Source organism: Ananas comosus, linkage group 6, assembly GCF_001540865.1.
Source record: "Ananas comosus cultivar F153 linkage group 6, ASM154086v1, whole genome shotgun sequence".
In the NCBI taxonomy this organism is placed as follows: Eukaryota; Viridiplantae; Streptophyta; class Magnoliopsida; order Poales; family Bromeliaceae; genus Ananas; species Ananas comosus.
Genome location: NC_033626.1, coordinates 8,537,130 through 8,609,218, shown reverse-complemented (window position 1 = coordinate 8,609,218; position 72,089 = coordinate 8,537,130). Strand labels below are relative to the sequence as shown.

General features: G+C 38.8%; 4 protein-coding genes and 1 pseudogene across 8 annotated transcripts; 3 read left to right on the top strand and 2 right to left on the bottom strand.

Annotated features, from left to right (window-relative positions):
- LOC109711930 (transmembrane protein 87A-like) lies at positions 15,853–19,956 on the top strand. Its single transcript, XM_020235305.1, has 5 exons — positions 15,853–16,207; positions 17,176–18,106; positions 18,242–18,337; positions 18,620–18,756; positions 19,433–19,956. Exons 1-5 carry the CDS (start codon positions 15,966–15,968, stop codon positions 19,617–19,619), a joined length of 1,593 nt encoding a protein of 530 aa, XP_020090894.1. The 5' UTR covers positions 15,853–15,965; the 3' UTR covers positions 19,620–19,956.
- LOC109711405 (pentatricopeptide repeat-containing protein At3g18110, chloroplastic) lies at positions 28,396–39,870 on the top strand. Of its 3 annotated transcripts, XM_020234417.1 has the most exons (9): positions 28,396–32,147; positions 32,242–32,442; positions 34,151–34,241; positions 34,722–35,505; positions 36,203–36,387; positions 36,932–37,017; positions 37,186–37,569; positions 37,658–39,291; positions 39,587–39,870. In XM_020234417.1, the coding sequence occupies exons 1-4, from the start codon at positions 28,549–28,551 to the stop codon at positions 35,253–35,255; spliced, it is 4,425 nt and encodes a 1,474-aa protein (XP_020090006.1). In that variant the 5' UTR covers positions 28,396–28,548; the 3' UTR covers positions 35,256–35,505; positions 36,203–36,387; positions 36,932–37,017; positions 37,186–37,569; positions 37,658–39,291; positions 39,587–39,870. The 3 variants fall into 3 exon arrangements, with proteins under 3 accessions (XP_020090006.1, XP_020090005.1, XP_020090007.1); XM_020234416.1 differs by having other exon boundaries at positions 37,186–39,291; XM_020234418.1 differs by lacking the exon at positions 36,932–37,017 and having other exon boundaries at positions 37,186–39,291.
- On the bottom strand, positions 37,024–39,057 carry LOC109712107 (annotated as a pseudogene).
- LOC109711911 (pentatricopeptide repeat-containing protein At4g33170-like) lies at positions 49,399–52,551 on the top strand. 3 transcript variants are annotated; one of them, XM_020235275.1, is made up of 2 exons: positions 49,399–51,273; positions 51,434–52,551. In XM_020235275.1, the coding sequence occupies exon 1, from the start codon at positions 49,489–49,491 to the stop codon at positions 51,268–51,270; it is 1,782 nt and encodes a 593-aa protein (XP_020090864.1). In that variant the 5' UTR covers positions 49,399–49,488; the 3' UTR covers positions 51,271–51,273; positions 51,434–52,551. The 3 variants fall into 3 exon arrangements, with proteins under 3 accessions (XP_020090864.1, XP_020090866.1, XP_020090865.1); XM_020235277.1 differs by having other exon boundaries at positions 51,401–52,551; XM_020235276.1 differs by having other exon boundaries at positions 51,391–52,551.
- On the bottom strand, positions 52,696–55,058 carry LOC109711912 (serine/threonine-protein phosphatase PP1-like). The gene is made up of 3 exons (XM_020235278.1): positions 54,636–55,058; positions 53,180–53,739; positions 52,696–53,016 (listed from the first exon to the last, which is right to left on the bottom strand). Exons 1-3 carry the CDS (start codon positions 54,814–54,816, stop codon positions 52,840–52,842), a joined length of 918 nt encoding a protein of 305 aa, XP_020090867.1. The 5' UTR covers positions 54,817–55,058; the 3' UTR covers positions 52,696–52,839.

Genomic DNA, 72,089 nt, shown 5'->3' with positions numbered 1-72,089 from the left:
GAAAAATTATTACTAAGGCATCAATTAGTTGAAATAATCAACAGTTGAGAAAGGACATTTGTGAAAATAGGTCTTTAAATTTTTTATTTTTTATTATATAAATATTTTAATTCAAATAAAACAGAATACTTTCAATAATTTAGATTTTGATATTAAAATTCGTATCTTAAATATTATACTAGTGCAGTGACCCGCGCGATGCGGCGGGCAGATAATACTCAATATCTAACTTTGATTTATTTTTCTTATCTTTGAAATCTATTAAATTACCAATTACCACCAAAACCAAAATTTAAGATCAAAATGTGCACTTTAAGCTGAGTAGAATGGTCATTGCAGAATGTTAGAAGAACCAATCTAAAGCAAAAAGTAAACATGTGCCCATATCCTCGAAGCATGAGGGATACTGAAAAAATAATAATACGAAACGAAGGAAAAACTCAGAGAGAAATTATCCAAACATGAAGCACTCTATCACCTACCATAATACTATTTAACTAATTAATGTATCTCAATTATCGATTCCAATCAAATTGAGCTCAAAACACAACGAATTTGAATCGCCCCAACACAAAGTTCTCATTTTTAAACAGGAATATGCAACCAATTACTATCGAAAATCAAAATTTGAAACCACAATGTGTAATTAAACAGAATTGAGTTGATAAAATCAAAGGAACTTTTTTAAACCTTTACCTCAATAGCCGATTTACCGGTTTCTGAGGGAAACAAATATTTGTAATGATTATATAATTGCCATCTAAAATGCATCACTATATTTAAACAATTGAAAAGTATTTAAAAAAAAGTCAAATTAGGAGCAAAAATAATAAGAGAAGAAGTAGTAGAAAAAATATACCATGCAAAAAAAGAAAAATATGTAGTGAAGCTTACAATCACAGTAGCAAGAAAATTATAAATTAATGCAAAAGGTTCCGCTAGAAATTAACTCACATATATGTCCTATGTAGAAAAATACAATAAGAGAAAGAACAGAATAGTTGATGGATAAGAAAAGAATCCAATACTTGATACAAGGGTAAAAAGAAAAAGCAAAACAAAAGAAACTTCAGATTCATTAGAAGTTGCAGAAACAATAGCACCATATAAGGCTTTGCGCAGTTGATAAACTTGATTTTCTTTTCCTTCTATAATATAACCTTCAGGTTGTTCAATGTAAACTTCTTCTTCAATTTCTTCGTTTAAAAATGCCGACTTAACATCGAGTTGATAAACTGACAATTCTAGTTGGCTTGCTAGAGCAAAAACAGTTCTAACTGTCTCCATGCGTACAACAGGTGCAAAAGTTTCAATGAAATCCTTGAACATCAGTACTAAGAGAAGAAAAACAATAGTAAAACATGCAACATTAATAATCAAGCAGTAGTAACAGAGGAATTAGTAGTGGGTCAAGTGCAAAAAATAAAAAATAAAAATAAAAAGGAGTAAAAATAATATAGATGTATTGGCTTAGATAATCAATAAGTTATATCATTAATCAACAAAGGTGATTTCCACATTTGAAATGTCATTGAAACAAATTATATGATAAATCAATAGTTGCAACGGTTGCCTAAAAAAATGCCATCCAAGTTGCCATACCATACCAAAACTTTATTTTTTTAATAATTATTTTAAACTTTGTTTAATTAATTATTTTTTTTTGCATTATGTCATCATCACCAATTAAGTAAGAAGAAAAAATTTATACATAAAAATTATGAAACTTATTAAAAACTAATTAAAAACATAAAGATATTATTAAAATGTAGTAAAAGTAAGTAAAAATATTAATTTTAAAAATAAATAAACTATAAGTAGTATATATATAAAAGATAAATAAATCGTAGTGTTATTATCTATGCAAATAATTAATTTCTTAAATTAATCGAAAAGTAATTGTAAGGAGCATAAGTGAAGAAGAACATACATATAAGATCACAATCATTTGGTCTTTAACACGAAACGTGATAGTGTATTGAAAAGTGCAGAAACTTATAAAATTTAAACGCTAAGAAGTAGAAGAAGTCGCATAACTGGAAGCAGAAGAAAAATCGAATATTAATTAAAAGGAGCTGATGCTTCACATAAAGATTGGAACGTAGTAGTAGTCCAGTAAACGGGAAATTTTCAAGAATAAGCTGTATATTTATGTATATATATAGGGCTTATATGCAGTGGATGCATCTGTGCTCTTAGGAGCACGGAAGGCCCTCGTGACTGTCTATGAGCCATTTTCGATGATGAGTTTTCGATCGGTATCGATCGCTTCTCGCGTCCATACCTTATTGCGTATTTTTAACGGTTTCTTAGAATGGAAATTTTTTGCTCGATAGTTGTTATATACAAATCTTTAGCTCGTCAATCGACTATGTATGATAGTCAATAATCTCTATATAATAATGTGGTGTTTTCAGGATTTTATATATATTAAAAATCTATAAAAAGTGCAGTGAATAAATTTAATTATTAAGTGCCTATAAAATTAAATATTTAATTTTATTTACGTTACATCAGATATTAATTAAGATACTTATATTGTTTGAATTTCGAATTTAGTATTAAGATTTTCTATTATTTTATTAATCTTGATTTGTATAAATTTACAATTAAAGATTATAATCATCCTGTGATATTGATTTAAATGATAACAGGCTAATACTTCATTCTTATATTAATTAATTTATGGTATATTGTATTTCATTTTATATCTGAATTACCTCAGAGTAGTATACATGATAATATTATTCTCGGAATATCTACGAGTAAGAATATTAATTTTTTATGGGAAATACTTTTATAAATATTCAGTCTATTAATATTATGTAATCTTTAGATTCATTTATTAACAGCAAGTGTAGAATCGATAATTCGTTATCTCTCTGAAGTTTATTATTAAGGATTAATTGAATTAATATTTATCTCTAATATATCTTTTCTCTAAAAATATTATCATATACTCTAAACTAGATTATCTTAAGTATAGTAGAGCTACTAGAATATCTCTCCTGTTATTTTAACTTATAATTGAGATCTTATTGAAGACCTTATTTTATGACTATATTATTAATAATTCTTATTTTATTAATTTATATTATATTAATTATTTGTTTTTTTTATAATGTATATTTTTGATGTAATTATTACATATATATATTTAACTATTATCAATTTAATATATTAACTTATATATTTCCTGCTATTTTCCTATATTATACTATCACAATCAAATACTATATCATTATTCTCTTTTTCTTATTTATTCATAGTCCGTTATAATATTTGTTAGTTTCATATAATTTTTTGTAAGTCCATAAGTACCACAAATTGTGAGCGTTAAGTGAGAGTATTGTAAACATTAGTGAATCAAAACCATTTTTCAGTCTATAGGTGGATCAACCGATGGAAATGAAGCAGCACTAATGGAAAGAGCGAGGAAGAAGGATTGACGTCACACCTTAAATTTTTCTTTATTAGAAAAGGCATGCTGGCTCTTGAAGTGACGACAAAGAAAGAAGCGAGCTGCCGAACCTGTTCAAAGCTGAGAAAAGGATCTAGATTTTTAGAGATCTCAGAAACCGGTTCAAAGCTGCGACCTTCCGTAATCTCTTGGCTCAGAGAAAAAGATATGGAAGTTCTTCTTAGAAGCGGAAATGTCGTAGGATGCAAAGCAAAAGATAGCGTATGACCATTATATAAGCATCGAGAGATATGGGAGAAGCCAGACAACCCTTCGGCGCTAATGAAAACGGCGTGAAAGGAAGCAAGACCGATGTCGTATGTGGCCCAATTTTTCGTCCATAGAAGAGGAATGGCGGTTTTCGAAGCGGCGACAAAGAAAGGAACAAACCGACGAACCGATCACATGCGGCTTTGGAAGACGTAGCAATAATGAATTGAGACCATTTTAGAGTCGAGAGGCAAATCATTCAATGGGAATGAAGTGGAGCTAATGGAAATGGCAGGGAGGGAAGCAGAATCGGTGTCGCACTTGGCCCTTTTTTCTGTTCATAGAAGAAAAACGATAGCTTCCAAAGTGATGATAAAGAAAAAATTGAACCGGCGATCCGGTTCAGAAGAGCACCCGTTTTTTCAAGATAAGTGTAAGGACTGAGATTTTTGCAGTGTAGCTAAACTCTCAGTTGACGATGTTTTTGTGTGTAATTTAATTACAAAAGCACTCGTCAAGTTTCGGGCGAAAACGAGTTAAAACGGAAATTCTACGCGATTTCCAAGTTTCACTTAAAGTGAATAGTAACTCGATTTTCCGGAGAAGCCGCGGTGAGAAGTTGGCTTCTGGCTCGTACCGGACTCTGTTCATAGCAGTCCAATAGCTCGTTTCGACCGGGTCAGCTGTTCTGGAACTAATGACGCTGACGGATTTTGAGTTCGACGCACGGATTTCGAGAAAATCCAAAAATCATGTTTTATATGTATTTTGTGTGTGATTTCTTCTATTCGAAGAGAAGGTTGGATTTTTTGTCATGAATCCGTGGTCGATCAGATGAACAAATTGCAGCTTTGTTGTCCTCCGAGGGTGCTGATGTCGCACGCGGTGCATCATCGCGTTCGCAAATCCTGACGGAACGATTCTGCGGAGATCGCCGTTGATGCGAGGAGAGGATCGGTAGTGCAAAACGGTATTTTCCGATAAGTCGCGATATTTTATGTACGTTTTGGCATGAGAATTCGCGAGCGTGGAGGGTCGTTCTTGCGTTTTAGTCGTACTGTGAGAGACTAGGAATTGAAATTGGAATGTTTGAGGGCTTTCTTGCAAGTTGTAACTGTGTATATATAGTTGTCTCTAGGGTTTTGCTACTAGAAACCTAACCCTAGCCCGCCCTGCCACCTTCAATCTCCTTCCCCTGCACCTGCCTACGCGTGCCAGGCCGCCGCCGACCGAGTCCCGGCGGCCAACCGCCCCGCAGCCACGCAACTTTCCTCTCTCTCCCATCCTCTTCTCTCTCCTCCCTCTCCTCCTCTCCCGGGTTGTGTGGAGCTCGGGGCTTGCCGCCACTTCAGAACCCTCCCCCGGGGTCACCCCGTGCTCCGGCGACCTCCCCGCCGACTGCCCGCGCCGACTGCGCCGCCGCTGCCGAACCCCGGCCGCATCTGCCAGCCCGGGCGAGCTTCTGGCCGAGACCACTTTGCGACCTCCTCCTGCCGCCCGCCGCCTGGAATCCGCCTCCCGCCGACGTCCACGAGCCCGGCACCCTTTCTCCGCCGTCGCGCGCCCCACGCCGCGCCGTCGCACGCCTCGGCAGCCGCGGCCGCCCAACCCGAGCCCCGAGCAGAAGCCGTGTGCGGCTTTTCCCAGCGCCGCCGCCACCTTTGGGCCAGCCCGTGGTACTCCCTCCGACCTCCTGCAGCCCGCCTCCGCCGTCCCGGAGCTCCCCGGCCGTCCGCCGTGCCGCAAGCAACCTCTGGAACCGCGAGCCGATCTCCAGTGCGGGCTCGTTGCTCCGCCGCGCACCACCGGCGCTTCCAGCCGCCACCTGAGGTGAGCACGGTGTTCCTCACCTCCCCTCCCCGACCTCCGGGCTCCGCCGTCACCGCCGTCGTGCGCCGGAGGCCGGCGGAAGCAAGATTGCATTCCGCCAAGCTCGAAATGGGCTTATGAGTGGGTTTCTCGGTTCTCGGGCTTCCCCGACCTCTCCTGATGCTGTACTGAGAAGGGAAGCACGAGTGACCTGGCAGAGTTGCTGATATCGTGCTCACCTTATTCCTGTCGGGGAGATCTTCGTTCCCACATGTTTTGGCGTTGTCGCTTCCCTTTCAGCCTGTTGGCTGCTGTTTTGGGTTTGGGCACGCTTATCCGCGATGCCGAGCTGTCGCTGATGGCTGCCGGAGGTGAGCACGGGAATCGAGTTGTCAGTGCTGATCACAGTGCTTACCTCCACTTTGAATCAAACAGTGTCCAGGTTAGTTCTGGTTCGGCGGCGATCTTCCCTGACTGGGTGCTATTCGCTGAACCTTCGGTTGCCCCCCTGCGCTTCCAACAGCGAGTCCGGCTGTGCTCCGGATCATGAGCACGGACTCCGGTATCGAGAACCTGTCAGTACTTGTCTCTTGCGGACGCCTTCGGAAGTCCCTCGGTTTGCGTGAACGGAGCACCGCTTGAATCGCTCAATTATTACATAAAAATGATGATATTTTATGTAATTAGAGGTCTTTTATGCATTTTGCTTTGCGTGGCTTACTGTGGCAGTGTGTAGGAGTTGGTATTGATCGGCTGGACTGATTGTCCATGGTCCTTAGCTTTCGCACGGAAGATCGTAGGTCGATTTCGGTGCGTTTTTTCGGCGAAAAATTCGCCGAAAGAACGCGGTTTCGGTTCGGATTCTTTCCGGACGGTGTTTGTTGCTGTGTGTTTTGATCGCTTGAGCCTTGTTGGCTGGTCAGGCAAAATCGTCATTTTGTGGGTTCGATGATTGATATCAGCGAGACGGAGGGTTCCGGTGTCGAAAATAGACACTTCCGGGAACCCGGATTCGTACGATTATCCGACGATGGCGTGTAATTGTTTTGGTGTGACTTGTGTTCGCTGCCCGAAAGCGCATCCAATCGGAATGTTTTGAGGCAGCGGGTGAACTCGTGGTACGACTAGTCGGTGAGTTCGGTGACACTTAAGTGGGTCCCGACGGCAATCCCGGTGGTTTTCCGGGAACTTCCGGTGATTTACGGGGATCGGTTTTGGAAAACCGATTACGGGAAACCTTGTGGGGGTTTTGAGTCTCGTGCTTTGGGTTATGGTTTGGATACTGACATGTGTATCTTCTTAGGGTCCCGGTAGAGCTTCGTGCGTACTCATGTGTTCGCGACGTGACAGTGACACGGTGGGTCGCTTCGGCGTGGTAGTCGCTGAGAGCGTTTCAACTTCCTTCCTCTTGTTTTTCTATTCCTGTGTTTACGACTCTACATGTCATTGGCTTGTTATCTGTTTGGTTAATCGGTACCCCTTGATCTGCATTGTATATCGTGGATAGACATGTAGAGCAGGTTGCAATTCGTGGATTTCAGTATCTCTGGTGGACCTTGGGTCCAAAGGCAAACACATCGACATGCTCTTGTCGTAGTGTTTCGATCTGGTTGATCGAGGTTTCGGCGTTGTACCCCCTAAAAGCATCCATATTGTCAGTTCGGCGTTGTACGCGCCCTACGCATGTTATTTCCAGTTCGGACGTTGTACGCCCCATATGCCTTTCTATTTCAGTTTGCCATTGTACGCCCTCGTGTTCGCTTCGGCCTAGGCATCCAGGCTTTTAGCCGGTGTTTGTTTTTTGTTTGACATACCAGCATGACATTAGTCAGCGGCACTTGGGGTATTCATGACCGGACGGTTTGGCCTACCGATCGGCAGTGTATTATCCGGATAGGTCGTACCTGGCGGGCGGATGGATCAAGGTCGGTGCACGTTATGTGACAGGTAGCGCTTGAGGTCCTGCGGACGATACCAGCAAGCACCCAGATGGGTTACATTTCTGTGTTCAAGCTACATTGAGGGCATTCTTTGCATTTATTTTCTATATAGTAGCAGGTTTATTTACTTGCTTCCTATTTATCTGTTGTACCTAACTGTATTCTTATTTCATATCAGCTTACAGTGTATTAACTTGTTTATCTATCTCCTTTGGTTTCCGTGAATTACACTCTGCCCTTCGTGTCTCTGTCGTACCCACCTGAGAAACATCATGTTGCGGTTTCTCAACGCCCCCGTTTCCCCCCCCAGGTTTACAGAGACCGAGGAGTTGGATTTTGGCGCTCGACCGAGGACGATCTTAGTTAGAGACGGCAGTGAGCGACCGTCCACCCCTGTTAAACTTTTCTTTCCCGCCACTTAGTAGTTTCTTAATAAATGGTTCAGCATTAGTTATCTATATGTATGCCTTGATGTATGTGAACGCTGTGGTGTTGGTTTCTTTATACATGAAGATTGGAGTTTAACGATCTGTTGTTTGGTTCGTGGAGATTGATTTCTTGTAAGTGATGCCATCGTCGGTTTTCCTAAGCCCCCTCGAACGATAGTCGTTTTCACAAATAAAGTTGTCCGTGTGGGAAAACAGTTTTAAAAAGATTTCGAATGGCTTTTATATAATGATTGAATTAGAGTTTAAAACAAAAAGCTTCCGTGTGGGGAGCCCATTTTAAAATAATAAGGGGGAATGTTGGTTTATGTATTGTGCCATCGCATCATCAGCCGCCTAAGGGATGCTAGAGGCATGCAGATTCCTAAGGATTGTTAGCTGTGAGGAAATGCATATGCATCCTGTGTGTTGATTGGTAATGTAGGTTGTGCTTGAAATCCTGTTGTAAGTCGTTGGTACGCCGTCAAATCACAAAAGGAGACTCTGTCGAGTGGACAGAGGAAGCTTTGTATTTTGGCGGGTGTCTGTACGTCGCGTGGCCAGGTTGAGAAAGGAGCGTTAATTTTCAAAAAAAAAAAAAAAAAAAAGGCCAGGTTTTCCCGGCAACTCTGTTTTAAAAAGAATTTTAAAATCGGCCCCGGGGCGTGACAATAAGGGTCTGGTTCAAAAGAGTATTTTCTCTCTAAACCCTATAACCAATAGGTAGGTCCCACATGCCATAATATTTAAAGAGAATCGCAAAATGAGAGGCAGGTCTCGCATGCTTGAAGATAAGGATCCAATTCAGAAAAAGATTTTTTTTCTAAACCCTAAAACAATATGTGGGTCCCACACGCCCTAACATTTAAAGAGGAATAAAAAACTAACATATTGGTCCCACATGCCCTAAATTAAGCCAAACATGCCACAACTATCGAGTAGATCCCACATGCCCCAAATTAAGCAAAACTTGCCATGTGGACTTAAAATTAGATTTGAAAAATTGCAAATGCAGCAAAAACAAATGTAAGGATTAAAGAAAAGCAGAGAAAAAGAGAAGAAGCAAAACCAACAAAAAAAAGAGTAAAAACAACATGATGTGTAGGCTAAAAAAATCAATAAGTTATATTAGAAATCAACCAAGGGGATTTTCACATGTAAAATATCATCGAAACAAATTGTAAGGTTGATCAATGGTTGCAACAGTTGCATAAATGCCATCCAAGTTATCATACCATGCAAAATCGTTGTTGATATTCAATCATTATTTTTCTTTCATTCGGTCATCATCGCCAACACCAAAAGGAAAATCAGTGAAACAGTAGCAGTAGAGCCAACAATATTTTTTAAAAAATAAATCCAAAAAGAATGAAAGAAACCAAACCTACAGTAAATCATAACCATTATTTCGCTATATTTGTAAAGACAGGAAAAAGAAGTAGAAGAAGCAAAACCAACAAAAAAAAGGAGTAAAACAACATAGATGAATAGGCTCAAATAATCAATAAGTTATATCAGTAATCAACAAATTTGATTTCCACATGCGAAATGTCATCGAAACAGATTGTAAGGGTGATCCGTGGTTGCAACAGTTGCCTAAATGGCATCCGAGTTGCCATACCATGCAAAAACTTTATCGATGCGTAATTATTAGATTTTTTTCGTTTGGTCATCATTGCCAACACCAACAGCAAATTCAGTGAAATAGCAGCAGGAGAGCTAGAAGCATTTTTAAAAAAATTAAACATAGAAAGAATGAAAAGAACAAAACCTGTAGCAGTATATCACCATTCTTGACGGAACCATTTTTCTGGGACCATTTGTCCGAAACCTGTAGCAACAGTGTGACCATTTTTCCATCTAGAGGCGAATCATTTGCCAGGAATGAAGCGGTACTAATTATAATTTTTTTTTTTCGTCCATAGAAGAGAATCGACGGTTTTCGAAGCGACGACAAAGAAAGGAACGAACCGGCAAACCGATCCGATGTGGCGCTTGAAGACGAAGCGCTAATGAATCGAGACCATTTTAGAGTCGAGCGGGGAATCATTCGATGGGAATGAAGCGGCGCTAATGGAAACGGCAAGAAGGGAAGAACGATGGCTTCCGAAGTAACGAAGCAAACCGGCCCGAAGCGACGACAATAGAAAAAGCGAACCGGCAGTGATGGCTTCCGAAGCGACAAAGCGAACCGGCAGCGAACCGGCCCAATGCGACGAAGCGAACCGGCCCGAAGCGACATCAATGGAAGAAGCGAACCGGCGAACCGCTGGACCCATTTTTTCAAGATAGGGTTCAAAAGAGTGTTTGCACTCTAAACCCTAAAACCAATAGGTGGTCCCCACATGTTATATATAATATTTAAAGAGAAATGAAAAAATGACAAGTAAGTCCCACATTCTAAGATATTTTCTCTAAACCCTAAACAACAGGTGGGTCCCACATGCCCTAAATTAAGCCAAACATACCACAACTGACAGGTAGGTCCCACATGCACAAATTAAGCAAAACTTGCCATGTGGATAAAATTACGGGGATTAATATAGGGTATAGATACCCAGTTTGGTTGGCTAATATCAGAATTCTAGCTTTCCATTTGGGGGATTTGGTAAGAATTTATTTTTTGAGAAATGATTTGGTACTTTAAAAAAATAAAAATAAAAAAGATCTTAACCATTGATTAATAGAGGGTAAAAATGTAACTTTAATACTTAGCAGGTAAAAGGATTATTTATTCAAGGTTAGTTTGGTAATTAAATAATACAATATTTAAAGAAACTTTTAATTGAGGTCTTAAATTTATGCATTAATTAGCACTAATTTAGGAAATTAATTGATTAACCAAATTTATGCAATTATTAGGCATTAATTTAGGAATCTATTTTAAATGTTTTAGTGTTTCTCAAATTATGCATTAATTTAAATTATAGAAATTTTAGAAATAGTTTTATTTCTAAATACGATGAATTTAAATTTTAAAAATTAAATACTTAAAATTTAAAAGTGAAATTTAAATTAGAGGAATTTCATATTACTATTTAAAAACTAAATTTCTACCAAGATTTAAAATACAGTTTATTCGCACCAGTTTAAAACGTAATGCATAAAAAACTTAGAGAGTAAGATTTCTACAACTAGATTTCTCTAGAGGAATTTCATATTACTATTTAAATTTTAAATTCAATGATTTAAAAACTAGATTGAACCGATTGATTTGACTGATCAGACTTTGACCTATTCTATCAAGAATCTGATTTTAACCTATTGAACCGAATAACATTAAGAACAATTTGGAACCGGTAAAGATAATAAATATTTTAAACAGAATGATAATTTAACTGTTAGAGCTAATAAATATTTTAAATATAATTTTAAACATATAAATTAAAAAGATTAGAATTATTGGTGAGAAAAAAAATAGTTAGGAATTTGAATTCGAATCTGACTAACAATCACAAAACTTATTTCCGAACTCGACGGATTTCAAAAATCCATATCCAAATTCAAAACTGACCAATTTTTCGAAACCCAAAACCAAACCTAAACCAGAAGACTAGAATTCAAACAATTATTTCTGTTTACCATATTTCAAAGTATTTATATGAAACTTAAATTTTTAAAATATAAATTTGAATATAATATTAAATTTTAAATTTAAAAGTGAAATTTAAATTAGAGGAATTTCATATTACTATTTAAAGTTTAAATTCAATGATCATATTGTCAAATCATTTGAAATTTTTTTTATATGAAATGCCAAATTATGAAAGGAAAGATAGAGAGAGAAAAAGGAAACAAAGAAAAAATAAAAATTTTGAAAATATAGTAGATGTAAAATGACTAAATTGCCCATGTATTAAAAGACAAAAATATCCTTTTTTGAGGTACCTGGTAACCGGTACCTCTCCCAAAGTGACCTGCTATTGCAGGTCACAATTTAAAAAAAACTAAATCTGAGCCGTTGAATACGCGTGAATGAACGGTAACAAAAAAAAAGTATAGAAGCATTACTCTTATTTATTAGTTATATTTCATCATTTTAAAAATATTTATTATTTATCTCATCAAATAGCTAAGGGTGCTTTTGGTTCCACGTTAAACTATGGATAAAAATTTTCGATGGAAAAAAAAGTTTACGTTGTTTAATGATGTAAGGACTGAGATTTTGACAGTGCAGGTAAACTCTCTGTTGACGATATTTTTGTGTGTATATTTTAATTACAAAAGCACTCGTCAAGTTTCAGAAAAAAAACGAGTTAGAATGGAGATTTTACGCGATATTTAATTTTCACTTAAAGTGAATAATAATCCGGTTTTCCGGAGACGCCACGGTGTAAAGTTGGCTTTTGGGCTCAACGGGAGGACGCACTAGCTAAACCGGCAGTAGCAACCGTCACCCTGATTATCTTTTATTTTCGCATTTAATAATCTAAATAATTAAATGGTTCAGTTAGATGATCACTATTACTGTTGAGTATTTGTGAACCTGTTTGACTTGGTGATGTTCTGTTATGCATGCGATTGGAATTTATGGTTACCTGGTTCTTGGATTTATGTATTTATACTTTGTAGTTTTCTATCCCTCGAGGTAGTCGATTTCAAAATGGAGTTTCCGAGTGGGAAACATTTTTAAAAAGATTTTCAAATGATTTTTATCAATGATTGGATAGAGTTTAAAAACAAAACTTTCGGGTGGGGAACACTTTTAATAGGATGACTGTTGTATTGTGAATCGCATCATTCAGCGCCTAAAGAGTGTTTAGAGGTATGCATCATCTCTAAGGATCGCTAGCTGTATGGAAAGGCATCGCATGAACTGTTAGTGGATTGGTAAATGCAGGTTGTTGTTGTAATCTTGATGTTGTTGTTGTGATCCTGATATTGTTGTTGGTACGCCGTACAAATATAAAGGAGACTCTGTCCGAGTGGACAAAGAAATTTTGTATTTGTGGCGGGTCTGTACGTCACGTGGGCCAGGTTGAATTCAAAAAAAAAAGTAAAAAATAAAAAAAGGCACGCTTTTCGCAACTCTTATTTCAAAGATTGCATTCATTTTAAAAAGGTTTTTAAAATCGACCCCGGGATGTGACAAATGTTTGGTTTGTAGGAAAAGAAAAATAATTTTCCATGATGGTTGTTTGATTGAAAGAAAAAAATAAATAAATAAAAAACTATTTAATATATTTTTTATTATATATATTATTAATATATAATTATTCTATTATATATAAAAAATTATTATATATTTTTTCTCCTATTATATATATTATATAGTATATAATATTAATATATAAATATTATCATAATATATTTAATTATTTAATTTATATTTATAAAACAATATATATATATATATATATATATATATATATATAATAATATATATATATATATATATATATATATATTCCAGCTATGGTGCTTGTAAAAGCACAAAACACTTGTACTTGTAAGTTTTTTACCGTTAATCTACTCCTCGGATCATTTTCATACCATTAGATTATTACTATCAACCAACCACCCACTCACCCCTAGGGAGCCCACATCATCCTAACCGCATATCTCTAATCCAATGCTAAAAATCACAGCACAAATACTCTGGTACTTAAAAGCATAGGAGCTCAAACGAGCCGAGCTCGAGCGAGCTGAGCTCGAGCAAGCTTGCCGCACTCAAGCTTGTCTTGAAATTAATTTCGTCAGCCTAAATTAGGCTCAAGCTCGTCTTAAATTAATTCGAGCGCGAGCTCGAGCGAGTCTAATTTCGAGTCGAGCGAGCCTGAGACCTATTAACGAAGGGGCTCAAAATCAACGCTGAAAATAAAATCTTACAAAATAATAATATGACATTAAAATTTTAACAAAGATATTGATCTTTTTATATAGTATAAAGAATTTCTATCAAAATTTCACGTTATTTGATATTTCTACACCGTTAAAACTTGCAAACGGCTCACTACGGCCATTGAAATTTGTTGATTTTGAGCCCGTTCAATCACTAGGCAAATGGTATTGAAAAATAATAAAATTTATTTTCTAGGTATCCAAATACTCTAGATCAAGTTTTAACGGAACCGATTGACGATTCGAAAATCGCAACATCGAAAACGCCTCACTCATATATATATATATATATATAATATATATATATATATATATATATTATAATATATATATATATAGATAGAGGGAGAGAGAGAAGTGCACTGCCCTCTCGCTCTCTCTCACAGACAGGCGGTCCACGACGTGAATCTCACCTCGTGAACTGCGCGCAAAAAAATCCTATGAATCCGCCATTTTTTACTGTAGCTTTTCATTTTCTGCTCTTGCGAAACGAAAAAGAAAAATCCCAAATTTTCGGCGTATCCGTAAAAAAACTTTTTGAGAAAATTTTTTTACAAAAAACCAGAAAAATATTTTTCAACTGAAAATTAATTTTCAGAATAGTTTTGCAGCGAACCAAACACCCCCTAAAGATATAATTAGAAAAATAAACATATTGAAATAAATCATATTTTTCCAAATGATAAAAGTGAATAAAATTTAAATAAATTATATTTATTCCAAAAAAAGGTTTAATTTTTAAGCAAATTAAACTAGATTTTATCATTTGAATTCTACTAAATTTCTTTTAAATTCCGTACCAACGGAGTGGTAGCGAAGGTGCGGTGTATGAGATTTACATATACATTCGGTCTAGGAAATAATTTCTACTCTCAACCTCCCCACCGACTATATAATTACGTACATTCAAGCGACTAATATAGTTAAAAATAAAGGAAGGAAGGACCACTTTTATTTGTCGTTATAAAATTTTAAAATTACAAATTTATCCCACAAAATTTGAATTATCGAATATATTTTTAAATATTTAAAAATATTTGAATTCACTTGTACATATTGTCTATTGTTAATTCGCTGATAAAATTTTATAGTTTGAACTGTTATGTCCTTATAAATTTTTTTAAAATTTTTTTAGGATTTATAGTTTTTGGTTCATGTAGAATAAAAACATTATTAAAAATAAATATTTAAGATTAAAAATATTTATTTAAAGATAGAATGATTAGTTTAAAGATATCATGCTATCTTAAATATTTATTTAAAGATAGCATGATTATTTTATAGAAAGCAAGTTGATTACACAATTGGCCAATTGCATAAAAAATTTATAAGTTTTGAGCTTTTGCATAACTGATCGTTTTTTTTTTATTTTGTAGGTTCGGACCGAATTTTTACAAAACTGACCAAAATACTTTTATTCCTTTCTTTCTCTTTTTTTTTTTTTTTCCTCTCGTTCTTCCTTTCCGAAGAGAGAGGCGGACCCCCCACATACCCACCCTCCTCCCTTCCGACCCCGCCAAGGCTGCGCTTGTTGTTGCCCTTTGGGATGCCCCTCCTCGCCTCCACCCCAAGCTCCCTCCCCCGTGCCCGCTCACACCTCCGCCCTCCTCGCCTCCGATCTTGCTGAGGTTGCCGTAATCATTTTATTTAATCACCAATATTTATATTGATCAATCATTAATATTTAAACTAATTTATTTAATTTTTAACTAATTATCTAACTAAAATAATTTACTAACTAATTAAAAAATTAAGTTATTTTTATAACTAATTAATGTATTAGTTAACTGATTAATTAACTAATTTTTATATTTATTAATTTATTATTATATTCATACCTAATAAACTTATTAATTTATTGAATTATTTTTAATTAATATTTTGATGTTAATCAATTAGATAAAATATTTTTAATTTGAAATTATAATTCTTATTTTTTCTGTTTTGATTTAACAATCCAAATGTTATATATCTTATATATAGAAGCAATCTAATTTTTATCTAAATATAAAATTAATCTAATTTGTATTCATATTTTAATTTATATTTATTTCTAAAATAAGTAATTTTTATTTATACTCAGACCAAACGTTCAATAATAAGTTTTTTTTCTTTTCTTTTTTTTATTTTTTTTTAACTCTTAATAAGTCTTCTTCTTGTGCCTAGCAACTTTCTCACTTAGACTTGCAGTGACTTCTCTTAGATCCAGCTTCATCCCTTCTCGCTCTCTCTCTCTCTCTCTCTCTCTCTCTCTTGGAGTAAGAGAGTAGCTCTTCTCCAATGGCGACGATCCGTACTCATCCCGTTCCCTCTTCTCCTCTACCTCTTCCTCTCCTCTTCCTCCTCCTCCTCCTCCTCCTCTTCTACGCCCCATTCTCCGATGCTTCGGTTCACGACTACAATGGCGAGAGGTTCGCGGGCATGGGCAACGCCTTCATCCTCCACGGCGGGAGCGAGGGCCTCTACGCCTCCGTATCAAATCCTAACTCCACCGAGGGGAGCAATGGTGACTCCTTCATTCGGTAATGCCCCCGACCGAGCTCCTTTATGCGACTCAGGCATTTGCGTAGTCTCAGATCTGGGGATTATTTGGTGTGACCCAATTTTTAGGGTTTTTGTGGGGTTTTTTGGAGAATCGGAGCGTGCGGAGTTGAGATCTGTGGGATTTTGGCGAAGATTTTATCGCCCCAAATGTGAATTTTTGAGCTGTTCCGTGAATAGTGTTCTAGTGTTGGTTGATGCTTTCCTTTTGGAGTAGTGCTACCACAAGGAACACTATACAAAAATCCCTTGAATAGTTTCTCTCTCTGCCGCAGATAGAATTAGAAGCTCAAAAGGGAGCTTCTACTTTAGTGGTTCACAATTTTTTATTTTTATTTCAACTGTATAAGAAGTTACAGGAGTTTTTTTTTTTTTTTTTTTTTTTTTTTTTTTTTTTTTTTTTTTTTTCTCTGAATGCTCTGCTGAATGTAACTGCCGCTCGGAGTGGAAGCAGAAGTGGGACCAAATAGGCACTAAGTCTTGTGCATAGAAGTTTTTTACTTTTAAAAAGAAGTAGGTAAAGAAAACAAGAATTTTCTTGTGTAGTGTTACTATTTTACTGTTGCTGGTGTGCGTGGTAACTACTGAGAATGCTTTTTGCTAGCTTTATATGCTTGGATAGCTTAGGAGATCTTGCCTCCGGGCAGTCTTGTCGGCTACGGGCAGCTTACTTTTGTTGCCGTAGTTGGTGTTTCTTCTACTTTTGTGGCATTTACATTGTTTCTTTTACTTAAAATTCATCAATGCATATAGAAAGATGTAAATTCTTCTTTCTCTCTGATCCAATCTATGTTGTCTACGACATGTGATATAAGTTTAGATAGTTGCAGAACACCAAGAAATTTGATTGCATTGTAGCAAACATTCTGTCTCAGATTATGCGATTCATAACCTGCAATTTCTCACAGTCTTTTCATTTTCCTCGTTATTCTCCTTCTCATATTGTCAGTTTCGATAAACTCACTTTTAAAAGACCGGAGACGTCTAATGAGTCAGCTAAGGGAAGTGATTCAGTGAAGGTGCACGCTATCATTTTTGAAGTAGAAGATCGCGAGATGATTGGCGGATCAGCCTATGGTGGTCAGAGAGCTATTTGTTGCACCCCAGATCTGGCAAAATTAGGTGCTTGTACTCAAGGTGCTGTGATTTACCGCCCTTCCACTCAGAACCCTGACTGGCCACAAGTTCTTGTTGCTTCCTTTACTGGAAACGATCTCACGGCAACACTGCCTTCTCGGACTGTACCTATAACCAGAACTGGAATGTACAACATGTACTTCATACACTGTGACCCGTCACTAAATGGACTGGAGATTGAAGGGAAAACTATATGGAAGAACCCCACTGGCTATCTACCTGGAAGGATGGCTCCTCTCATGAACTTCTATGGATTCATGTCTTTTGCCTTTGCCATACTCGGTATCTTCTGGTTCTCTCAGTACGCAAGGTTTTGGAAAGAGGTCATTCCGCTTCAGAACTGCATCACTTTTGTCATTACTTTGGGCATGCTTGAAATGGCATTATGGTACTTTGAGTATGCCAAGTTCAATGAGACTGGAGTCCGACCAATGGGGATCACATTTTGGGCAGTGACGTTCGGTACGATTAAAAGAACGGTCGCTCGTGTTATAATTCTTATTGTTGCTATGGGTTATGGTGTTGTAAGGCCTACTCTTGGTGGTCTGACTTCCAAGGTTATTATGCTTGGAGGCACATTCTTTTTAGCATCTGAGATTCTTGAATTAGTGGAGAATGTTGGTGCTATAAGTGATCTTTCTGGAAAGGCACGGCTGTTCTTGGTTCTTCCTGTGGCACTCTTGGATGCTTTCTTCATTATTTGGATATTCACTTCTCTTTCCAAGACTTTGGATAAACTTCAGGTGAGCAAAGCCTCTGATATTTCTTTTCTCATTATTTTTTACTTAGGGCATATAGTTGAGCTTTCGACATTATGTTGTTTTTCCAGTTAAACAATTACTTTTTTAAGGAAACTAAATTAACAAGATTTTCTACAGGCAAGAAGATTAATGGTCAAGCTTGACATATACAGGAAGTTTACAAATGCATTGGCTGTGGCTGTTATCGTATCTGTTGGTTGGACTTGCTATGAGGTAATATTCACTGTTGACCACCATAATTTTTGCTGTTCATTGTGATAGAAAGGAGCAAGGGGTGGTTTATTGGTTTTGCATTTAGTTTGAGCTTATCTGTTGCTGAATCATATTTCAGAGGAATTAAATGAGAAGTCCTAAAACTCGTACTATTCAGTTTAGCAAGTGGAAGAAAGCACATCTTCCAATTTGAGATAACTAGGATTTTTCAATCATCATGTCTGTGCTTTATGTTGCTTGTGTATAAATTGTAGTGCTAATTGGGTGACTGTCTTCCTGCAGCTCTACTTCAAGTCAAGTGATGTGTTCAATGAGCGATGGCAGAGAGCTTGGATAATTCCTGCCTTCTGGCAAGTCCTCTCCTTTTCTCTTCTCTGCGTTATTTGTGCTCTGTGGGCACCTTCTCAGAATTCAATGAGGTAAAAATTTTACTATTCCATGTTTTGTATGTGTATATATAGTTTTTTTATGACACTTTGCATATATGCATGTGGTCTTCAGAACTACAAAGTTCGATTCATAATCGTCCTTAAAACCCTAATCTTTGTAGTGTTAAAAAGGATGTTCTTGATAGTATGCACATACTGCTAGACGTCATGCAGGGGAACATTTAATTGTGTTTTGTAAGATTGCAAATATATAAATATAAGATAAGTTACTAATATATAAATATAAGATTAATTACAAATCTGATCCCTGAGGTGTTGACCGACATTTCAATTTCATCCTGACGGTTTGAACTTTGAAGTGTAACAGCTTTTAGTCCTCTAAGTTTATTCTCTGTAATAGTTAAATACTTCGGATTGTCTGCCATCTGAACAGTGCCGCATTAGAACCATCTTTTGATTGTTTCGTGCTCAATTGTAACTTTAAGGATGAAAGCAACCGTAAATTTTCACCAGCCTAGTTATTATGCAAGTACAAAACATGTTTTAAATAAAACTTTAAATTGTTTTCAGCCATCTTTGTTCATCATGCAATCATACCTTTGGCCATAATAGAAAATTTGATACAAGGATGCTATATTTAAGCTAATAAATTTGCATCCTTTCTATGTTATCGCTGTTCAAATGGTAACTGTTATCTTGCTTTCAGATATGCATACTCTGATGATGCGAGCGAAGACTTTGACAGAGAGGATACTCTATCTTTAATAAAGCCAGGGCCAATTCCTCCAAAGGATGGCCGGAGTTTTCCTGCTTCTCCGGATACTAAAACCACAATAAGCATTAGCACGCCCATCTCGCATGATGGCATGGAGGTAGAAGACAAAAGGGAGTAGCTGTGTTATCCTGCTACTCGTGATATTATATTCTAGAAATAGTCTGTCCTTCTATTCTGATTAGTTTGTGCTAATCGAGCAGGTAGCAGCAATGGGATTTTTCATGTTTTAGATGGACGGAATATATATTTAGAAATATATGTGTACTATTTATTGTTTGTTGGGGAGAAACTAGTGTTGAGGATATCATTTTTATTTTACCTTCTTTAATCTGTTATACTTGTACTCTATTGGTGGTAATCTATGCAGTTTTATCAACATCATATTTCACAGAAATGATAGATTGACTTGTATTGGTGAACTTAAAAGAACATTTGCTGGAGTCCAGCCGCCAGAATTTGTTTCAGCTTCTCAAGTGCATAAAGCTTGTAAGAAACAAAGGATGAAGTTTTTGTCAGCTTTGAGTTTTATGTGCATGTTTGAACAAAAGAAAAATAAAGTGCTCATGCAATTTCTCGCTGAAGATTGTTTTTGCTTCTTTGTTTAAACGGTTTACTATTTCATGTGGAGTAATTTCTGTTGAAAAGATTCCATGATCATAAAGTATGGCGGCATTGCGCCGCACTTCCTTGTCAGGTAGAACAATGCATTATCAGGCACAAGATAGATCCTTGTAATAAAATGTTTTTTTTTTTTTCATTTTCATTTTGGATCATGTGGATCCAATTTTCTTTCTATTCATATAGTAGTGTTTTGTTTTTGTATTTTCAAGGCTGGGAGTTAGTTTTGAGTAAACTGAAACTTACACCATTTCAAATAGTTTTAAATGGTGTGAGTTTCAAACAGTGTAATTTAGTCAACTTAGTTGCAAACGATACAATTTTTGTTTTATATAATACAATTTAGTCTCAAACAGTTTGAAAATAGTATAATTTTCATTCAAAGAATGCAATTTTTGTTTCAAATAGCACAATTTTCACTCAAATAGTGGTAGTTTCATTTCGAACAGTTTAAATTTTGTTCAAATAATAGAATTTTTGTTCAAATAATACAATTTTTATTTGGAAGAGTACAATGTTCATCTTTAAAAGTACAAGTTTTATCTCAAATATTGTAATTTTCTTCTGAAATAGTACAATATCATTTTAACAATACAACTTTATCATCATCATCATCTTTATTGTCTAATTCTTGACCTTTTCTGTAGCAACGAAGATACATAATTAGGGGTGGAAACAAGCTGAGTTTAAGCGAGCTTCCCTAAGCTCAAAATTGGCTTGAAATTAATTTCGACCCTAAGTTTAGGTTTAAGCTCGGCTTGAAATTAATTCAAGCTGAGCTCGCTAATTTCGAGTCAAGTGAGTTCGAGCCCTAAACTAGCCGCTTGAAATTCTTAACATTACGCAATCTATAGTTTAATTTTTATAGAATATTATCTAAATTTGATACAAAAATATATCTAAGGTATTATAATGTTAAAAACACTAATTTAGGGGGAAGCGAGTGTGCGAGCAAGTGAAAGAAAGGGGCGGAGAGAGAGAGAGTAATTAGAGTTAGTTTTAGGGAAAACTTCAAAAACCCCCCTTGTGGTTTCGCACTTTCTCACTTTAGTACCCTGTGGTTTAAAACGTATCAATTTACCCCCCTGTGGTTTCGTTTTTCTCTTTTTGTTATCAATTTTATTTTATTTTTCTTAAATCAGTGACAAAGTTAAAATTAAAGAATACTAAAGTGAATATTCGATAAATATAGATGGTTATCTGAAGTTTTTTGTATATAATTTAACGAAATATTAATGAAAAAGCTTCCGGAAAGATAAAAATGAAACCACAGGGGGGGGCAAATTAATACGTTTTAAAACACAGGGTACTAAAGTGAGAATGCACGAAACCACAAGGGGGTTTTTGAAGTTTTTCCTAAGTTTTATTGATTTGATTTTGTGGGCTAACAAATATGCCCAATAACCAAAACTTTATATAAATATAATTAAAAGCTTTTCGAGCCTAATTCGAGCGAGTCCAATAATACTAAAGCTTGGCTTGAAATAAATTTCAAAATTTTTTTTCTGTTTAAGTTCGGCTCATTTAATTTCGAGTCGAGCTCAATTGAGCTGAATACCGAGCCGAACGCGAGCCGAACACGAACTGGCTCACTCATTTGCTAGCCCTATACCTAATGGTCTTTCAAGAAAAAAAATATTTTTTTCTTTATTGTTTTTCTTTATTTTTCTTTATTCTTCCTTTTTTTTTCTCTCTATATTTTTTTTCGCTATCACGCCCTCCCTCTCGTCCTCTATCGTTGCTACTACCCTCGCTGGACGTGATCTCCCACCCCATAATCCTTAAATCTCTTGGTACCCTCGTCACCATCGCCATTTATGGCCATGTACTACTGCAAGCTCACTTCACACGATTCATATCATATTTGAGGTGGAGTCAGTGGAGATGTGGCCAAGGTAAGGGCATATTTGTTTCACCGAAACTAAATTTTGAATTGAAGTGGACTTTAAATTGAAGTTGAGTTCGGTGAAAACTGTTGGAAAATCTTTCTGATATTTTATTACAATATTCTTTAAAAATAATTTGAAAGTTTAATTTCAGATTTAGAAAACTTCCGAGAAAGAAAATAAATAATAAATACTGTAAAGAAAAGGTTTAGATAAGGCCTGTGGATCGAGGCGTGCGAAGTACTGTCCTGGAAGCAAAATTGCCCCTCCACGTGCGAGGCTTCCTGGCAATTACTCCTAGCGATACAACGACCACGTTCCACCCCATTGGCACGCTTTCAAGGTGGCGCAAGACGAACCCAATAAACTTCAGATCCAACAAAGAAAACTAGACGAAAATCAGCAGAAAAGATTAACGGCGAGAAAGCAGGGAAAGAATAGGTAGGGTTTAGGTATGCTCAGGTTCTTGATCAACTCGTGTAACCTCGCCCAATATTTATAAGGGTTAATTACACCAATGGTCCCTAACCTTTACACTGTTTTTCAATTTGGTTCCCAATTTTTTTTTTTGCAATCAAGTCCCTAATCTTTTGATTTCATTTCAATTAAGTCCCAACCATTAGACAGCTGTTAAAATTGACGAAAATGCCACGTCAGCACCACGTCAGTGCCACAGAGGCGCCATGTCAGCGCCACGGTGGCGTTGTGTCAGTGGATTGCAAAAAAAAAAAAGGTTGGGGACCAAATTGAAAAATGTGCAAAGGTGAGGACAATGTGAATAAACCCATTAAATTTATAAGTTCAAAAAAAAATTTAATTTAAGATTTAAATTTTAATTTAAATTTTGATTTTGAATTCAAATTTAAATTCGAATTTCGAATTTCAATTTTGTATTTAATTTTAAATTAAATTTTAAATTCAAATTCACATTTGGAATTCTAAATTCTAATTTAATTTCAAACTTCGATTTGAAATTTCAAATTCAAAATGTGAATTTGAATTCGAAGTTTTTAATTCAAATTTATAATTCAATTTAAAATTTAAATTCAAATTTAAAATTTAAAATTAAATTAAAATTAAATTAAAATTAAAATTTTAATTTATATTCAATTAAAAATTTAAATTTAAAATTTGAATTTCAATTCAAAATTTTAATTCAGCTTTAAATTCAAATTCAAAATTCTAATTTCTCGTTAGTTTAAAATTTTAATTTTAATATTATTTTTGAATTTAAATTTAAAATTTTGAATTTTTTTTAGGGACTAAAATGAAAAATGTGCAAAGTTTAGGGACCTAAATTGACATGCAAAAGGTTGCCACATAGACGCTGACGTGGCGATTCCGTTAATTTTAACCCTTTTTTTAACGGTTGGGACCTAATTGTAATAAAATCAAGAGGTTAGGGACTCAATTGAAAAAAAAAAGGGTTGGGGACTCAAGTGAAAATTGGTGAAAAGTAATTAACCCTATTTATAACCAATGCGAGAATCTTGAATCTTGCTTCAACGCAATCTTGAATCTTGCTTCAACGCGTCAAGTCTGTGTGTAGAACAAGATAAGTCTAAGATTATAGGGATAAGAATGTCAAATCTGTGTAGAACAAAATAAGCCTAAGATTATAATATGAACCATGCGCGCTGCCGCTCGCCCCGCCCAGCTCGGACTCGTGCCGTGCGCGTGTGTTTGAACGAGAGTATAACTATCATTTTCTCCCAAGCAACTAGTTTGAAAATAAAAAAATATTTATACACCATCAACACCCGTTTGATTTCCAATGTGGGACTAAATCTCACACATAAAAATTTTAGTTGGGCTCTCAAGCAAAGCCCATTAATAATAATTGGGCTCCCAAGAGGTCTTAACAAGTTTTAAATCACAAAATCTCAATAAAACCCAATAAAATCTAATAAAAATTACTTTTTTCCCGTTGTTTGCTTCGCAGTTATAGAAGTGAAGTTTAATTAGTTTTGCTATTTGTTTGGTAGGAAATATATGATTTAAAACTATAATTTATATATAAATAATATAATTTAATAAATAAAAATAATATAATTATATTTCTATATAATTAAAATTTAATTTAAAACAATTAAATTATTTTTTATACATAAATTATAATAATACAACAATAAAATTATAAAGTGAAAAAATATTAATACAATTAATCAATTTTTATCATATTTTAATTGTACAAACTAAATAAAGAAAATATTAAAATTAATTAATCAAATTTTATCATATTTTAAATTTGCAAACTGAGTAAAAGAGTAATTAGTACCATAATTAAATATATTTAAATATAACCATCTTTACCTTGTATATTATTTTATTATTTTTTCTTCATCTCCCTTCACCGTAATTGACTTCAGTCAACGATAGGCCGAAGTCAATTACGCCGTTTCAGGTTAACTCAAGTTTCGACTGTAACTTTTTTACAGCGAACCAAATAACAAAAGTGATTATTTATGACGAAAACGATTTCCTCCGTCTCCACTTTCACCCTACTTCCACCCAAACAAACATGCCCTAAGAGTGTGAAGTGCAGTATAAATGTTGGGGTGGTGGAGAAGAAGGAGAAAGAAGAGAAAGCGAGAAGGAGAAGGAGAGAGAAACGGTGAGAAGGAGGAAGACGAATCGGAAGCGGAGAATTAGAGAAAAACAAAGAGAGAGACAAAAAGGAATAAAAATATTTTAGTCGGTTTCTGAAAATTCAAACGGAATAAGCAAAATCGAAAATAGTGTTCCGTTTTTTGCAAAAATACAAAACAGATGGATTTTTTATGCAAATTGTCCATAAATTAAGAAGTAGTTGCACATATATATACTAAATTTCTTTTCTGCAAAGATAAAAACATACAAAACTTATCTAAACTATATACTATTTTAAATCGACTATTTAATTTTTTTAAATTTTAATTTTATTATACAACCTTTTAATTGATTTGATTTAATTTAGTTAATGACACTTTGACTTTAAAATTTATATGCGTTGTTTATTTTTATAAATTTAATTAGTATATTTCATAAAATTTTCGTAACTATAAATTTATTAAAATAAATAATTAACTTAAATTTTAAAATTAAAATACTGATTCAAATTAAATAAATTAAAAAATTAAATAATAAAATTAAAAATTTTAAAAATTAAATTGCCCACTCAGAGTAGTGTATGGTGCAAGTTAAGTTCTGTACTGCATTTAGGGGTGTAATGTGGGCCGTGCCGGGCCGGCGACGGACCACACATTTTTCGGGCTGAACGAGGTCGGGGCCGGCCGGCCGGTCCGGATTTAATTTCGGCCGGGCCGTGCCGGCCCAAATGTCTATCTTTGGCCTGGCACGGCCTTCGGCGCGGAGGCACGGGCCGTGCCGGGCCGGGTCGTGCTTCGGGCGGCCTAATAAAATATTTATTTTTAAATTTTTTTAAAAAACTTTAAAAATATAAATGTCACGGCCCGGATTTCTCGTTCCCCGGGCACGCTAACAGATCCGCCGTATACATAGGAATTTCTCCTGTATACGAAGCGAAGCTGTACAAGCACCTGAAACCAAACACACTACAACTAGTAGTATAGAGCTGCTAGAAAGGAATAAAACATATATAAATACAGTGGTTCAAAACATACATAGCATCCGGGTACAAATATACTCGCTCTAGCGAGGTATAACATCCGTATGTAAAAAATCAAAAACTACAACTACCTGTACCTAGTACTCCTCTAGCTCTGCGACTCGTCTGGAAGGGCTTTAACTCGCAACGCCCTTGCCACGATCAGTTTCGGTAGTAGCAGCAGTTGGAACAGAAGGCTCTGCAAAAGAGGGGTAACAAATGGGCGTGAGAATTACTACAAAAATAAGTAGTCCTCAGTGGGTACTGCCCTCAACTCATCGGCTCACCCACTAAGTCTACAGATGTATGCTCAAAAGATAGTAAGGGAACTAGAAACAATCTACAGCTACATGCCACTATACTATTATGATCTGACACTACTGTCTGTAGAATAAGGCAAGCTCTGACCCAATCTCTCTAGGGACTGTAAACGTACCCGTCCCAGGGACTATGAGCACACTGTCCTGCCTGTCGAAGCTATACAGCTACCTCCACACTAAAAAGTCCGTGGAGAGTAACTCCAACCAGGACACAACGACACCAACGCAAAGGCACAAAGTCCGACTCCGGAGTGGCACTCGTGGGCGCTACCCAACCGAGTATGCAAGTGTATCTCTGTCGAGCTCAATCAGGCTCTCACAGGCTAAGATCCAAGTGAACAGGGTCCAACTACCAAACTCATGTGCCCTCGACACAATCTGATGCAAAAATAGCAATTTGGGTCCACCGTCAAGCTCAACGGCATCCGACAGTCCGGAACAGCCTAAACACTGCTGTAAAAATAAGTTCGGCATCTCATCACGAACATAAATACATTCTACACTATCCTGGGTATCCACCGCCCACAAACTGCGGTGATACAAACAAACTACGGCTCCTAGAGTTAAATCTAATAGTTTTAACATATGACAGTGTAGAAGCGCTAGTTTTCTCCTAAGTCAAATCCAAATCCAACATGTATAATTTATCTAACTTACTAGTTACTACAGTATGCTCCAAATTCAGATTTCATTTAACATGCTAATCGATAAATTCGAGCTAAAAACAGGATATACAACTGTTGAATATATACATGTTGACTACGTGTACACTTAGGAGAAAAATCCGATGATTAACCCACCTTAAGAGCTAAATCCACGGCAGCGAGGAGTCGCCGGAATCCCTGTCAATCTATGCCACATCCAGCAACCAAACAAATCCAAGGTCTACACAAAAATCCACAAAAAATCCATCAATACTCCAAAAATTCAACACTTAAGCTAATATCATCCAATTCCAATGTCAACTATACCTTCCAAAGCTCAAATCAGATGAAGGAAGGTCCCAAAACCAGTGGGCTGTGTTGGAGTATCAAGCTCTGGTTCACAATCCAGCTCCTTCAAAGAATTGCTCTAAGAAAACCACAACAAACTCAATTTCAGCTCAAACTACTAGCAGCAGAGAAGAATGTGAAAATGACTAAGCTAATCTTAACCAAATTCTGTCAATTTGGGCTCCACGAATTTCTCTTGAAGTTTAAAATCCAACAAACCAAGTTTCGTGGCAAACGGAGCTTCCTACGTCATACACGAGTCGAAACACTTAAGGTCGCCGCTGGAAAACTGCTAGAACTGCAGCCCTCTAGTTGAAAGTGCACAAATTGGAGGAATTAAAGCAATTTGAGGTGTTAGATGCAATTCTAAGCCTTCACTGTGAAGAAAGGATGAAAAGGGTTCACTGGGAGCGTATATAGCCTATTTATAGGGAGGTGAAAAGATAATATAAGCTCCAAGAACTTCAAACACAAATCTGCTGCCCCTGCAGAAATCCCCACTTTCGGGCGCCCAAAACATACATCTGGGCGTCCGGAATCTCCAGGCTATACAAAAGCTTCCCATTGGTTCCCCCGCCACGGTGTGCTGCGCCCATAACCGGCTCCGACAGACCTCACCTACCACTAGCCACGTGTCAGTGCAAACGATATTCACGAAGTGAATTTTCGGACCCACTTCTGGGCCCCCGAAACTAGGATCCGAATTGGCTTCCAGTTCTGTTCAGTACTGCACTCAAGTTCTGGGCGATCCAAACCCTGTTCTGGGCGTCCGAATCTGGCAAAACTTCAGTTTTGCTTATTTGAGTGCGCCGAGTCTATTTCTGCATCCATTTCGTGCATAATTGACACCGACTCAGTCCGACACTCTTCAGATGTGTCGACCAGTCACTAATACTGTAACCAATTCTATCCAAACCTCTAAAACACTACAATAAACATCCAATATTTTCATTTAAAATTAATATTTTGATTAAAATAATAAAAAATTATAAAAATAATTATACTAAAGTAAATATTTAATTTTTTTTAAATAAATAAATTTGTATTATTTTTAAAATAAAAAGATAGATTTGGTCCAATGGACCAAAATATTTTGGTCCATTGGACCAAACTGCACCTCCCAAGGTCTGCCTAGTAGACCATGGGAGGAGAGCTCCTGAGGAGGCCCTCCTCCCCAGGAGCTCAGACCACATGGTCCAAGGCAGTTGCCTTGGGCCATGGGGTCCGGACCCGGCTGGCAGGGCCCAAGCAGGCCGTGCCGTGCCGGGCCGCCCACTTTCCCTCGGCCCGGCGTGGCCCAGACCAGTTTCGGGCCGTGCCGTGCCGGGCCGTCGGGCTCTAAATGTGAGGCCCAGCACGGCCCGAAGTGCCGGGCCGGGCGGCCCGGCCCGTTTTACATCCCTAGCTGCATCTTACATTATTATCTAGGCTCTGCAACTGACGTGGAGCGGGGATTTCTGTTTTGGTTTTTCCCTGCTCTTCCTTTGCCTTTTAAGATGAAAAATTTCCAACTGAGAAAATTCTCTGCTGCGCTCTCCCCGCGCTATCCCCCGACTCGCTCCACCTCCCCACAAGCATCCCTCCCTCCTGCATCCGCATCCTCATCCTCATCCTCCACCTCCCCATGCCTCTAATGGCGCTCCCCGCCCCTCCTCTCCCCATCTCCGCCCCCTCCTCCTCCTCCTCCTCCTCCTCCTCTCGCCTCTTCTTTTCCCGGCCACCTTCCTCCTCCTCCGCCGGCGCCGTCGGTGCCGCTGCCTCCTCCTCCACCGTGTCCGGCGACGACGACCCCCCCGACCCCGTCGAATTCCACTACCCTCTCGCCGACCCCTCCATCCGATGGCCCGACCTCCACCTCCACTTCCCCCACCTCCCCCATCCCCATCCTCATCCCCATCCATTCCCCACGCCTCCTCCTCCCTCTCCCGGCGAACCCCTCGACGAAACCCTAGAAGCCACAGAATCCTTCGGCGACGGCTTCGAGCCCCTCGACGCCAAGGAGCGCCGCGGCCGCGCGAAGAAGCTGACGAAGCTCGCCCTGAAGCGCGCCCGCGACTGGCGCCTCCGCGTCCGCCTCCTCTCCGACCGCGTCCTCGCCCTCCCCCCCTCCGCCCTCGTCGCCGACGCCCTCGACCGCCGCGCCGGCGCCGGCGCCGACGCCCTCCAGATGACCCCCACCGACTTCGCCCTCGTCGTCAAGCGCGTCGGAAGCTCCAGCTGGAGCCGCGCCCTCGAGGTCTTCGAGTGGCTCACCCTCCGCCGCCGCTACGCCCCCGGCCCCCGCCTCCTCGCCACCATCATCGGCGTCCTCGGCCGCGCCCACCAGCTCCCCCTTGCCGAGGAGGTCTTCCGCCGCGCCGCCCCCGAGGTCGAGCCCACTGTCCAGGTCTACAACGCCATGATGGGGGTCTACGCCCGCACCGGCCGCTTCACCGACGTGCAGAAGCTCCTGGGCGCCATGCGGGATGGCGGGCTCGAGCCGGACCTCGTGAGCTTCAACACGCTCATCAATGCTAGGGCCAAGTCTGGTAATTTCCCTCCAGGCTCGGCCCTCGAGCTTCTCCTTGAGGTCCGACGGTCCGGTCTGAGGCCCGATACTATTACCTACAATACTCTTATCAGCGCGTGCTCGCATGGATCGAACTTGGAAGATGCCATGAAAGTTTTCAAGGACATGGTGGCCTCCCAATGCCGGCCTGATCTTTGGACCTACAATGCGATGGTGTCCGTGTATGGCCGGTGCGGGATGGCACGCGAGGCGGAGCTTCTCTTCCGCGAGTTGGGGGATAAGGGTTTTACGCCGGATGCCGTTACTTATAACTCTCTCCTGTACGGGTTTGCCAAAGAGGGGAATGTGGATAAAGTCGAGAGGGTATGCGAGGAAATGGTGAAAGCTGGGTTTAAGAAGGATGAGATAACCTACAACACAATCATTCACATGTATGGAAAGCAGGGAAGGATCGACGTTGCACTCGAACTGTATGATGAAATGAAGTCGGAAGGGTGTAGTCCTGATTCGGTGACTTATACTGTGATAATTGATTCGTTGGGAAAAGCAGATAGAATTGGTGAAGCAGGGAAGGTGATGAATGACATGGTGGAGGCCGGGGTGAAGCCAACACTGAGGACTTTCAGTGCTCTGATTTGTGGGTATGCCAAATCTGGAATGCGGGTAGAGGCGGAGCGGACATTTGACCATATGATTAGGTTGGGGATCAAGCCGGACAATTTAGCTTATTCAGTTATGTTGGATATTTTATTAAGATTTGGTGAGATTAGAAAGGCAATGCCTCTGTATCGGGCTATGGTGAAAGATGGCTATAGGCCAGACGGGGGCATTTACCGGATGTTGCTTGCTGTTCTTGCAAAGCAAAGTGAAGATGAATTAATCATAGAAGTTATTGATGACATGGAGAATTTTTGTCAAATGAACCCACAAGTGATCTCCACTATTCTCATAAAGGGCGGATGCTTCTTTCACGGCTCTGAGATGTTAAAGAAGGCTGCTGTTGAAGGATACGAGCTTGATCGTGAGAATTTGCTGTCCATTTTAGATGCGTATGAGGCATCAGGCAAGATCGGAGAAGCTCTCTTTTTGCTTGAATTTATTCGAGAGCATGCACCCAGCTCCCATTCTTTGATATCGGAATCTTCGATAATTATGATGTGCAAATCTGGGCAGATAGCAGCTGCGATTGAAGAGTATATGAGAACAAGGATATTTGTCTTTGGATCCTTCGGCAGAAATTGCAGCTTCTACGAGTTCTTAATCACGTGCTGTGAGGAGGCTGGATTGTTATGTGAAGCTTCTCAATTGTTCTCCGATATGAAGTTTCTTGGCATTGAGCCTTCACTAAGGATCTATCAGAGTATGATCGGTATATACTGTAAAATGGATTTCCCAGAAACTGCTCATCAGTTGATGGACCAGGCTGCAAAAGTTGGTATATCATTCAATGATCTTTCGACCTATGTCAATCTAATTGAGACATATGGGAGGTTAAATCTTTGGCAGAGGGCGGAAAGCTTGGTTGGGAAGCTTAGACAGCACTCACTTGTTGATAGAAAAGTTTGGAATGCTTTAATTCATGCATATGCTGAGAGTGGTCGATATGAGCAGGCAAGAGCGGTCTTCAATATAATGATGAAAGATGGCCCTTCACCGACTGTTGAAACAGTTAATGGTCTTATGCGGGCGTTGATTGTTGATAAGAGGCTGGATGAGTTGTACGTTGTTGTTGAGGAGTTGCAAGATATGGGCTTTAAGATTAGTAAAAGCACAATTTTGTTGATGCTTGATGCCTTTGCTAGAGCAGGGAACATATTTGAGGTTAGGAAGATATATAATGGGATGAAGGCCGCTGGATATTTGCCCAATATGCATCTCTATAGAAGTATGATTACTTTATTATCCCGTGGAAAACGAGTTAGGGATGTTGAGTTGATGGTTGCAGAGATGCAAGAAGCTGGGTTCAGACCAGATCTTAGCATATTCAATTCGCTCCTTAAAATGTACACTGCAATCGAGAATTTTAAGAAGACATTAGAGGTGTATCAAAGCATATTAGATGCTGGGTTCAAGGCTGATGAGGATACTTATAATACTCTAATAGTCATGTATAGTAGAGACCGGAGGCCTGAGGAAGGTTTCACTCTTTTGAATGAGATGAGAAAACAGGGTTTGGAGCCCAAGTTAGATTCTTACAAAAGCTTACTGGCTGCTTGTGGTAAGGAGCAGATGTGGGATCAAGCTGAAGAACTCTTCAAGGATATGCGATCAAAGGGTTTTAAATTAGACCGGTTGGTCTACCATCTGATGATGAAAATATATAGAAACGCAGGTAATCATTCGAAAGCTCAACACTTGCTTGTTTTAATGAAGGATGATGGTATTGAGCCCACGATCGCCACCATGCACATGCTTATGGTTTCTTACGGGACTGCTGGTCAGCCTCAAGAGGCAGAAAATGTACTTAATAACTTGAAAACTTCTGGTCTAGAACTCAGCTCTTTACCTTACAGTTCTGTTATTGATGCCTACCTGAAGAATGGAGATTATAACCTTGGAATAGCAAAACTACTGGAAATGAAGGGGGATGGATTAGAACCGGATCATAGAATATGGACATGTTTTATAAGGGCTGCAAGTCTGTGTGAGCAAACTAATCAGGCAGTCATGCTTCTGAATGCTCTAGGCAACACTGGTTTCGATCTTCCTATCAGGTTGAATAATGGTCTCAGAAAATCTTCAAAACAAATTCATGTAGTTCGTAATTGTTTGTTTTTTAAGAGTTGTTTATGAAATTTTGATTTGCAGGCTGCTGACCGAAAAAACTGGGCCTATGGTTTTAGAGGTTGATCGATTGCTGGAAGAGCTGGTTTTGCTAGAAGACAATGCTTGCTTTAATTTTGTCAATGCACTAGAGGACCTTTTGTGGGCATTTGAACGTCGGGCAACTGCTTCATGGATTTTCCAACTAGCAATCAAGAGAAACATATATCATCATGATGTGTTTAGGTAATTATTACAACCTTTAGTTGCAAAATATAGGTAAACTTGTATTAGACCCCTTCAAACTCCAGGCCATTATGAAACTACTCTTTTTATTAACAGCACTGTAGCTTCTAATTTTTTTGAAAATTTCTAGTCAGTTAAGTTCAAATTTTTGTTAAATTTAATGGCTTAATTAGCTATTAGTGGTTAATTAATTCTGTTTTATCTGCTACTAGGTAATTAAAGCCATTAACTTAGACGGAATTATCAATGAATTTGATAAATACCCAATTTATTGCTAAAATCACGTATTAAAAAAAATCATTTTTTTGGTTAAATTTAAAGGCTTAATTAGCTAGTGGTTATTTAATTCAGCTTTATATGTTATAAAGTAATTTAAAAACTTAAATTTGATGGAATTATCAATGAAAAATGAGCTAGGAAAAATTACACCATGAGCTAGCTATAGGGGTGTAAACGAGCTGAACACAAGCGAGCTGGAGTCGGCTCGTGTTCGGCTCGTTTATTAAACGAGCCGAACACGAGCTTGCTCGTTAAAGTATCGAGCCAAAAAATTCAGCTCGTGTTCGACTCGTTTATTAACGAGCCGAACACGAGCTGGCTCACGAGCTGGCGAACGAACAATAAATTAAAAAAAAAATAGATTAAATATAAATAAAAAATAAATTTATAAAATCTTATTCATTAGACTTTGATCTAATAGTTGAAACTTTACATATAAATGAATCTTTTTATAATTAAGCTCGCATTTATATTTTTATTTTGCTAAAAATAAAATAATAAAAATATATATTATATATAATTATTTATTTATAAATAAAAATATAAATTAAATATAATTATTTATAAATATATAAAAATATAAATTAAAGAAATTATCGAGCCAAACACAAAAGAGATGTACCCCAGCTCGTGATCGAGCTCATTGATTAAACGAGCGAGAAAAACCCAGCTCGTGTTCGGCTCATTTATTAAACGAGCTGAAAAATCCAGCTCGTGTTCAGCTCGTTTACTAAACGAGCGAGCCGATCTCGAGCTCATTTCGAGCCGAACACGAGCTAGCTCGCGAACAGCGAGCTGGATTGCCACCCCTAGCTAGCTATAATACTGGGTACTATAATAGTGAAATAGTCAAAATATGATAGTGAATGATCAATATGATTTTCTCCCTTGAAATTTAACTAGTTTGGAACACATTCTATACAACATATTTTAAATAATTATCCTGCACATTTCGCAAGAACTAAAAATAATTTGAAAGCCACAGAGATGTTGTAAAGGATGTTAAACAACTCCTTCAAATTAAATATTCAACTGGCAGTTGTTTTGCATATCCGTCAATCAAAATGTTCTTTTGGCCAATGTCAGTGACTGGATTCAAATTATTTTTCTGACCTTAGGGAAATTATTATGGTAGACTTGTTTCCAGCTTTTCATTAACTTGTATTACACAGTAGAAATGTATTCCCGTATGTGAACAGAGAGTTTTTCTGTCTAGTCAATCTTCTGAACTTCCAATAGGAGTCAATTTGCACCTTGTCTGTATGAAACCTGATTCACAGCTAATGTCCAGAAATTCATACCATGTATTATTTCAGTTGTTAATGAGCAGTGCCATCTGATTATAGCTCAGTTAATTTTGCTGCATTATCAAGTGATTGGGCTGTCTATGCCTGTACAGTAAGACTCTTGATATCATATCATAATTCAGGGTTGCTGAAAAAGATTGGGGAGCTGACTTTCGGAAGTTATCTGCTGGTGCTGCACTTGTTGGTCTTACATTATGGCTTGACAACATGCAAGTAAGTATTTCAGTAATGCTTTTGGTGAGATTTTAGTTGCTTTTGGGGCATTGCAGAATAAACTCTGCACTTCTCGTCAAAGTTTGTACACCTTGCCTGTTAAAATCTGAGGTATTCATGTAGCACCTAGTATGAGAGTTTGGAGGAGAAAAGGTAATTGAGCGATTAATAGTCTAAACAAATTATCAATTGCGGATATCCAAAATTTATTGAATAAACTGGACGCTTCATTATTCTATGACATGATTTTATCATCAGTCCGGATAGGCTTTTCGGTCCTTTGGCAATAGTCTTAACAGCAAGCTTTTGTACATTTATCAATCCACATTAGGGATATTGTATCCTTATTAATAAAAAATTCAGTATTTATCTAGTATACTCTTTTAAGTTTTCCTTCCATCCCCAGGGCTACTGATATACTCCTTAATACTCTATTATGTGATCTGATGTCTGACCAGGCTAATTATCATTTTCCAACAGGATGCTTCCTTGCAGGGATCTCCCGAATCCCCAAAATCTGTTGTTCTGATAACAGGGACTGCAGAATATAACATGGTTTCCTTGAGCAATACCCTCAAAGCATACCTTTGGGAGATGGGTTCACCATTTTTGCCATGCAAAACTAGAACAGGAGTTCTTGTTGCAAAAGCTCATTCTCTTAGGATGTGGCTGAAGGATTCTTCTTTCTGCGTCGACTTAGAGTTGAAAGATGCGCTGGCACTCCCGGAGATGAATTCGATGAAGCTAACTGAAGGATTTTTCATGAGAGCTGGTCTAGTACCGGCCTTCAAGGATATAAACGAACGGCTAGGGCAAGTGAGACCGAAGAAGTTTGCTAGGCTGGCTTTGTTGTCCAAAGAGAGCAGAGACAAGGTCATTGAAGCTGACATACAAGGCCGGAAAGAAAAGCTAGAGAAAATGAGGAAGAAGGGTCTTGTTAGAGCGAGGAAGCCAACAAGATTGCGTACAGGGAAATTTATGAGGCGGCAACACAAAGCACACACGAATTCGTAGTACTTCGACTTATTTCTGTTGTTGGCGTTCCTAGAAAAACTCCCAGATAAGATTATGGATTACATTTTGATCCTTTATAGTTCTGCTGTCCATGCTTAGTTAATTAAAGGAATTTTGGGAGGCTCTTTTGACAATAGCGAACCAAATCATGGCAAAATTTTCGAATAAGAGCAGCTTTATCAATGGATTGTTTTTGCCATTCTTCAAGACTTGCATAATATCGAGTGGAGATTTGATCTGTGGTATAATGGTAAGTAAGCCTTTTTAAGTCGAATTGCACCAATTATTTAAAGCACTTTTATTATTTCGCCCCAAATTTTTTATCATATACTCGTGGTGGTTATTTCTTTTTGTACCGTGGTCAAACATAAGGTTATCTCAAAATAGCACTTCATGAAAGCTATGGAATGATACTATGATAGGTACCGATATATGAGGTGCTGAATGCATGAAACTTGCCATAGACTAGATGAAGTATAATGAAGTAGATAATAGACCTAGTATAATGAGGTGGATAATAAAGTATGTGATCATTTGTAGTACACTTTGCATTATATGTTACTCGAGCAAGTCATATTTGGGTGTAGAAGTGTATCTCAATACTTAATATGAATAATGATGGTTTAACGAGATGTATAGCTAGTTTTTTTCTTTTATTTTTGGGTGATGGATTTCAGGAGAGGATAATTTGGATTTTGGAGTGGATTGTTTTTGGTGTTGATGTGTGGTTGAATTGTTGTTATCAATTGTAATCAGCTTGGGCAACCTATTTCAAGTTGCGTCATTACCTTCTATTCTTTTTAAATCCAAAAGAAGGAAACTCTCTTTCTTTAGCCTATTAAATCTGTAGCTGCACTATTTGCCGTTAGCTGAGGCTTCGTCAAATTTAGTTTGACACTTTGATGTTTGATCTCTAAATCTCCATGTCATGATTTTTCTTTTTGCAGATTCCAAAGATCCACTAATGGTGCGAAGTTGCTAGCTTTGCAGCAGAGTCATAACTGGATCCGCAGAGCAAAAAATTTCTCTGCAGACCATCTGTAGTTCTCAGTTTATTCACCCAATCAAAATATGTTTTGAAATATTTGAAGAGACCTGTCTCATACTTGGATGAAAGATGAAGCATTTCTATGTAAGTAGAAGCTGTAATATCATGATGGCCCACAATGTAGCTTGTTCTCATATCTAATGATTTTTATGCATGCTTTTTGTAGAACTTTCACTCCATGGTTGAACTTAAGCTGTGCAAATATTATTCAACTGATCTTCATGCAAGAGTTAGATGATTAAACTATTGCGCTCATTTGGGCAGTCTTCAAGAAAGTTATAGAAGTCTCAACTTGGCACATTTGTTGTTACAAGAAACTTTCTTCCTGATATTTTCATTTTTCTAGAAACTTTCTTGTTTTAGGTGAAGTGATATCACATGAATCAGTGGATGGAATAGAACTGCCAAAAAACACAGATAACATAGACTGATAGACATAATAAATTATCAGTACAGCATTCGGAGCTGTACCTTGGTGCTACAACAAAAGAAATGTAGCTTTGAAGTAAAAGAGTTTGCACAGCTAATATTTTGGATTATAATCAAGAGATTCGAACATGAATGGGCTTTTATAGAGAAAGGGACTAGGTGATGTGGTGTAATAAATCAACCAAATTTTCTTATGCAGGGAGAACTGAATAGGCGCTAGGCATTTCCATGAAATTTCTTTCCAATGCACAAAAAAATTACGTGGGATTCAGAACTCTTCCTCAGGTGAATATTCATCTTTGAATTAAACCTTGTGCCTCTCTGCCATCTGTATGTCTTCATCACCTAGATTTCCTCAGAAAGTTTAAATAATATTAAGTTAACTTCAATTTGTAGTCTCCCTTTGTTTTTTGTTTTTCTTTTTTATCAATGTAATTTCCTTCTACTGAGCAGAGAAGGTGGGTGCCCTTCAAAAAAATCAGAGACAGCCGACTCAAGCTCCTCTACTGAGTATTTGATGTACATCTCCGGGTGCTTCCCGTTCTCTATATGCTGCCAAAACCTCCCAAGAAAAGATCGGTGTGCTGGGAGCAGCTTCTCCAGTATTGAAATCCTCAGCTCTTCCCATAGCTGCTCGTCAGGCACGATCCATGTGGCTTGGATCCGGTGCGCCTCATCAAAGGCAGCATTGAATCCCCTGAACCGCTCCCGGATCACCAACTTTGAGACCCCTGATGAGAAGCCTCTGCTCCCACTGCTCACGTGCAGCCCCTTGTCCCTCAAGCACTGCAGGATCTTCATCCACCTGACGCATTGGTAGATCATCGCCTCATGCTGGTACTTTCTGGTCAGCTCCCCCAGGTAGTCGTCACTGATCATCTCATGGAGATTGGGCAACTCATCCTTTACCTTGTGGATGATGTAGTGGACGCTATTCATCATGAAGAGGTGGGAGAGCGCGGCATCCTTGTAGAGGTTAGCCTTGTTCTTGAGATTTTGGAGAAGGATGGCGATAATCCAGGTCAGGTGGGATGAAAGCGGGCTCTGGTCATTGCTATCTTCCCGTATGTCTCATTCCAGTGGTGTGATGGTGGTATCGTCGACAGAGAAGAACCTAAGGCATGAGAGGATGAGATTGGTGAGTGTTGGCTCATAACCGGGAATTAGCCTGATGTAGTTCATGACGTAGTGAGGGGGTGTATGGTGCCGCCGGGGAAGGTGGTGTTGGATGTGTTGTGGAGTACGGCACTCTCGAACTTGTTGAGGATGCCACGGACGGCCTCAGCGAGGCATGAGAGGATCTCGCTGGCCTGGATGTAGACAGAGGTGGAGGACTGGGAGCAGAAGATGGCTGCAATGTTGGGGAGGAGGTTGGAGTGTGTCGTGGGGATCGAGGATCTTGAAGAGCTTCTCTGGTGACCGGCGCACTATGCTGATCGCCTCTGCGAAGCTGAAAAGCTGGAGCGCTGGGCTCCCGACAACCTCGGTGAAGGGGGCGTCGACATCACTGGTAAGGAGGCCATTGAATATGCGATCAGAGAGGTGGCGCTCACTGGCGAACACAATGCGGATGGCAACACAAGCGGCGGGAATCCAGCGCCGGATCTTGGACTTGAGGGCATCCCACTCGAGGCGCCGCACGTTGCCGATGCTGAGCTTCTCGACACTGAGTTGGCGGAGGCAGAGGTCCAATGCCGACTTCCGAGCAGAGCTGTAGACCTGGATGCACTCACAGCCGTAGCCGGTGAGGATCATCCCCTCTGCAATGCTCCACAGGTCTGAAATCGCATCCGAAGGCATCAGATCGATTTTGCGGATGCTCCGCATTGTGCGGCAGCTGCTCCTCTGCATCCCCATGCAGCTTCCGTCAGACTCCAACACCGACTCAGAAAACTCTGCACCATCGCCACTGCTGCCGACTCTGTCGGATAAGACACCAGAGTGCTCCGAATCCAGGGAGCTGGACATGGAGAAGGAACTCAGATTGGTGAGTGATTTGACATCGATCTCGCTGACCCGGGAGACGAGAATGTTGCGGAACTCATCCTCGAGACACACCATTGCAGTCTGGACGGCGTTTGCCAATGAAGAGGACGAGGCTGATGAGAGCCGGCAGGGGCTGCCCGTAGTAGTGATGGGCCGCTCCTTGATGGACCGGCAGATCTTGTCGACAACACAGAGGTAGCTCCGTGCCTCAGAGCTATCTCCACCATCAAAGAGCATCCGCCCTTCTCTCGCCACTGCCGAATCCCACCGCAGGATTAGCCGCTCCGCCGCCTCCAGCTCTCCTACTGTCGCTATGGTGGCGCCTCCACGTCCCTGCATCATTCAAGAATAAGGAGGAGAAGACAGATGGTGTACACGGGACTCGTTAGTTGTTGTCTCAAAACGCTCAGTGGACTCATTTGAAGGTGCAGGGAAGGAGGGAGAGTTTTGACTGTGGCTTCCAACAAGTTAAGGGAGATAAAAGAATATTCCGACGAATGCTCAGACATCTGACTTGTTGCTTCCTGTGGTCGTCGTGATGGAAAGATACCCATCATCGCATGCGAGATACAGGTACATCCCTCAGACAACAACTGGTGTAAAACTTTTATGGGTGTGTTTCGAGCTCGATAAATTATTACCTACACCGGATGCACCCGTACACATGTGAACCACCAACCTATGCACCCTTCGATTCATAAAAATGCCTTTTTTTGTGTTATTGATGAGTTAGTTTATATAGTATGATTGTTCTTAATCAGTTTATACATACAGTTTATTTTATTATATTACATCAACAATTTAGAGGATTTTTTTGTTCTTTTGAGATATTATCGTTAGTGAAGGTATTTGGTGCGTGTTCATGCAGATGAACCTGAGGTGCAGACGGTAACTTCTGTCCGACAGCTTTTTGGCCGCAAATGTGGGATTCTGACAAAAGCTTGTCATGCGATGACTACGCAACTTGCGGGCGCCGCCTGTACTTGATGATTTTTGTTTCAAAGTAAGTTCTAAATAGGGCGAACTTCAATTGACACTCTTATGTTTTGAGTGTATTTTTATTTTACTATTTTATGATAAAAAAAATATGTTATTATATAATAACTATTTTTTAATTACTGTAAGATTCTGCCGTTTGGTAATGTGTCAAAACATAATAATATACAAATTATGGACTAATAATAAACTACAGAGTAGCAAAAATATAGCATTTCACTAGTTTATAATATATGGGGTAAATTGCACGTTTGGGCCTCAAACTAAGAGACTGGAAAACTCAATAGTAACAAATGCTTTGTACTATCATAGTATAAAATTATATATATATATATATATAGATTCCGGCTGCTATGCTATCGATAGCATCAAGCATTTGATGCTATCAACTTTTCTGCCGTTAGATTAATCTCTTTGATTATTTTTATCCGTTAAATTATACTATTCAACCAGCCATTCACTCAACCCTAGGGGTTCCATATCATCATAACCGCACATTTCTTAATTCAAGGGTTAAAAAACTAATAGCACCAATAGTTTGGTGCTATTGGTAGTATTTCAGTCTGGTTTTATATATATATATATATATATATATATATATATATATATATATATATATATAAAATTGAGCTAGAATATTTTTAGAAGCACCAACCTCTTGGTGCTTCTAGATTTCTAGTCCTTGGATTTACTCCTTGATTACTAATAGTCCTTAGATCAAACACTATTCCACCTACCACCACCTACCACCATCATCCCAACCTTATATCTCTCCATTCAATTGCTAAAAACTCAAAAGCACCACCCTTTTGGTGCTTTTGCGAGTATTCTAGCTCAACTCTATATATAATTATATATAGTTCTATATGAGTCCGGTTGGGATACTATCGATAGTACCAAATGTTTGGTGCTATCGAGTTTTCCGCCGTTAGATTTAACCTTTGACTATTTTTATCTGTTAGATTATACTATTTAACAAATAACTTACTCAATCCTAGGGGAGCCCACATCATTGTAACTGTACGTTTTTTCATCCAAGAGCCGAAAGCTCGATAGCACCAAGCGCTTGGTGCTATCGATAGTATTCCAGCCTAGTTATATATATATATATATATATAGTATATAATATATATATATATATATATATATATATATATATATTATATTATATATATACATCTCGTTAATTTTCGATATTATTCATCATTCTTATTTTATAACTCAGTTTTAATTTTTGAAGTAGTACTACAAAAACAGGTCATTGGAGAGAGGTATCGGTTACCATATACCTCTCACAAAAAATATTTTGGTCTTTTAACATATTGGTAATTAAATAAATTTATCTTCACTATATTATCAAAATATCTCTTCTCCTTTTGTTTTCTTTTTTTTTTCTCTTTATCTTTCCTCTCTATCCATAGATATTTTGTTTTTTCATACAAATAGTCTAGATTTATTCCATATAAATTTATTTAATTTATCTGTAGTCATAATTTTGTTTATTCCAGTAAAACTTTATGTGAAAATTTATTATAAGCTTAAATTTAAATTATACAGTTTAAATTTATTCATTACTAAATTTAAATTGTACTATACTATTTAGATGTGTAGGAGGTTTTTATACACTTTTTAGGTTTTAAACATCAAATTTATTTTCAACTTATATTTTAAAGTATGATACATGATCTCATTATACTAAAAGATCAATTTTATTACTAAAATTTGAATTAATTTAGCTCGTACAGTTCTATTCTAAAAAAAAAAAAAGAATTATACCCTATATTCCTAATCAATTACCCACATTCAAAATTTTTAAATAGTGGCACCAAATTAATATCTAAAATTAAAAAATTCTAATTTTTTAAATATATTAAACATGTTAAATTCAAATATTATCCACATTCAACTTTTTTAGATTAGTAATACAAAATTAAAAATTCATGTCTAAACTAGAAGAATTCAAAAATTTCTTAAACATATTAAATATGCTGAAGTTAAATATTTACCAACATTAAAATTTTTTTTTAAATAGTGATACAAAATTAATGTCTAAATTTAAAAAATTCTTATTTTTTTTAACATATTAACTATGTTGAATTTAAATTTTTACCTACATTCATTTTTTTTTAAAAAAAATTAACGGTACAAAATTAATGTCTAAACTAGAGGAGTTTAAAAATTTCTTAAAATATTAAATATGTTGAATTTAACCATTTACCAACATTAAATTTTTTTAAATAGTAAAAAAATTTCCTCTAATTTAAATTTAAATTTTTAAATTTAAATATTCAATATTTAATATTTAAACTCAATACTATTTCTAAAATTCCTAAAATTTAATTAATGCCTAAATTATAGGAATTCTAAAATTCCTAAAATTAATGCCTAAATTATTACAAACTAATGCTTAAATTGGGATATCAATCAATTTATTAAATTAATGCTTAACTTCATTCAATTTTCTCCGATTTAATTCTGTGCTTTTAAAAACATGGTAATCCCTGTGCTATCAAGATGTTTTCGATGCTAGAACTTCCTAATTGACGATATGCTCCGTTAAACTTTATCTATAGTTTTTGAAATACCTAAACAATTTTAGCGTTTTAATGATTGTAGTGAGCTTATAGCATATTTAACGGTATAAAAATATTCACATCACATGAAATTTTAATAGAAAATTCTTTATTTTATATAATACAAAATCAATATTTTTAATCTAAAATTTTAGTATCATATCATCACTTTTTGTGACACTTTTATTTTCAACTATTGATTTCAAGTCTTTTCGATTACTAAGTAAATGATGTGAAAAAATCACAAAATTTATCTTTTAGATGCTTTCAATATATACTCTAGATGAAGTCTAATCAATTTGGAAGTTGCAATATCAAAAATAACTTAATATCACATAATTTTAATTTTTTTAATCTTACATCTATTTTATTTTGTTACTCCCGGGTTCTTTTTTTATAAAGCCATTTAAAAGAGGGCTAATTTAAAGCAAACGAATCAGCGAAAAATGCCAATTATTTATTATTATTATTTTTTGAAACACATTGATCCAAGAGATGACAGACTCGCCATATATACAGAGAATCTGCTGTTCACATGGACAGAGTTTAATCTGTATTTGTATGGCGTCGCACATAGTACAAGTCACAATCACATCCATTCACGGCCGTACATTCACAACAGTACAATACATATATCACAAACATTTCACATTTATCAGTTGAAAGTGTTTTTCACCTGAAAATTTATTTTTGAAATGCTAAAATCACGAAAAACCGAGAAAATCTTTTTAAAACTGTTTCTCACACGAAAACCTTTATTTCCTTTGAAAACGAGATACCACGAGGGGTAAAAAATTATTTTCATAAATCCACATAGTATTTCCAAACAACTTTATTTATATTCCAAACCACCATAGTCAAAGTAAAATCGGAACAAAACCAAATAAAGCTAAACTAAACCACATCAATAGTCTAGATTATTTATCAACAGAAAAGAGCTAAAATTTAGAACCGAAATACCACCAAGTCAGAACCTCTATCGTTTGCTAGCTACGTCCTCACGTCTTGTCCCAACTCATGCCTCCTAGATCACCTGAAATGGGAAGGGGGGATGAAATCGACAAGAATCTCCCAATGGGTACCGCAAGTCGATGAGGGCGAGTGTACTAACTGGTAACCAAAAGTATAGCTATGAAGGGTAATACAGTAACAAAGTAAAAGATGAAGTAAGATATATGTACAACTACCGCTACTGTAAGTAAAATGTATCAACCGGACAATAGTCCCAAAGTACTAAATCCAGATCTGCCGTGTCGGTTTAAAGATCTCAGGTAAGTGCCATGCCGTTCTAAATGGTATATAACCCTAGCATAAGTTTCTGGGCTTATGGGTTGGTACTTCCAACCACTTTTTCAAAAAATAATACCGTTGCGGTGGCTAAACCACTGGTGTACATGAAATGCATTCGAGAAATGAAGATCGATGCAGATATGATTAATAGCCGTCGGCAAGTAGCTAACAATCAAATCCCTCAAGGTATGTCGACCGAATAGGTCATCAAATAACCAGAATCTCAAAACCGACCAACTAGGTCACAACTGGTGTTACATCACGCACAGGTATTATCAATAACCACTATACTCCTAGATCATGATAACCGAATATAAAAGCAACTGAGTAGAGCAACATGTAATAAAGTCATATGGTGCTAGGCTTAACAATCAAAGTAAAGCAAGGAACATAGAGAGATAGGGTGGAGGGAACATCACCAAGCATGCACCACTATATCGACTTCGGATTGAAGTACCCACATGTATCACTGTCGCGTCTGCCCCTACGATGCGTAGGATAGTCAACTGGACCTACAAAGGGTCCACAAAGTCAGAGTCCGACCCAAACGACTCAAAACACAATACTCACAATCCCTAAAATTTTTCACAGAATCGGTTTCTCAAAAATTGATCTCCGTAACTCGCCGGAAGTCCAGAAAATCGCACCGGAACGCCGCTGGAACCCACGAAGTGTTCTGAAACTCACCGACTCGTGTCATGAGTCACCCGTTGCCTCAAAACACATCATTTTGGATGTCTTGGCAGCAAATATCGAGGTCACACGTTGAAACGATTATCGTCGGATAATCGCTCCGATACGGGTTCCCGAAAGTGTCAATTTCGACATCGGAACCCTTCATCGCTAACCCGTCATCTCCAAACCCTCGATACGACGTAGGTAGCCAGCCAACAAGGCTTAATGGCAAAACCTAAGGCATTCCAACAGCGTCGGATGGAGTCCAAACCAAAAGCGCGTTCTGCCGGCGAATTTCGTTGAAAAGCGCACCGAAATCGATTTTCAGTCTCCGCAAAGGGCTTCGGACCTTGGACGATTAGTCCAGAGGTCACCTACCACACATATACACACTACCCACAATAGCTCTAACGTGACAAATTGCATAAAAGCCCATACCACTAACCACGATCACAATAATACATGCAATTAAAGAGGTTTCAGGGCTTTGTACTGCCATCTGAGCATTCTCGGGGTCAGCTGAGGCATGGGCTGAAAGGTCTCGACGAGATGAAGGCCGTTCTCACTATCCGGAGTACCACAACTCACTGCGGAGTGTGTGGGAGAAAGTTGAAGTTTAGTGAGGTATGCGCCCCGGGAGCGACAAAAGCGAAATCAGTGATCCGGGCCTCGCCAACAGTGAAACTAGTGAGCACTATGATCGGCACTATCCAAGGGTCACTATTCTCACCTTCAGAGGCGTCGGAGCAGCCTTGGGTCGCCGGAACAGTGAAGAACACTAAGAACAAGCCCTAACCGAGCTTGCTGGGACAGAGGGGGCTAATCTCGGCCAACGGTGGCTCGGTGGCGGGCGCGCCGGCGGCAGAGAGGTGCGGCCAATGGGGAAGGTTGGCGCTCGCGCTAGCCGATGGCGGGAGGCGACGGCGGCGGCGTGGGGACAACCTGAGCCAGCACAGTTGCTGCTTCGGCTTGGCTTCCTTTTCCGGCGATGGCGATGGCCGGAGCAGTTGGGGGAGGGTCGTGGGCTTCCTTTGGGACCAAGAGGAAGGGAGAGAGACGGCGGACGGCGGTGTGGCTAGGTGCGGCCGCGCCAGCCTCGGCTGGCAGTAAACTTGCAGCAACCGCAGCGGCGACGCTCGAGAGCGGCTGCGGCCAGCGGGACGGCCTCGTCGGGGGTCCAAGGTGGTGTCGGTGTGGGGCTCGAGGGTGAGGGAGCACCCTGCCTTGTCCTTGGCAGAGAAGGAGAGGGAGGAGGTGGTGGGGGTGATGGAGAGGAAGGTGATGATGGTCCTGACGGCGTTTAACCGGCCGGAGCACGGTCGCCGGTAGCTAGGAAGCGCGCGGCGCACACAGAGGAAGGATGGGAGGCGACTGGGGGCTCGGGTTGTGCGAGATAGGGTTAGGGTTAGGGTTTGTAGGTGAAGAAACCCTAAATGGCCCTATATATGCAAGATGTAAAAATGCAGGAAACACCCTCACCCTTGCAAAATTACAATCAAGCCCTCCACAGCATGTGTAAAATGCGTGTACGCACCTCCACGTGGGATTTTGTGCTATTTGGTACATAAAATATAGGGACTTTTGCGAAAACTCTGTTTGGTCGATTTTGACCACTTCTTGGTAATTGTGCTACTACGGGAGATTCCTTTGTCAGATTTGCTAATGGACTGCGCCAATGCTACCTGCACTGGCGAGAATGGAAATCACAATTTTGTTTCGCCTTAAATGGTCGCAGATTCACAACTAAACCCATCTTCTCTTCATCTCTAATAAACCACAACATATATATATACTCCTATGTTTTTAAAAGTACTAAGTCATTGGTACTTGGATTAAGGGATATGCGATTAGGATGATGTGGGCTCCCTAGGGTTGAGTGGGTGGTTGGTTGAATAGTATAATCTAACGGAAAAAAATGATCAAATGTGTAGATCTAACGGTAAAAAATTTACAAACACCAAGTACTTAGTGCTTTTACAAGAACCATAGCCGGACTATATATATATATNGGCACGGGCTGAAAGGTCTCGACGAGATGAAGGCCGTGCTCACTATCCGGAGTACCACAACTCACTACGGAGTGTGTAGGAGCAAGTTAAAGTTCAGTGAGGTATGCGCCCGTGGAGCGACAAAAGCGAAATCAGTGATCCGGGCCTCGCCAAAAGTGAAACTGGTGAGCACTATGATCAGCACTGTCCAAGGGTCACTATGCTCACCTTCAGAGGCGTCGGAGCAGCCTTGGGTCGCCGGAACAGTGAAGAACACTAAGAACAAGCCCTAACCGAGCTTGCTGGGAGAAAGGGGGCTAAGCCCGGCCGGCGGTGGCTCTGCGGTAGGTGCGCCGGCGGCAGGGAGGTGCGGCCAACGGGGAAGGTTGGCGCTCGCGCTAGCCGATGGCGGGAGGCGACGGCGGCGGCGTAGGGACAACCTGAGCCCCCACAGTTGCTGCTCGAGCTTGGCTTCCTTTTCCGGCGATGGCGATGGCCGGAGCAGTTGGGGGAGGGTCGTGGGCTTCCTCTGGGACCAAGAGGAAGGGAGAGAGACAGCGGACGGCGGCGTGGCTCAGTGCGGCCGTGCTAGCCTAGGCTGGCAGTAAACCTGCAGCAGCTGCAGCGGCGACGCTTGAAAGCGGCTGCGGCCAGCGGGACGGCCTCGCCGGGGGTCCAAGGTGGTGTCGGTGTGGGGCCCGAGGGTGAGGGTGCACCCTGCCTTGTCCTCGGTAGATAAGGAGAGGGAGGTGGTGGTGGGGGTGATGGAGAGAAAGGTGATGATGGTCCTGGCGGTGTTTAGCCGGCCGGAGCACGGTCGCCGGCGGCTAGGAAGCGCGCGGCGCACACAGAGGAAGGATGGGAGGTGACTGGGGGCTCGGGTTGTGCGAGGTAGAGTTAAGGTTAGGGTTTGTAGGTGAAGAAACCCTAAATGGCCCTATATATGCAAGATGTAAAAATGCAGGAAACACCCTCACCTTTGCAAAATTACAATCAAGCCCTCCACAGCACGTGTAAAATGTGTGTACGCACCTCCACGTGCGATTTTGTGCGATTTGGTACATAAAATATAGGGACTTTTGCGAAAACTCCGTTTCGCAGATTTTGACCACTTCTCGGTAATCGTGCTATTATGGGAGATCTGTCTGTCAGATTTGCGAACGGACTGCGCCAATGCTACCGGCACTGCTGAGAATGGAAATCACAATTTTGTTTCGCCTTAAATGGTCACAGATTCACAGCTAAACCCATCCTCTCTTCGTCTCTAATAAACCACAACATATATATATACTCCTATGTTTTTAAAGTACCAAGTCATTGGTACTTGTAAGTTTTCGGCCTTTGGATTAAGGGATGTGCGGTTAGGATGATGTGGGCCCCCCTAGAGTTGAGTCGGTGGTTGGTTGAATAGTATAATCTAACGGGAAAAAATAATCAAAGGTGTAGATCTAACGGTAAAAAATTTATAAGCACCAAGTACTTGGTGCTTTTACAAGAACCATAGCCGGACTATATATATATATATATATATATATATATATAGATAGAGAGAGAGAGAGAGANATGGTAGATGTGATGCGTTTGTGAATTTAACGGTGTAAAATAATTCAAATCTGATGAAATTTTTATAGAAAATTTTTTTCACTATTTAGAGTAAGATGAACACCTCTGATATTAAATTCAAGTCTTTTATCATCATTTTTTATGAGATTTTTATTTTCAATCGTTCATTTTTAGACTACTCGTTTGATAGATAAATGATGCTGAAAAATACTTTTAATAGTGTAGATCAAGCCTAACAGAGCTGATCGTCGATTTGGAAGCCGCATCATTAAAAATAACTTGGTAGCACGGAAGCTTCCGTGCTACCGATAGTATACCAACCTAGCTCGCTCTCTCTCTCTCTCTCTCTCTCTCTCTCTCTCTCTCTCTCTCTATATATATATATATATATATATATCAAGTTTAAAAATTTAAATTCAAATTTGAATTTTTCTAATTTAAAAGTCTTAGATATTACATATTGTTTCTAACAAATCAAAAACCAAAATATAGTAGGATCAAAATAGATAGTAAAATAAAAATAAAGGTGCCATATTCAAAGTAAGCTAGTGTTTGTTTAGATTGTTACCTAATGAAATACTTGCTGATGATTATTGTGCTTTAGCGACTTGCGTGTTAAGAAAGAATTGATAGAATATTTTAAAATTTAAGAACTGATGTAGACCGAATCCCAATTGAAATTCCAAAATTGAGAGAACTATAAAAAGTTAATTGGCAAAGGCGGTTGAATTTGTATGCCACACGGTTATGATAAATTTTAATATAAGTTTAGCCTTGTTTTATTTCAAAATAAATCGGAGACAGCGAAAGTAATCTTCGCTATTTCACCAAACAATATACAAAAAATAACAAGAATAGTTATTCTGGTCACATCGGGTTTGACTGACATTCAATATCATATCTTCGGAATCGGAATGGGACTTCCGCGTACCAAACACCCACAAACAAATTCACCCATTCCAAGATGAAAAAGAAGCGAATCAAATACACCCTAAAAGTAATAAAGCTAATATCATATCTTATAATATAACTAGTTAAAAAATCCGCGCGATACGGTAGGTAGTATTGAACAATTAAAAATTAAAGAATGAAACTAAAGTTTTTTTTTTTTTTGAAAATATCTAAACCAAATAACTAAAATAAATAAACTAGTTTAAAATAAAAGAAAACCTTATTGTAATATTAAAAAGTGCGTAATATTTTTCTATTTTCATCAGCGTAGAATTTACAAATAAAAAATATAAAAAATTAATTAGAGTAAAAGTACTATCTTTGGTAGAATTGTCGGAAGCATCCTCATTGCCGTCGCTAACGACAAAAGAAAGTGTTCGTTAACTTTTATTACTACAAATACAATTAATAAAGTATTATTCTTAGTAAAATTATCAAACAAAATTCTGATTATCCTAAAAAAAAAAAGAAAATATCAAACCATATACAAATTTCTTTTTTATTCCTTCAAATTATAGAAATAGTAAGTTATCCTAAAAGAATAAAAATATTTATCTCCTCAAATATTATTTCATTATCAAATGCAGTCTTAATTTATATTCTTGTTGAATGTGGTGAATAGCAATCTTTAAAAAAAAAAAAAAAAAAAAAAAAAAAAGGAGAAAATGCTACTTAAATGAGTCTACAATTCACTTTGGTACTCCTCTAATGAGAATTGCTCTAATCACTCTCCCATGAGAGGCGGAGCACTTCTCCGCGACTCTTTACGCCACCATTGCTCCAACGCACACCTCCTCAAAAGTCTATCCACCCAAACCGCCGCATTCGACCTCGACCGCGTCGCCGCCGCCTCGGCCGCGAGCCCCGGAGCCGCCGCCGACGCAGCCCACGCTCGCCTCGTGAAGCTCCTCTGCCCGGGCGCCGCTTCCTCCTCCTCCTCCTCCTCCTCCTCCTCTCTATGGAACAAGCTCCTCGCGCTCTACTCCCGTTCCGGGCGCCCTCTCGTTGCCCTCAAGGTGTTCGACAAAATGCCCGTAAGAGACTCCGTCTCCTACAACACCATGATCTCCTCCCAGCCTCGCACTTCGCGCGGCGCCCTCGACGCCGCGCGCCTCTACGCGCGCATGCTCGGCGAGGGCTTGGGTCCCGACTTCATCACCTTCTCGGCTCTCCTCGCCGTAGCTTCCGATGCCGTGGGTTGTGCTCGTTTCGTGGAGCAAAGCCACGCCCACTCGATCAAATTCGGGTCGAGCTCAAATGGGTTCGTGGGGAGTGCGCTGGTGAATGCCTACGACAGGTGTGGAGGGATGGATGAAGCAATCCGCGCATTTGATGAGATTGCGGAATGCGACGCGGTTTGCTGGAACGTGATGATCGATGTGTGCGCTCGAAGAGGGAGCAAATCCCGCGTTGTCGAGGTCTTTTCTCGGATGAGGAAGGAGGGTGGGGCAATATTCGATTGCTTCACGTTGACGAGTGTGTTGAAGACGTGCGTTGAAGCAGAGGATTTGGGCCTTGGAATGCAACTGCATGGGTGTGCATGGAAAGCTCTATTGGTCTCAGAAGCTCCACTTGGGAATGCTCTTATCACAATGTATCTTAAATGTGGAGGCGGAATGAATTCAGCTGTCGAAGTCTTTAAACTAATATCAAAGCCTAACATAATCTCATGGACGGCTATGATTTCCGGGTTGGTGCAGAATGGGCTAGCAGAGGAGGCGGCAAAGTTCTATAAACAAATGGCGAGAGTTGGCGAGACGGAGAACGAATTTTGCTTCGCTAGTCTGCTCCCCGCATTTAGTATCCTTGCGAGCCTTGAGCATGGGAGGATGGTTCATTGTAGGATCATAAAGTCTGTTTTTTCGTCGGATACAATGGTTGGAAATGCTCTTATTGATATGTATTTCAAGTGCGGTAGCTCGGAGGATGCTGAGTTGGTGTTCGAGACGATGGTTATGCGTGATTTGGTGTCTTGGACTATTATGATTCGTGGATTTGGTCAACATGGTGAGGCAAAAAAGGCTCTGGAAATCTTTGGATCAATGAGAACTAGTGGATTTAAACCGGATAGTGTTGCTTTTCTTGCCATTCTATCTGCTTGTAGTTATGGAGGTCTTGTCAACGAAGGGCTCAGGGTATTTGGTTCCATGGTTGATGACTATAATGTTAAGCCAGAGAGGGAGCATTTTGCTTGTGTAGTTGATTTGTTGGGCCGATCGGGGAGGTTAAAAGAAGCAGAGTTATTGATAGGAAAGATGGAGAAAGGAATGGATCCATTGGCATGGGAAACTCTTCTAGGGGCATGTCGGATACACGGAGAGGTAGGGTTGGGCCAGAAATCGGCAGAAAAGGTTATGGAGTTGGAGCCACACAAGGATGGGCCGTATGTGTTGCTGTCGAACATGTACGCTGAACGAAGAAGGTGGGTAGAGAAGGAAAAGTTGAGGGAGAGATTGGATACTAGTGGGTTGAGAAAAGAGGCAGCTCTAAGTTGGTTTCCAGCTTTGGAAGGGTAAAAGGTGAGGTGATAAGCATTAGTTTTGGTACTGTAATTTTAACGAAATTCCGTGCCTTGGTATATCTTCCATAAAGGAGGAGCTCTATTTTCTTTTCCGTGAAAATAATCTTATTTTCAGCTATGTACAGTTTGCGATGTTGATAATGGCAAATCTTTTGAAGGTGGTGGCAATGCGAATAGGATGACCCCATTGTTGAAGAAGAAAATGCCATTGACAGGGCCTTTACAGTTTACAGTAAAGGCAAGCATGAAAAGCCAAATTGTGATCCAGATGTATGAACAAGGTATGTTTTCTACCAACTCTCAGATGATTTCCTTTCGAAAATTTTCCTTTAAGATCGCGATTGTATTGTGCATTTCTGTTGCTTACTAGATGTATCATCGTTTGTGTTCACCTCAATCCTCAAAACATCTCAAAAGAGTTGTGGAATTGCGAACACATTTAATCTTAATGGTATATAATCCTAGTATTCACGCGATTAATGAAATTCTTCTGTGACAACTGATTTTGCATAATCGGAAGATAAACCAAAGTATATTTACCAGAAATAGTATGTTTACCCATGTTCATCTCTACATTTTATTCTATACTTGAAATTGAGAACCCCTTTTTTTGAGTAATAGTTCCCAAAAAATGCACTTCCATGCCAAAAAAACATTCTTGTTGAAATACCTGGAAGACAAAAAAGGATATTTAGACAAAAAAACATTCTTGTTGAAAAGCTATATTTTTGGAGAATCGGTTTCATTTTCCTTGATATTTCAATGTGCCAGAAAGATTGGAAGTGCATGTTAATAAATAGTGAAATCAAGCAAGGATAAATAGATCACAATCAGGTCTTGAGTGTGAGTTGCGAAAATGCAATGCCATTCATAATACTACTAAAAGCCATTCAGTATAACCATTCACATGACATATAAGAATCTATAAAGCAGAACTCAAAACCAGGGAAATATAGTTCTGGAAATTTTGCATATATTCCACTGCTGCAGAAATATCGAAACTGGAAATACTCCGCAATCGGAGAATTTGCATAAGAAACAATTATGTAGTTGATCATCGTAATTTATTCCACTGGCTAACGGCTTTGGTGTAAATGTAGAAGCAAGAAAAATTCATAGAAATAGATAAAGAAGTTTTTCATATTGTATGCGTGTGATATACGACTTTGACATGGGAGTGACTGCTTTTTTGGGCAGCACTGGGGTAGCAAGTTCATATCAGAACAGTGCTAAGTTTTTTCTGTAAGTAATGCATCAAATTCTCCCACCCCTCTCGAAACTGTCAATTTTTAATTCACCTGACCTATGAACTAGAGAGTAGAGATTGCCATGTTTGTACATATTAACTCCAAGACTTAATCTTTTCATTTTAGTAAATTTCATTTCGTCTGGTGGTTTTCTAAGCTTAGCATCAAACAAATTAAATGAATCTAATAATGCATTTATATACAATGATCGAGTCATTTGCATGCTATGTAAAACAAATAATCTGCTTCTACAGAAATGACTGCAAATTTAAATTGAACAATTTCATCACACATTGCATGTTTCCTCATCTTATTGTTTACTCTGTCTGTCCTACTTTCCCTCTGTAAGGTTTCAGGATCTGAAATGAGCAGAGTAAGCTCGCATCTATACTCATTAGCGAGCCAGCATTATTGAACTCTCCACAGTAGTTTGGAGCAGAGAATATAGTGACCAACTGCCTATCCGCGAAGAATTCGTAGCCATCCTCCACAACCTGTTTCAATTGCTCATGCATTAGATTGATTTTTTTTGGGTAAATGTGTTGTTTGAGTAAATTACTATTCGAAGAATTGTCAAACAGACACTTTTGTCTTCTATTCTCTTACTTTTATTTATCATAAACTTTAATGATTATTAAATCAAAGGGCTTTACTTACCTGGTGGGCACGGCAGATGAGATCGAGATCATGCTTCCTCAGGAACTCGGATACCTTATCTGCACCAAACGTGTACGACACCCCTCGGTCGTTCTCCCCCCACCCCTTGATCTCGCGGTCGGGATCTGACCACAGGAGGTCGCAGAGCAGGCCTTGGTCGGGGACATCGATGGGGCGCTCAATCCCACGAATCTGGTCCATGTTCTCAAGCTCAGGCGACAGCCCCCCGTGCGTGCAGAAGATCTTGTCGTCGATAACAGCAGCGACAGGGAGGCAGTTGAAGCAGTCGGTGAAGAGCTTCCAGAGGCGGACACTGAAGCGGCGCTTGCACTCATCGTAGAAGCCGTAGATACGGTTGATGGAGGCACACTCGTGGTTGCCGCGGAGCAGGAAGAAATTGTCAGGGTACTTGATCTTGTAGCAGAGGAGGAGGCAGATGGTCTCAATGCTCTGCTTCCCGCGGTCCACGTAGTCGCCCAGGAAGAGGTAGTTTGATTGCGGCGGGAAGCCACCGTATTCGAACAGCCGGAGGAGGTCTGAGAACTGACCGTGGATGTCGCCTGAATTAAATTCAAGACAGTATTTCTATTTAACAATCAATTATTATTAGGCAAAAGTGTATCGAATCATTTTGATTAGCCTTAAACTGTACTTTCTCTTTCCTTTAATCAACTAATTTTGATGAAATTTGATGAATCTTTAGTGAATCTCTGCATTTTGTGAGTAATCGTGCTAAATATAGAAGGGTGTGAACAAGGGAAAATAGCACGGTTCTGTTTCTTCATCAGCATAATTAGAAACAAATTCTCATTTGCATTTGATTTCTGAGATGATAGAAAGCATCTCTCGATTTTTCTTCTATATCGTCAATATGAATCCTCTGTAATCAATAATCATCTCACTACGTAACATCTTTAAAAGGGTTTTTAATTAAAAAGGCAAAAAATTTAGTTTAACTGATAATTCTAGAAACATAAATATCCAACAAGCCTAACAAAAATGCAACTCCTCCTGTACATGCACTTGTCACGTCTACAAAAATGTTGAAATAAAAAGGAAAAAAAAACAAGAACTCATATGGCAAATGAGCCCATGTGAAGTATATCCCGTGATGCAAAGAGATTAATCACATCAAAACACCCACAAGAAAGCAGCAACAAATAGAGAACACAAATATATACTCCTATCTTAACCAAACCCCCTATGCTTCCGATCTATATACCGGATTAATAAATCATTTATACTTTTGCATCTTCCTTTTCATTTATCAGAAAGCAAGCCAAGAACAAATTATTCTAATACCGTAGTGAAAATTGTTATCGAAAGATCCAAGAACCAATTCAGAATTATTATTAGTCTTAACGAAGCCAATCCTCTATTTCCTAATCCTGCACCACCATGTACGTGCATAATATATATATATATATATATATATATATATACATCCTTTTCTTACCACAGACATTGATGGGGGCCTCCAATTCAAGGAGGCTGGGCTGGCTGAGGAAGATCTCCTTGGCGGCGACGCAGAGGCTGCGAATCTCGGCCTCGCTGAGCTGAACCTTCTTCCCACTGCCCTTGTTCTTCTTCCCTTCCAGCAGCCTCTCTATCAGATCATCCAACCCACTCCCCTCCATTCTATTCTATATCTATATATCTATCTATCTATGTTTCTTCTTCTTCTTCTTCTTAAAATCCTAACTCCAAAAAGGAAAAGAAAGAAAAAAAAAGAAAGAGGGATTGAAACAGAGAATTTTAACCAATTTCCTTCCCCTTTGGTTTTTTTGTTTTGTTTTGTTTCTTTCTTTTCACATTACAATACTTAGAGAATAAAAACACCAATAATAGTAAAATAATAATAATAATAATAATAATAATAATAATAAGAGGAGTTGATTGAGAATGAAAAGAGAGAAAATGAAGGGAAACCGGGCGGAGGTTGAGGGGGAAATCAAGTGGTCAGGAATGGAGAGGTGGAAGGGAAGCTCCTCCGCACTTCGTGCGCACGTGCCACGCCAGCTAGATGACGTGGCCCTCCGGATAACGTGGGCCTCGGTCTTCAACATTATTTATTTATAAATAAAACAGCTCTTTATTGTGTCATGGCTGGCATCGCTGAGCATCGTGCCCCTTTTTTTTTAATTTTTCTTTAAAAATTAATTCAGAAAACTTAATTTATGGCTGGAAAAAGTTTTCGGTTCCTGTCGTGATTTGTTAGCTTGTATTGTATTGTATGTTGGTCAAATTAATAAATGACAACTTTGGCAAAAAAAAAAAATTTTTTTAAGTTCAGGCAGAGATGTCAGTGGGTCGGATTTGATATAAAATTTTAAAAATTCAAATACAAATCCAGCTGTCAAACCCGAAATTCTAATTTGAACCAAATTCGACAAATTTTAAAATTCATATCTAAATCCGAATCCGACTAAAAATTCAAAACCTGAGCCTGAACCTTATCCCGAAAATTAGAAACTGAAAAAATTATTTCTCTTTATTGTATTTAAGAACGTATCATATTAGATATCTATTTTTAAAAATATAAATTTAAATATAACATCAAATATTTATTTACACAAAATATATAATGTAAAATCAATTCGGATTCGAGTTAGGGTTCGATCCGACTACAGACAAAATCTATATCCCAATCCAAATCTGTCGGCTTTTTATTTTTTATATTCTTATCCGAAACTATATCTTTGTGCCATCAGATAAATCCATCTCGTTTAGATTCGGATTCGGATAAAATTTTGGATATCCATATCCATTGACATCTCTAAGTTCAAATAGTTGCTTTAGTTTTTTTAATTTCCAAATAAATATTTTAGATATGAAGTTCGTAAAAATTTATCAATTTTTTCTACAGTATTTTACGTAAAAATATTAGATTATTATTATTCTATTAAAATTGCATTTTGGAGCATAACGTGAAACGTTTCTAAAATATGGGAGGACACAATACCACGGATGTTGAATTTATTCATTTCATCAAAATTTATTTTTAAAAAATATTATTTTTTTAAAAAAAGAAATTTAATTTGCTTTAGATATAATGACATAGTACCATTGCTATATAAGAAACCATCTTTGTAACGTAGGCCCATGTAGGGGTGGCAATCCAGCTCGCTGTTCGCGAGCCAGCTCGTGTTCGGCTCGAAATAAGCTCGAGATCGGCTTGCTCGTTTAGTAAACGAGCCGAACACGAGCTGGATTTTTCAGCTCGTTTAATAAACGAGCCGAACACGAGCTAGGGTCAGCTCGCTCATGTTCGGCTCGATAACAGCTCGATTATATTATTATCATAAATAATTATAATTCTTATAAATATAAAAATAAAATAATATAAAATTATATATATATATATAATATGATAGAGAAGAGAGAGAGGAGAGGGAGGAGAGAGAGAGAGAGAGATTGTTGAGAGAGTATTTGCTAGAACCTATGATATAAACGAGCCCGTTTTACTACCTAATTTGTTTTCGATGATAGAGTTTCCAAATTGACGATCGCTCCATTGAACATATCTATACACAATTGAAGTGTTTAGCAAAATTCAAATTTCAAATCTTTTCGAACAAGATTTCCTAATGATCAAAGGTTTCAAAATTTGTAATTTTCATATGGTCTGATAAGTAGGCGACTTTTCGATTCGTTTACGGCGTTAAAAGATATCCAAATCAATTGAATTTTTGTTAGAAAATCTTTAAACTATTAAAATAAGATCATATCTCTTGATCTTGATTAGCAAAGACTCCATCATCATTTTTAAAGAATATTCCATTTCAGCCAATTGCATTTTTCTGTTCCTTTAAGGATAAAAGAACAATATCGAAGTGCGTGAAATTTGATTTCTAGGTAGTTTTAAAATGTTAGATCATATTTAAGCGAGCCGATCGTACAATTTGGTAAGCTCTATCATCGAAAACAATCGGTATGAAATCGGCTCGTTTACTATCGATATGTAGTCTCTAAGCTCACATATATATATATATATATATATATATAATATATATATAATATATTATATAATATATATATTATATAGTATAAGGAATAGGGAATACTATTATAGTAAAACCTCCTTTTTTGCTATCAAGTTTTTAACCGCTTGATAAAATTGTAGGTCCAGGATGAATATTGATCCGTTAGAGTTGAGTGGTCCCCTAGGGTTTTGTGGTCCCCATCTGGTTATACATATTATCCAATGTTAGAATAATAGAAAAGGTTGAGTCCAAGGGCTAAAAAACTAATAGCACCAATAGCTTGGTGCTATTAATAGTATTCTTGCCTAGTTCTATATCTATATATATATATATATATATATATATATATATATATATATAAAGTGGGATTGCTCCACACGGTCCACGAGGCTAAGTGAGCCACCGGGGGCGGGGTGTCCACCACGCGGTCCACGAGGCTGAGTGAGCCTCGTGGACAACGATGTTTCCCAACTGATCCGTCCACCCTGCACGGTCCACGAGGCTGAGTGTAGCCTCGTGGACCGCGCTTTTTTCCAACGCGGTGCGTCGCAATTTTTATTGCCCTCGCCTCTCTTCTTTTCTTCTTCTTCTTCTTCGCTCGCTCCGCCTCTATGATTTTTTCAAAATAAACAAGAAAAATTGCTCGAGCTAACGAGCCGAACACGAGCCGGCTCGATTAAATTTCGAGCCGATCACGAGCCAGAGTTTTCGAGCTCGTCACGAGCTCGAGCCGAACATGAGCCGACCTTGAAGACGACGAGCCGAGCTCGAGCTGGCTCCAGCTCGCTCGAGTTCGGCTCGTTTACAGCCCTAGGCCCATGTAACCTGGTTGGCTGGTGCACTATACGGCACAAAATATTGAAATAATTTTTCCCAGCTAATTTTTTGTTAATTGTTTCTTAATTTTAATTTTTTAGAATTAAATAGTTTAATCAATTAAATTAAAAACTTCATTGAATTTATTGATAGTTTATGGCATTTCATTTAGTAAATAACTAATAGCTAACAAATGTAGCCAAAGTTTTAATTTAACTAATTAGAATAGTTCAAATTAGAAAAATTAAGATTGATTGTGTTGGGAGCCGAACGTCCTTATCTTTTACCTGGTCAAAAATCTTTCTCGGGAAGCGCGTCGGAATGCGTAACTGCTATGATCAGTGACCCTCGAAGTTTGCGCCCTTTGACTGGATCAAACGATTCGGCTGATGAGGGATCGGATCAGCCGAGTTCGAAGACAATTACTATAGAGCAGGTTCGGCTAAATGAGCCGAATGTACAAAATGCATAAGGTTTTGGGTCGGCTGATGAGCCGAATAGATGGAATACACAGTGACTGGTCGGATGAAAGAGCCGAATGCCTTTATATATTAATAAAGCAGAGTGTGCCCGAAGGGCATACAGACTATGAAAATCTAGATTACAACAGAGTGTGCCTGTGAGGTATATAGACTCCAGAGATCTAACTTAAAAACTACTCCTAGGAAAGCAGTAAATACGGATAAAAAAGATTACATGTAGACTACTCCTAAAAAACGATAAATGCAGAAAAGGAAAGTATTGAAAATGCAGTGGTCTTCTAGTTCAGGGGAGAGAAAGACCTCTATTACAGGCTTCAAAGTTACTATTTATAATATCTTATCAACCCACATTATTGGTTGGTTATAGTAGTGGAGGAAGTGGTGTAGCCATGATCATGGAAGTTACGCCCCACTTCTCATGGAAGTTACGCCCCACTTCACATGGAAGTTACGCCCCACTTCTCAACCGTTCCCACCGAAACACTCTTGACCTTCAGTGTGTTAATTTTAATTTTGGCATTAACAGATCGCCACTATTAGTTCCTAACCTTTTCTTTTGTTTTTCAATTTGGTCCGTAACCATTCTCTTTTGTCAACACATATTTAACTCCATAATAAATAAACGAAATTATAATCAGTAGGGATGAATTGCAATAATTTATGAAGATTGAATACTCAATTGACCCCTGTTGGGAATCTGGTACTCGCTCCGGTACCGGATCTTATAAATCCGCAACCTGATCCGACCGACTACTGTGGATCTGGTACCAATTGTTGGGATTTCGCAATAGAAGCGTCAAATCGGATTTTTACCATAAACCCGTCTCCTCAGCAGAAGCTGATACAATCATAAAAGAGAAAAATATGCAGGTAAAATAAGATTCATTAAATAAGAGAAGATTACACCTGACTCCTCTTTTGCACAGAGAAGCTACAACCCAAGCCCTCTTTCTGAATCTCTTCTATCCATCTCTTGTCTTTTATAAATTTATAAGACAACTCTCTTTCTCTCTTACATGCACCCATGCACTAGGTGCATGCAACCGGCCAACTCTCTCTCTCTGGTACAACCCACCAAAGAGCTTCAACTTTTAAGCTGTACTCACCCTCCCAAAGCACTCTACATGGTGCTTATATAATGCTTACAATAAAACGTACCCAAATCCTAGTATATTTACCATTCCTACTCTAATAAATATTTAAATCTATATTTAATTTATCTCCAATAGATTTAAATATTTATCCTAATCTAGTTAGATTCATACTCTAATTAATATTTAAATCTTAATTTATCTCCAATAGATTTAAATATTAATCTTAATCCAATTAGGATTCAACTACAAATCTAACCAAATTCTAACTATCTCCACATTGGTTGGATTTGTAGTCTTCAACCGTGTCACACTCCAATAATCCCACATCGGATATGAATGGGGATGTGATTGGATATATAAGAGACATAGACACTACTAATAATAACTGGGCTTAAGCATTTTGGGTCGGTGGTTGGGCCCGACGAGTTATTGTTGCTAGTGAGCTGGGGCGTTACATTTGGTATTAGAGCCCGTTCACCAGTCGGAAATGTGTGGTCAGTCTCGGCTGAGCCAGGGTTTGAAAGACAAGGTGATAGGCTATGCCGGAGTCTGAATGACAAGATGATCGGCAATGCTAGGGGTCTGGATGACAAGGCTAGCGAGACGAGTCTCACATCGCTTGGTGATCATGGGCTGTGTGTGTGATTAGACTGACGAGGACGTCAAGGCCTTAACGGGGGGAGTTTGTCACACCCCAATAATCCTACATTGGATATGAATGCCTCGGATATGAATGCCTTAACGGGGGGAGTCTGTCACACCCCAATAATCCTACATCGGATATGAATGCCTTAATGGGGGGAGTCTGTCACAACCCAATAATCCCACATCGGATACAAATAGGGATGTGATTAGGTATATAAGAGACTTAGACACTACTAATAATAACTGGGCTTAAGCATTTTGGGCCGGTGGTTGGGCCCAACGAGTTATTGTTGCTAGTGGGCTGGGTCGTTACAAACTGCTACGTCGAGCTCACAATGTAAGCACCATCTTGAGCTTGTCTCCTCCGCTCGATGTCGCTGCATCCGCCGCTCCGCCTCGAGCGGCTGCATCTCCGCGAACTTTTGGAAACTAAATCGTTTTCGCTCCCATTCTGACCGTGCTTCCGTTCAGAACGTACAAGTTTCCATGCTTGTTCGCCTCGCACACGACCCGATCTAGCTTTCGGACCCTTATAGCTCCACCTGAAGCCGAAATATCGCAACCCTTCGAGTCCAACACGCCTAACGAGATCAAATTTCACTTCAAACCAGGAACATGCCGCACACCTGTTAGCGTCCTTATGACCCCATCGTGCATTCGGATCCTTACCGTATCGACTCCTAAAACTTTGCACGCTGTCCTGTTCCCCATCAGAGCCGTTCCACCCTTAATCATTTTATAAGTGGCAAAAGACTCCTTCTCCTGGCAGACATGAAAGGAACACGCCGAATCGAGCACCCACGCGTCATCTGAAATTTTAGCACCTCCGGTCGCTGCATATAGCACATTAGAATCGATCGTCTCCGATTCTGCCGCCTGCGCTGTCGCTTATACCGTCTCATCCTAGTTCATGAAAGTTTTCTCTTTCTGCCGCTTCAACTCCTTCAGATCATTCTGAAGTTTTCGACAATTGCGCTTGATATACCATTTTCTGTGACAGTAAAAGCACTCTACCTTGGATAGCGGCTTCTTCTGTCGATTTCTAGTCGCTGATGTTGTCACATCCTTCTTCGCTCTCACCACCAAAGCAGTATCCCGGCTCTGCGTGCTGAACTCCTAAGTCGTCTTCCGTATCTCGTTCGAGAGAAGCGTCGTCGTGACTGCCTCCATGCTTATGGTCTCCTTACCATAAAGTAACGTGGTCACCAGATGCTCATATGTCGTCGGCAGCGAAGATAATAAAATCAGCGCCTTATCCTCGTCATCCAGATTGACTTAGATGCTAGTCAACTGGGCCACCACCTTGTTGAACTTGTTCAGATGCTCGTGTAGGCTCGCCGTTTCCTGCATCCACAGCGTAAACAGTCGCTGCTTCAGATACAACCTATTCATCAAAGATTTGGTCATATACAAATCTTCTAATTTCTTCCACAACTTCGTCGGTGTCGTCTCGCTGGCTACATTGTAAATAACCTCATCTGCTAATAAATAGATGAAGCGTGCTCAACGCCTTCCGCTCCATCTTCGTCCATGCCACATCCGTGACCTCCGCCGGCGTCGCCTCCTTCCCGTTCAATGTCTTGTCTAACTCTTGCTGTACGAGGATTGCACGTACTTTAATTTGCCACAATCCAAAATTGTTCTTACTGTCGAACTTCTTGATTTTGAATTTTGTGGCCATCTCCGTCGATCTCTCACGCAGATCGGTAACCTTTTGCTCTGATACCAATTGTTGGGAATCCGGTACTCGCCCCGGTACCGGATCTTGTGAGTCCGCAACCTGATCCGATACCGACTGCTGTAGATCCGGCACCGATTGTTAGAATTCCGCAACGGAAGCATCGAATCGGGTTTTTACCATAAACCCGTCTCCTCAGCAGAAGCTGATATAATCATAAAAGAGAAAAATATGCAGGTAAAATAAGATTCATTAAATAAGAGAAGATTACACCTGACTCCTCTTCTGCACAGAGTAGCTACAACCTGAACCCTCTTTCTAAATCTCTTCTATCATTCTCGTCTTTTATAAATTTAAAAGACAACTCTCTTTCTCTCTCACATGCACCCGTGCACTAGGTGCATGTAACCGGCCAACTCTCTCTCTCTCTCTCTGGTACAACCCACCAAAGAGCTTCAACTTTTAAGCGGTACTCACCCTCCAAAAGCACCCCACATGGTACTTATATAATGCTTAGAATAAAACGTACCCAAATCCTAGTATATTTAGCATTCCTACTCTAATAAATATTGAAATCTATATTTAGTTTATCTTCAATAGATTTAAATATTTATCCTAATCTAGTTAGATTCATACTCTAATTAATATTTAAATCTTAATTTATCTCCAATAAATTTAAATATTAATCCTAATCCAATTAGGATTCAACTACAAATCTAACCAAATCATAACAACCCAAAAAAAAAGAAGATTAGGATAAATATAATTAAAAATTAATTACTGTTGGAAGCGTGATTTGTTTTGATACCACTTGATAAAAAAATTTTCTGTAATTTAGTCTTAGAAAAATGATAATTGAATAGCAAAATAGAGCGGCCTATTTCAAAATGGTCTAATATGTGAGAGGGTAGAGCCACCTATTTCAAAATGGTCCAATGTTTGAGAGGGCCTCAAAACATTTTCACCTTTTTACCACGGTTACTTTTTTTTTTTTTCTTTGAAAAAAGGCAATGCTGAATCTACAACACTTTAGCATTAAATCTCAAGGAGAAATTTGAAATTTTGAAATACGATATGAGAAAAATGCTAAGTTTACTATCAAAAAAAATATTACAGGATTACGACCTTTTAATCCAAAATTTGTAATCCTATTCCTTAGAATTTTAGAAAACTCAAAGACTGAAAAAAATATATGAACTTTTGAATGATAAAATTGGACGATTACAACTAAAAACTGATTGTAGGACTAACATTACTCATATTTTATTAGATTCCTACAAATTGCAAAATCTCTCGTTTCCTCAACATTCTGGCGTAGCTGAGAATGTAGGTTGTGTGTGTGTGAGTTTTGATAAACTTTATAAGAATTAAGATCGTACATTCTGTCGTGATTTCAATTCTAAATTTGGACTGTAGACCGCGATTCTTGCTCGTGATTCATCCTCGTTCACAATCTGTAAAAAAGTGGGACGTTTCGAGTCTAATTTTCTTATTCCTGGAGATGGAGCCGTCATAGAAAATAGAATTAGGGTTAGACCAGAACCCTCGTATGTTACATATTTATATATAACTTGATGTAAGGATGTTAAATCACGTCCGTCCATCAAGGATGTGTTCAAATACATCCTAACCGTTAAATCTACTATATCTTTATAGATTGACTTGAATATACCAACTGCATCTTTATGGATCGACTTGAATAAATCACGTGGGCCACATTCAACATTCTCCCACTTGACTTAGTGATATATTCATACCGTATAGGTGATACAAAACTTTATTAGGTACCAACTAAATTATGCAGTCGAAATCTCCCACTCGACCAAGGAATCACAATACTTTGATCATGGTGTTTATGTTTCAAAAGATAAACACTTCCTTCCCATGTATCGAAAGCACGTATTTCTTAATCAAATAACTTTATGAGTTACAACCATATGAACTTATTATAAATTCAACTCAGAATCCCACTTTAGTGCACAATAATATTTTAATGTATAAGAGAAAATTTTATGTGCATATGTGCAAAAATCAAAATGTATTCTTACTCAAATAAAATTAGTCTTTAAAGTTTTTGTATAAGAAGAAAATACTTAAACTGTAAATGGACTCAAAATACCCATATGATGAGCATGATCCTTTAACTTGTTTACTGGCAATTCTTTAGTCATAGAATCAACAATTATTATCCCGGTCCCAATGTGTTGGCTATCCACTTTTTTATTGTCGTATTCTTTCACAGCAAGATATTTTATATCGATATATTTGTTGCGATCTATAATTCTACTATTCTTAGCAAAGAACACTACAGTAGAATTGTCGCAATAAATCTTAATTGGCTTTGAGATAGAGTCGACAATTTTTAAACCTAAAATAAAATTTTCCAGCCATAAAAGCTATGACGAAGCCTCATAGCAAACGATGAACTTTGCCTCCATAGTGGATGTAGTAACTAGATCTTACTTAGTACTCCTCCAAGATACAGCACCTTGAGTAAGAAAGAAAATATTTTCTGATGTGGATTTTCTAGAATCCACACATTCAGCAAAATCAGAATCCGAATATCCAACCATCTCAAGATAGTTAGAATGCCTATAGGTGAGCATATAATCCTTTATTTCTTATAAATATGTCATAACTTTTTTTGCAGCTTTCCAATGATCAAGGTTAGGGTTATTTTGGTATCTACTCAATATCTCCACTGCATAAGCTATATCAGGTCTGGTACAGACCTGCGCATACATCAAGTTCCCTATTGCAGAGGCATAGGGTATGCTCTTCATATGCTCGCGTTGTAAATCATTCTATGGACATTGTTTCTGATTGAACCTGTCACTTTTTACAAGAGGCGCAGCTCCAGGTGCACAGTTTGCCATATTAAATCTTTATAGATTTTTTCAATGCAGGCTTTCTAAGATAGACCAAAAATCCTTCGAGATTTATTTCTGTGAATCTTTATGCCAATGACATAAGAGGCTCACCCATATTTTTCATCTCAAAGTTCTTGGCAAGAAAATCTTTAATCTCTTTAAGCAAACTTAAATTACTGCTTGCAAGCAGAATGTTATCCACATATAGGACAAAAAATACACTTACTCCCATTAACCTTAAGGTATATGCACTAATTCACAATATTTTCTACAAAACCGAATGTAGTAATTATATTATGAAACTTGATATACCGTTGGCCGGAAGCTGTTTAAGTCTGTATATAGACTTCTTTAGTCTGCAAACAAGGTGATTGTTCTCATTTGTAGTAAAATCTTCAGGCTGCTGCATATATACTATCTCTTTTATATCCATATTTAGAAATGTTGTTTTCACATCCATCTGATTAGCTCCAAATCAAAATGAGCTAAAAAAGTCATAATAATTCTTAATGAATTCTTCTTTAATATCAGAGAAAAGGTTTCAAGATAATCAATGCATTCCTTCTGAATGAAACCTTTGGCAGTAAGTCTGGCTTTATATTGTTCTATATTATTTAAAAAGTCCCTTTTGGTCTTGAAGACTCATTTATAGCCTACGGCTTTGATTTCTTGTGGTAACTCAATGGTATGGAGGATTTATCTCCCTACATGACCTTAAAACGTCCATGGGTCTTTATCGTATCCGACATCAAAGTCAGACTCCTAAAGATAGACTATATAATTATCAAGAATTGCTTATCTCTGTTGTCTTGAGGATCTTCTTAAACCAACCTCTTTCTGCAAACTTTTATTATTCTTTATAGCTGGCTCTATAATTGTTTGTTCCTTTTGGAACAATTCTTCATAGGGAGGTTCAACTGGTTCAGCATTTTCATACTCTAAAATTAGTTGATCTCCAGTATAGTCAAATTGATCTCTTGGAAGAGCAATTAAATCATTATTTGTTGATGGATAACCAGTTGTGTCTCTTATTTCCTCAAAATCCATCTTTTGAGGAATAACACTCCCACTTGCTTTAAAATCCTCAAGAAATTTGGCATTCCTGGTCCCAACTATCATGGATGGGTGATTTGGATAATAGAATCTAAATCCTTTGGAGTTTAGAGCATAGCCAATGAAATATTCACTGACTGTTTGAGAGTTCAACTTCTTTATATGTGGATTATAAACCCTCACCTCAGCTGGACATCCCCATACATGCAGGTGATTTAAATTAGGTTTCCACTATTTCCATAACTCAAAGAGAGTTTTGGAAATAGCGTTCGATGGAATCTTATTTAAAACATACACTGTTGTCTTTAGTGTTTCACTTCAAAGAGAAGATGAAAAATAAAAACTGCTAATCATGCTCCTTACCATCTCCATGAGTGTTCTATTCCTTCTTTCGGCAACGCCATTTTGTTGGGGTGTGTGAGGCATCGTATACTGCGCAATGATGCCTTCACCTTTGAGGAATTGAGCAAATGGACTTAATCTGTCACGCCCCGGATTACTCGTTTTTCTGGGCACGCTAACAGACCCGCCGTATATACAGGAATTTTCCCTATATACGAAGCGATAGCTCTACCTGTAATCATACAACACTACAACCAGTAGTATATAGCTACTAAAAGAAAAATATATATAAATAACACCGGTTCAATATACATACATTGTATCCTGGTACAAAAACACTCGCTCCAGCAAGGTGCAACATCAGTATGTATAAAAATCCAAAACTAAAACTACCTGTAGCTGGTAGAACTCTAGATCAGTAGCAAAACGGGAAGGGATCTAACTTGCGACTCCCTTTCCACGATCTGTCTCCGCAATAGCAGTAGCCGAAGAAGAAGGCTCTACAAAAGATCCACAACTGGGTGTGAGAACTACTACAAAAAGAAAGTCCTCAGTGGGAACCGCTACCGACCTTAACGGCTCACCCACTAAGTCTACAGACAGGATGCTCAATGATAGTAAGGAAACAGGAAATAATCTACAGCTATATGCTACTATACTATCATGGTCCAACACTAACTATCTGTAGAACAATGCCATCTCTGATCCAATTTGACTAGGGACTGTGAATACACCCGTCCCGTCTGTCGAAGCTACACTAACAACTACCACGCTGGGTAGTCAGTGGAGAGCGATTCCAAACAGGACACAATGACACCAACGCAACAGTACTAAGCCCGACTTTGGAGTGGAACTCGTGGGCGCTATCCAACCGAGTATGCAAGCGTATCTCTATTGAGCTCAATCAGGCTCTCACAGGCTATAGTCAAAATAAATAGGGTCTAACTGGTCTAACAACCAAACTCACGTACTCTAGGCACAATCTGATGCAAAAACAATAATCTGGGTCTACCGATAACCTCAACGGCATCCGACAGTCCGAAACAGCCTAAACACTGCTGTAAAAATAAGCTCGGCATCCCAACACGAGCGTAAATACATTCTACACTATCCTGGGTATCCACGGCCAACCAACTGCGGCGATACAAATAAACTACAGCTCCTAAGCTATCCGCATATCAAATGCGTACTAACAGCGTGGATACGAATCGCAACAGCTTTAGAAGCTATCCGAGAATCAAATGCACACTAACAGCGTGGATACGAAACGCAACAGCTTTAGAAGCTATCCGAGTATCAAATGCGCACTAATAGCGTGGATACGAAGCGCAACAGCTTAAAAAGCTATCTGATAATTTTTTAGAAAATGACAACGTAGAACCTATAGTTTTCTCTTAAGTCAAATCCAAGTCCAACATGTATAATTTGTTTAAACTGATAACTAAGCTCCCAATTCAGATTTCAAGAACATGCAACTTCATGAATTTGAGCTATTAAAAATGATAATCAAAGCACAACAATACATGCTGTCAACTGAAGCTTAGGAGGAAATCCGTAGAATCCGGTAAGCATATCATTAACCCACCTCTAGTGCTTAAACCACGACAGCGAGAGGTCACTGGAAAGCCCTGCCAAGCTCATCCACGAACCAGCAACAATCTTCTCTAAGGGTTTAACATAAGAACACCAAAAATCCATCTAAACTCTAAATTTCAGCACTTAAGCTTAAATCCTCCAATTCTAATATCAAACGCACCTTCCAATCTTCAATTCAAGTGAGGAAAGGTCCCAAAACTAGTGAAGTATGATGGAGTAACACCCTCTGGTCCGAAATCTAGCTTTCTCCCAGGTTTGATCCAAGAAAACCAATAAAATCCCAATTTAAGCTCAAAAACACCGGCAGCACAGAAACACGCCAAATTGACCATGCTAACCTCAATCAAATGCTGTCAAAATAAGCTCCGCGAAATCTCCAAGAAATTAGCTAACCACCAAACTAAGTTTCGCAGCAATTCGATCTTCCTACGTCGCACACGAGCCAAAACACCGAAGGTCGCTGCTGGAATTCTGCTGGAAACTGCAATCCTCAAGTTGGAATGGTGTAATTTGGGGAAGTTTGAGGGGCTAAAGTGCAAAATAAGGGTCTCTCTGTGAAGAAGGGTGAAAAAGCTTCTCAACAGCTCGCACCCAAGCTTTTATAGAAGGTGGAATGGTACAATAGGCCTCAGGAATAGAAATGCAAACTTGCTGCTCCTGCAGAATTTTGCACTTTCGGGCGCCCGAAACCTACTTCTGGGCGTCCGAAACTCCCAGGTTGCACAAACACTCCTCTTCGGTTCCTCCGCCCGCGGTATGATGCGCCCGAAACCTGGTCTGACGGAACTCACCTACCACTATACACGTGTCAACACAGTCGATATTCCCAACGTGAACATTCGGACCCACTTCTGAGCGCCCGGAACCTAAGATCCGAATTGGCTTCCAGTTTCAGTTTAATTTAGTTCAATTCAACACTCAAGATCTGGGTGACCCAAACCTGGTTTTGGGCGCCCGAATCTGGCAAAACTCCAGTTTTGCTTATTTGAGTGCACCAAGTATATTTCTGCATCCATTTCATGCAGAAATGACTCCGACTCAGTCCGACATTCTCCAGATATGTCGACCAGTCATTAATACTGTAGCCAATCCGATCCAAAACTCCCGGGACACTACAGACCGGCCATTTGATTTTTATCCATATGTCTTCCATTGTACTCATCTCCTCTATCGGACCTCATAATCTTGATTTTTCTATTCAATTGTTTCTCTACCTCAACCTTATAAACTTTGAAAGCATCAAGCGCCTCAACTTTTCAAATAAGAGATACAAATACATGTATCTTGAATGGTCATCAATAAATGAGATAAAATATCTCTGACCGTTGAAACAAGGAGTAGGAAAAGGTCCACAAATATCTGTATGTATGATCTCAAGAATTTCATAACTTCTTCTGGCACCTATAGTGGTATTTGTGTTGGTATGTTTTTCCTTTATGCATTCCACATAAGTACCATAATCAGTAAAATCAAGATCTTATAAGATCTTTTCTTTTACCAATCTCTTTATTCTCTTTAAAAAATATGAGCTAAACGCTTATGCCATAAATAAGAGAAGTTTTTTTAAGAATGTTCCTTTTAATACTAATGCTCTGATCAACATTAAAGTATTCTCAAAGAATTAACTCAAATTAAATTTGCACAAATCATTTACCAAACAACCATTGCCAATAATAATATTATTGGAGAATATAGTAAAAGATTCATTCTCAAATAAAAACTTGAAAATTTTATTTCTCAATTTAGAAACGATTTCTAGAAAATCTGGACACATAAAAAGTATCCTCAAGTTCAAATACAAAATCAGTACTAAGCTCTAAAATGAAGTTTCTTGTGGTTTCAACTTGAGGTTTATTTCGTTCTCCGCTAATTAAAATATTTTCATTTGGCTTCAAAATCTTTCGGTTGTAAAAACCCTACATAATATTTGAGATATGTACAGTAGTAGTAGAGTCAATCCACCAGATGTTTTTAGAAACATTAACTAAATGAGATTCATAACAAATATAGATAGTTTCAATATCTTTCTTCTCGAGGCAAGCTTTATACTTCAAGTAGTGTCTTTTTATGTGCCCTTTCTTTTTACCGAAATGGCATTAATCTTTCTTGCCAGAATTCTTTATTGCTAACTGAGTTGACTTCTTATAATTAGAGGCACCTTTGCTCTTTCCCCTTTTGCGTTAAGGCGGCAAATTAACAGATTCTGTTATAATTTTCGGCTTCTACTACTTGAGTCTCTCCTCTTTTCGAACACACATGTTCAATAATTCATTTCTTGACCATTCATCCTTATGTGTTATAGGAGATCTTAAAGGGGTCATACTCAGACGCTAATGAGTTTAGAATTAGATGGACTAAAAAGGCGTCGGAGATCTCAACTTTTAAAGCCTTTAGTTAAGCTGCGATGCTTTGCACCTCCATAATATGCTCGCGCATACCCTTGGCTCAATTGTACTTGATGTCTGAAAATCGCTTCATCAACGTACTCGCTAAAACTTTATCGGAGCTGAAAAATTGCTCCTCAGTGGCCTTTAGGTAATCCTTGGCTTTATCACATTCCAAAATTGATCTCCTTATGCTTTTTGATACTCTAAACTTTATGAGTATCAGGCTTAAGCGGTTGGATCGCTACCACTTTTCTTGCACGGATTCCTGCTGTGTAGTCATTGGCCCCACTACCTTAGGTGGTTGTTGAACGCGCAGAGCCAAGTCTAAATCTATATAACCCAAAGTAAAAGAAATACTTTCTTTCCAATCAGAATAGTTGTCCTCAATAAGCATAGGGATACAAGAAACATTATTAAGAAATTTAGTGGAGGAAGAAATTGCAAGAACAAAGAAAATATTGAACTTTATTGCATACTATAAGACAATAATTTTTAGATTAAATAAATTCTACCTTCCTGTAGGCAGAGACGCTATACACATAGAATTTATCTACTTTAATAATAAGACTAGTATAAAACTAATTTCTAAACAACGAGATTTGTATACCTATGGGTATAAAAAAACTCGCAATCTAGAAATTTAATCACTTATTCTTTTCTAGTCAAAATTCAGAAATTATTATTTATTTAACTGCAATAAATAGTCAAGCTGTGACGCCCCGACTTCCCAGGGAGTCACCCATCCTAGGACTACTCCAGTCCTAGCATGCTTAACTCTCTTAACCTCTTGGGCCTAGACACCACCTAAAATGCTTAAGCCGGGTTAAGAGTTCTAGCCCTATTACATCTTATATATAGGACTATCTAGGGTCTCACAATCTTCTCCCTTTAAGCCCTGACGTCCTCGTCAGGCTTAGACTTACAAGAATCATGCGATGTGAGACTCATCTCGCTAGCATAAACTGACCTAGTGGTAAGCTGTGCTCCACCCACAACAGTCAACAGCATGAGAACCTCGCTCTCCTTGCTGTACAATCCTGGCTCAGTCGAGACATATCTCACATTTTCGGCTAGTAATTGGCTCTGATACCAACTGTGACGCCCCAACTTCCCAGGGGGTCACCCATCCTAGGACTACTCCCGTCCTAGCACGCTTAACTCTCTTAACCTCTTGGGTCTAGCCACCAACCAAAATGCTTAAGCCGGGTTAAGAGTTCTAGACCTCTTATATCTTAGGGGCAATTGCCTATATACCTCTGAAAAGTTTCCGGTTTTCTTATTTACCCCTCTTAGAAGGCTAATATTGAAAATACCCTTCTTATGTTTCAAGTCTTTCTAATATACCCCTGGAGTTAAGTTCCGTTAGTGAGCTGCCGTTGTCTCTAAAAAATTACCATTTTGCCCATTCTAATATACCATTCTTATGCTCCAAGTCTTTTTAATATACCCCTGGTGGTGGCTGTGGCCGTGCGCCGCCGCGTGCGCACGCATCCCGACATGTGCACCACGTCGCCGCCCTTGGTGGAGCCCTCGTCCTTGTCCTCCTCCAAGGGTGGCTCTGGCGCCGCCGTGATGATGGAGCGTTCCTCGTCGTCCTCCGCCGCACTCATAGAACTGGGTGGCGAGGAAGTCGAGGACGAGGGTGGTGAGGGCGGCGGCCATGGCGACGAAACTGAAGAAGGGGAAGCAGCACTAGGGGAAGCGGGGGAGGCAGTGGTCGATGAGCGCGGCCTCGGCGTTGTGGAGCATGTGGATGAAGCCCGTGGCGAGGATCCCGCGGCGAAGGCCTTGGCGAGGGCGAAGAAGCCGCTCTTCGTGCTCAAGAGGCTCCGCCGCTTCCGCCCTGCCGCCAACGGGATCGCCACGCCCACTATCCCCGCCACCAGGATCGCCGCCATCGTCGCCAACTTCAGCCGCAGCGCTGCCGCGTCGTCGCGGCACCCCTCCTCCTCCTCCGCCGCCGC

Excerpts from the sequence above, each read along its gene's own strand:
- LOC109711912 (XM_020235278.1), bottom strand. The coding sequence starts at position 54,816 with ATGGAGGGGAGTGGGTTGGATGATCTGATAGAGAGGCTGCTGGAAGGG. Across the intron at positions 53,740-54,635 it reads GGCCCCCATCAATGTCTGTG|GCGACATCCACGGTCAGTTC; the intron begins GTAAGAAAAGGA and ends AATTTAATTCAG. Across the intron at positions 53,017-53,179 it reads TCATCTGCCGTGCCCACCAG|GTTGTGGAGGATGGCTACGA; the intron begins GTAAGTAAAGCC and ends CAATTGAAACAG.
- LOC109711405 (XM_020234418.1), top strand. The coding sequence starts at position 28,549 with ATGCCTCTAATGGCGCTCCCCGCCCCTCCTCTCCCCATCTCCGCCCCC. Across the intron at positions 32,148-32,241 it reads GGTTTCGATCTTCCTATCAG|GCTGCTGACCGAAAAAACTG; the intron begins GTTGAATAATGG and ends TTTGATTTGCAG. Across the intron at positions 32,443-34,150 it reads TATCATCATGATGTGTTTAG|GGTTGCTGAAAAAGATTGGG; the intron begins GTAATTATTACA and ends ATCATAATTCAG.
- LOC109711930 (XM_020235305.1), top strand. The coding sequence starts at position 15,966 with ATGGCGACGATCCGTACTCATCCCGTTCCCTCTTCTCCTCTACCTCTT. Across the intron at positions 16,208-17,175 it reads AATGGTGACTCCTTCATTCG|TTTCGATAAACTCACTTTTA; the intron begins GTAATGCCCCCG and ends TCATATTGTCAG. Across the intron at positions 18,757-19,432 it reads CCTTCTCAGAATTCAATGAG|ATATGCATACTCTGATGATG; the intron begins GTAAAAATTTTA and ends TCTTGCTTTCAG.
- LOC109711911 (XM_020235275.1), top strand. The coding sequence starts at position 49,489 with ATGAGAGGCGGAGCACTTCTCCGCGACTCTTTACGCCACCATTGCTCC.